Below are 72,089 nucleotides of genomic sequence, written 5' to 3'. Positions count from 1 at the left end.
GACATGGAAATCAGGCCAATTAATCGACAATTATTACAAAAATGAATAAAAATCAATATTAATTCTTTTTATGATGGAAAAAAAAAAAGAAATATATATATATATATATATATATATATATATATATATATATATATATATATATATATATATATATATATATATATATATATATATATATTCAAAAGGAAATGAAATATGAAGAAAAACGAATGAATATGTTTAAATTTCACTAAAAATATAACACAGCTTTTGGCACAGAAATCAGACCAAAAGAAAAAAGAAATTCATATTATAAATGGACCCGAATTAAAAAAAATGTGCTTAATAAGTAAATAACTAATTTGCTACACAGAAAATTAGGGTAAAGGAAAAAGGAAATGATTATTAAACACGTACCAAATTGTTTTTGTGATTGAAAATGAATATTACAAACATACCAGATTGTTTTTATGACCAGAAATATGAATGAATTTTACACACGAAAATCTATTATTAATATTATGTTACTAATAGGCATGGGAATCATGCCAAATGAAAAAAGGATTTAATATTAAAAATTGGGAAAATGACACTTTTTCCCCCTATGTTATATGCTTATAGCACTTTTTCCCCCTGAGTTATTCATGCATCCACATTTGCCCCCTCAATTATTATAAAAGTGGCGGTTTTCCCCCCTGATAATATTAAATAGACATTTTTACCCTTAAAATACATATTTTATTTATTTCTCTTGTTCAACAAATTATTGTTTATACGTAGGGATGGCCACGGTTCGGTTCGAACTGAAAACCGAACACTATAGCAATCAAATAAAAAAAAATTCGGTTATGATTCATAACATAACCCAATATTTGGGTTTCCGTTTATTAAAATTGTGAAGTGGAAAAAAATAGATTCTGAACCGTGAACCAGAGGTTCAAATCGGAACAACTACTAGCAATAGCTTAAAATTAGAATTATAATATTTGCAAATAGTGTGTGTTTTTTCGCATTTATATTGACTCTCACATATAAGTATATATAATCGCGATTTGGTTTTTATTTTGAATCATTGTTTCACAATTTCGGATCCAATTTGAACTGTTGGTTTAAACATTATTTTAAAATTTTATTTTTTTATTTTTAAAGTATTCTAAATTCAACAATTAATGTATTTTATTTTTTCAAATTGTGGTTATAATTTGTTGGAGAAGTAAAATAAATGAAATATTTATTTTAAGGGTAAATATGTCCATTTAATATATCAGGGGGAAAATTGCCACTTAAATAATATAGGGGGAAAAAGTGCTATAAGTATATAACACAGGGGGAAAAAGTGCCATTTTCCCTTAAAAATTTATTAGAAATATAACACAATTTTCCCTACAAAAAAAAAAATAGTAACCACCAAATGAAATATTAGGAAAAAATTATGAAGGAAAAAGAAATGGAAACAAATATTAACTCTTTCTATGAATGAAAAAGGAAATGAATATATCCATATTTCACTTAAAATATAATCAGTAATTATATTATTATAATTATATTAATTATTTATGAAGGAAAAAGGAAATGAATATGAACAGAAAAAAATAAATTTTACACACGAGAATCTATTATTAATATTTTGTTACTAATAGACACAGGAATCAGGCCAAATGAAAAAAGATTTAATATTAAAAATTTATTGAAAATATAACACCGCTTGACAATTATATTATGTAATCTAATTAATAATTTACTTTTTCAATTATATTCCCTTTTTAATAATGAATATTTTCTTAAACTATATACACAGATTATGCTTATCAATATAGAATTAAAAGTGTATAGATGTATAATATTATTAGTACAAAATCAATTATACTTGTCTTAATAATTAATTATTAATATTATTGCCTAATAATTATGTGTTGTCACCTTTTTCGGTGTAATTATTATGGTAATTTATATACATATATATTTTTATACTTAATGTATAATATTATTGGGCACAAAATAAATATACTTACCTTAATATATATAGATTATTTTTAATATAATTTCCTAATTTATTAAAGGTAATTATTCTCATAATTTTTCTTTCCTTCTTTTGTGTAATTATTATGGTAATGTATTTAAATATTGGAAGAGAAAAAAATGTTATAATTAATATAATTAATGAAATTAATATTATAATTGCCACAATGTTTGGTAATTATAAATAATATAATTAAGAAATTTGAGAAATATAAGATTTCTTCCGTAGAAATATTTGTGACAATTTCATTAAATTATAATTAATAAAATATGAAATATAATTAAAGAAATGAAATTATAAAATTAACAAAACATGAATATTTATAATTTTTTTTAAATATACATACATACACTTTTTAAATTTCTAAATATAATTTTTTAAGTATAAATCTATCAATATAAATTAAAATTAATTAAATTATATTATAATTTTCCTATATACATATTAATAAATATAATGTGTATATACAATGTGTTATACAATAATATAAGGATATGCGTCCGATTAGAGTTTATATTTGTTCATACAAAATTTAGAATTTACATTTTTATTGATTTCTAAGTACAATTCTCTTAGTTATTATTATTCATATTTTTAGAATTAATAATATATATATATATATATATATATATATATATATATATATAATACAATTTGAAATAAATCAACTTAATTATATGAATTTTTTCTATAAATTTATCTAAATATGTACATGATTAAAGATTATATTAACCATAAAAAATTTAAATTTAAATTTTGTATGTTATGAAAATAGATACTTGACCAAATATATAAAAGTCCAACTATATTATTATATTGTACATTTTAACATTTTTTATTTTTATTTTTATTTTAAATTCATAAAAACAAAAAAAAAAACAAAAAAAAATTCCGTGCAACACACGGGTAAAACACTACATTTAAAAAAAAAATACAATTTCATAAATATCATAAATTAATTAGTACAATATCATTTATATTTATAACAATTAAAGAAAAAAAAATAATTTCAAATATATGAACCAATGATTTCAAAATCAAACTAGGGAAAATGGCACTTTTTCCCCCTTTATTATATACTTATAGCACTTTTTCCCCCTAAATTATTTAAGTGGCAGTTTTTCCCCCTGATATATTAAATGGACATATTTACCCTTAAAATAAATATTTCATTTATTTTTCTTCTCCAACAAATTATAACCACGATTTGAAAAAATAAAATACATTAAGTGTTGAATTTAGAATATTTTAAAAATAAAAAAAAATAAAATTTTAAAAGAAAGTTTGAACCAACCGTTCAAATTGGATCCAAAATCGTGAACCGACGGTTCAAAATAAAAATCAAATCCCGATTATATATACTTATATGTGAGAGTCAATATAAATGCGGAAAAAACATACACTACTTGCAAATATTATAATTCTAATTTTAAGCTATTGCTAGTTGTTGTTCTGATTTGATCAACCTCCGGTTCACGGTTCAGGATCCATTTTTTTCCAGTTCACGATTTTAATAAACGGAAACCCAATATTGGGTTATGTTATGAATCATAACTTAAATTTTTTAATTTGATTGCTATAGTGTTTGGTTCAGTTCGAATCGAACTGTGGTCATCCCTACGTATAAGCAATAATTTGTTGAAGAAGAGAAATAAATAAAATATTTGTTTTAAGGGTAGAAATGTCCATTTAATATTATCAGGGGAAAAAACTGCCACTTTTATAATAATTGAGGGGACAAATGTGAATGCATGAATAACTCAGGGGAAAAAAATGCTATAAGCATATAACACAGGGGGAAGAAGTGCCATTTTCCCATCAAACTAATATACAGTTACAAATAAATATAGCATGATTACATTTACTTTAATTAGTTTTAATTCCCTTAATGATATGACTTTTCTTTATCAGTTTTTTGTGGGAGACTAAGGGAGTGTTTGAGTTGCTGGAAATTATTATTATTTTTTGAATACTTACTAATAAAAAAATTAAAATATTTTTTACCCCCCTCCCCTTCCGCCCAATAACATGTGTAAATCTTATATTTTTTAAAATTACAATTTGATAAATATTATAAATTAATTAGTAGAATATCATTTCTGTTTATAAATTATAATAATTAAAAAAAAAATCATATATGTGAACCAATGATTTCAAAATGAAATTAATATACAGTTACAAATAAATATAGCATGATTTGATTTACTTTAATTAATTTTAATTTCCTTAATGAAATGACTTTTCTTTTATCAGTTTTTTATGGGAGGCTAATGGAGTGTTTGGATTGCTATAAAATATTTTAAAATAAAAATTCATACTAATAAAAAATTATTTTAAAATATTTTTTTAACCCCTCATAATATGTGTAAATCTTATATTTTTAAAAAATACAATTTGATAAATATCATAAATTAATTAGTACAATATCGTTTCTGTTTATAATAATTAAAGAAAAAGTAAATAATTGAAATATGTGAACCAATTATATCACAATAAATCTTTCAAAATTTAAAACAAAAGAACGGAAATTAAAAATAGAACGAAAATATTTCAATAATAATATTCTACATCATCAAGTAAAAGTAAATTAAAAATGAAAAGATAATATTTCAATAATAATATTCTACATCATCAATAGTAAAGGCATATTTTAAAGAATAGTAAAGGTAAATTAAAAATGGAACGGAAATATTTCAATAATAATATTCAACATCACCAATTAAAAATAAAACTGAAATTAGGTAAAAATACATTGCATATGATATTCTAATTGATTAATTGACGGAAAATAAAAAGAATAATTGGTTGAAAATGAATATGATATTACTAATTGACTGATATTTTACGATGATATATTTTCACCCGAGTCACCCATTCTAATGGACTGAAGATGTTAGCTATAGACGATGACGGACAAGATTATGTTGCTACTACCAATGTCGTCTACGATATGAGGTTTTAATAATGTGTAAATACAATTGGTGATATTATGTTTTCTTTTTTAATGACAAAATTGTTATATATCTACACACAAAAAAATAAAATTTTTTAAAGCAATTTAGACAAAAAAAAAAAAAAAATATTTTTCATACAAATGAATTAGGATAGCAATTCATTCCTATAACTGAGTTGCTAAAGAATGAGCACGTTTGCCTAATTTATAAAAATATTAAACAATGATAAATAAAAGCTTCAAAGTTACAACACTGCATGCGTATATCTACACATTAGCTATTAATTTGAGCAATTATTTGTTTAAATTCAAGCAACGATAACATCAAAACATATAAACGATCCAAACTATATCTTCAATTGCACTATATAATATTTAATGTTCTAATTTAAATAATTATATATCAATCCAGATATTCTTAATATATTACAACAAATTCGCGGGCGAAACCATATCTTTAATTGCACTATATAATATTTGAGTTATTACTGAAAAAATCAGTCTTTAATCACGGTTAATTGTATGTTACTTTTTTCCGAATCACCCATCCTGATAGTCTGATAGTTTTAACTTTAGACGATGATGGATAAAATTCTGTTACTACTACCAATGTCGTCTAGCTATAAAGAGATTTTCAATAATGTATAATTTAAGTCATTGATATTATGTTTTTTTTTTTACATACAAAAATGACAAAATTGCTATATAACTAATCTACATAGAAAATATATCTTCTGTATAAATAATTTATATAACTGAGTTGCTAGACAACGAGCTAATTAGCCCAATTAATACAAATTATAAACACTGATATATAAAATCTCTAAAGTTGTAACACCGAATGCGTATATCTACACGTTAGCTATTAATTGGACAATTATTTATTCGAATTCAAGCATTGATAACATCAGAAAACATAATCGGTGCAACTAAATTCTTCAATTATATTATATAATATTCGATTTTATAATTTATACAATTGTATATCGATATAAATATTTTTAAAATTTTATAACAAATTCATTCCGTGCAACGCACGGGTGCAAATACTAGTATTATTAATTGTATATAATATCTATATATAAATAATGGATGACATTACTGAAATACCCTTAAGTTTTGGGGGGTAAATTTGGTTAGGAGGATTTTACTTTTATATATAGATAGATATAGATTTTTATCTTATTACAATCTTGGTTTTTGTTTGTTGTCACAACTAGTCATTCATTTAAATTTTTTCCATTTCACCATATAATAAGATAGGGCTAACATTTAAGTACTACATTGTAATAGAGTCAATAGTTCTAAAAAAGAAAAAAAAAATTCTCTCCCCCGACATTTAATTTCTATCCCTCTCTTGTAACTATTTTAATTGAATGATTAAATTACATGTTAACTATATTTATTAACTTTTTAAGAACAAAATTTTAAAAGGATCGGACGAATTATGACAAGTAAACGAAGTCAACTATGCAATGTGGAAAAAAGTGTAAATCAAACAGTAAATTAAAGTGGAGAAACCAGTTGGCACATCAGTGCGTACCAGGTTGAGTGCTCTTATCCCAGCTGAAGGAATTGGTGAGCAGCCGATCGAAGCCCGAGTGTGTGTCCTAGAGGCATTTAAGGGCGGATTACGTGGAGATTGTTTCCTTGGGCGGGAAGTAGCTTCCTTTTCTCATTTTAGGCAATTAATGCGCTGGTTTTGGTAGTTTCTAAAGAGTAATTTTAGTTATTTATTGCATCTTCTTGCCTTGTAGAGGATCTAACTCCTTGTAAAAAATTAACCCCCCGGGGTCACATTGTAAGGGATTTGCAATTCAAGTTATTAATGTTACTCTGCTCCTTTTTCTTCTCACAAACAATTTATTCTTTCAACCTAGTATTTTATGGTAGTGTTGACCTGCCGAACGGCTCCCTTAGGCCGTCAAACCAACACATTCAGTTCATCAAATAATTGGACGGACATTTTTTAATTCCTGTTATAGGCCTAACTTTATTGGCTCTTATTACTATATATACTAGTCTTTTCTATGCTCGATACGCAAAAAACATATTCCCTATATTTATATATTTTTTAAAAATAACTAATAAATCCCTACTAATTAAAATCTATATGAAATCAAATTTAATTGTTATTATAAAACTATATAATAACGGTCATTTTAATATGCCTATTTTAGTAATAAAAATAAAACTAACTGTTATTTTTAGTATAGTAATTTTTCGTATAACTTCAGTTATCTTTTCCTATATAGTAAAATATTCTTACAATTATAATTTTCGTTATCTTTTCACCACTATAATATGCATATTCTAGTAATAAAAAAAAAAAGTAATTGTTATTATTAGTATAGTAATTTTTCCCATATGGTAATGAATTAATATAATAATGTATATAGATTACTGTGGATTACTAATATAGTAACGAATCATATGTTTAAGAAATTTTAAATTTGTAGCTTTTGAGAAATACTTTTGAATAAGGCAAGAATCGACAATAAAAACCCCTATAAATATACATTATTTCACACATCCCACCCTCACTACACTACCGTCTAAGCTTCTTAGTTTCTTTCTAGTATATAGACGATCATGAATCCAGTAACAGCGACATCCATATTGGTTTTAGTTTTCTCCGTGTTTATTGCTGCAGGTTACCACGGTTATTATTTCATTTACAAAAATTATTAATAATAAAAGTTATAATATTATATTCATATTGTAGCATATAATTATGGTACAATAATGCATGCAGGTGCTGAACCACTGGAGAAATCCTTATATAATTCATTATTGGTAGAAGATCAAGAAGAAGAGCTAGTGCCGGCCATGGGAACAACGGTGGAGTTTAGAGATATAGGCGATGCCTTTGGGCGACGGCGACTAGCGCCATTCCAGCAGTGTCAAACATGCTCATGTTGTAAGACATCCAATCCCAACAGCTGCACCAATGTGCCGTGTTGTTATGCTCTCAAATGCAACCTTCCTGGCAAGCCTCCAGGCACTTGTGCCTTGGTTCCTGTGGCTTGCAATTGTAGCAATTGCAAGTAATATATGATTGTATTTTATTTCATAATTTTTTACAAAAAATAAAATAAAATTTATCATTGAAATATCAAAAGAAAGAAGTAAGAACATTTGTAGTGGTGAAACTAAGAATTGAATTTTCAGTGTACAACCAGTCAATTTAAAATTACTTGTTATTAGCCTTCTGCGTCATTTAAATCTTCTTTCTTCCTTATTTTCTTTAATGTTTATTTTTTGTTTATAATTTATAATTAATTACTTTACGTTTAATATGAGTTTTTAATATAAACAGAAGTGGCTTGACAATTTGTGTTAATAATTACACATGACACATGCATGAAGCCTAAACGGTATGGAGAATATGAGATTTTAAAAATTAACTTACACACACTATTGAAGCTGTTTAGGCGATCCCCTAATTAAAAAAAAAAAAATCGCTCAAAAAATGTTATTTTAACATAAAAATTAATAAAAAAAAATGTTTCGGCTTACTCGGTCAAGTTCGGAACCGAGTTGGTGGACTTGACTACCAAGGTCTACTATCGATTGCCTACACCCCTTTTCGCCTCAACTTAGAGGTGCCTAGATAGTGCTTAGGTAGCAGCCTAGCCTGAATTTTACGACACTGCGCACTCAAACACACTACACACTACACACACATATATAACAAATTAGCTCACAAAAATAAATCTACCCTCAAAATACCAATAAGAGTATACTATTTTTTTTAATAATTTCAATGACTTAAAAAAAAAAATCAATTTATGCCTTCTGAAATTTTAACTATGATTAGGTGGCCGGCATCTTCATCCAATATTATCTTGACTAAGGGTTCATTTGAAAACACAAAAAAGTTATTGTTTTTTTTTTTTTTTTTGGAATATGATATATGGATAATGATTATTTTTATGATTATTAATTATTTAATTATTTATTAATAATAATCATTATTGTTTATACCAAAATCAAATTATATATAAATCAAAAAATGGAGCAAAAATCCACTTTTGATCGATTATTGTGGCATTGCGGGATTTTGTTATATTCATGTATTTTTATCTTATTACGATCTTGATTTTTGTTTGTTGTCACAATTAGTCATTCATTTAAATTTTTTTCATTTCACCATATAATAAGATAGGGCTAACATTTAAGTACTTCATTGTAATAGAGTCAATAGTGCTAAAAAAGAAGAAAAAAAATATCTTGCCCAGCATGTAATTTCCATCCCTCTCTGGTAATAAGTGTTTTAATTGAATGATTAAATTACAAGTTAACTATATTTATTAACTTTGTAAGAACAAAATTTTAAATGGATCGGACAAATTATGACAAGTAAACGAAGTCAACTATGCAATGTGGCAAAAAGGAGTTATTACCCATTTTGGTCCCTTGACTATGACTCATTCTCAATTTTGCATTTTGACTTTTAATTACACTCAATGTGGTCCTTTGACTTTAAAAAACTACCCCAATTTAGTCCTCAGTTACATTTTCCATCAACCAGGTGTTAAGTTCGGGGGTATTTCCGTCAACTCAAGTATATTCGGGAAGTTTATCGGCCAAGACCACCGCAAAACATCCTAGTAAGCCGTCGACGATGGTGCCGATTCCTCGATTTATACCTTTTCTCAGTGTCGTACCTGATCATCAATACAGACACGTAAACAACATTATATTAATCAATTGCACCAAAAAAAAAACATTATATTAATAAAGAAAACCAGATCGACACCGCCGGAAAACTAAACTAACCCAAGTTTCCGACCATTCTCACCTGCGAAAAACTCGAAGACGACGATGACGGTCATGATAGCCCACATCGCATTCTATCCGACTTGCCGGAAGAGAGGGTCTAGCATATACAAAAGGGAGACCAGAACCAAAGCTATGCCAACCATAATGTTGTGCAACCAACTTTCTCTTGTCGTATTCACTTTTCACGACCGTCGCCATCTTTTCCTTAATGGAGGAAAAACCATTCTTGGAAACAAAACAACACTGAAGATCACGCTCGTCTGTCGTTTTCTACATGCTTCCTGCTGCAACTCTACTTCTGTCATCTCCTTCTGGGTTGATCGGGACGACGACCACGACTGAACTCTTTTTTTTTTCTTCTTTTTTTTGCTAAATATGATATATTGTTTCTTGGATTTCTTTGGCTCATAGAATGAGAGTTGGGGGGACATGGAAAATTGCAAAACTCCGTTACATTTTCCATCGCTTAGGTAGTACCTGAGTTGCATGCATAAAACTGCAGCTTGAACACAACCATGATCTCAGATACACATTTTGTTCACCTAGTCCCCCAATACTTATCGGAGCTGCAATGAGCACCGGTGGAAAGCTACCATTAACGTTAAAGATCGCACGTGCAGAGCAAAAGATCCAAGATCAAAACTTTTCTCAAAATCGAAAATACCCGATTTCGTTGACCACCGCCCCCATCGATTGAGGCCTTGCATGGGTAACCGGAGTCCACCGTTGGAGTTAGGGATGTTGATCGTCATCCCATCGCCAATTTGTTGGTCGCCCAGTCGCGAGTAGCAGTTCCCTCGAAGCTAACGCCCCTTGATGGAAAATGTAAGGGAGGGTAGCAGTTCCGGCGGATCGACGACAAACAGGAGATTTACGCTGATATTGCTCGCAGCTCAATATGAGTTAGTGGTTAGCCTTTTCATGCTCATTTTGAATTAGAAAGCATCTTTGTTAAGCAATTTAATAAGCGGGGCTCTTGTATAAATAGAGTTGCAAACCCACTTCTTAAATCAATGTGGGACAAAGGCTACTTTAAAGCATTTCTCCTTTATTTTTCAACTCAAATGGGTCTATTTTGAGAATCAATTTCTCATTCACCCATTATCTGTTTTGAGCGTACAATATATCAATCGCTTCGTCTCACTACGAAGAACCTGAATCCGCTTTGACCCGACCCAAATCGGAAGTGGACCCCACTAATATTTGTACCACAAAATAGTCACTTAAAATGTCATTTCTTCTTATTTTATGCTATATATATATATATATATATATATATATATATATATATATATATATATATATATATATATATATATATAAATACACACAAAATCTTGTTTTTTAAAATTTGTGTCTTCCGCCTAGGAGGCTTAGGTGCTAGGTGGGCCTTTAGCACCCGACTTGTGCCTAGCATATTTCACATCCTTGCGTACCACTTAGGCTAAAAGTTATATCTAGTAGAGAAGGAAGGGTGAAGTTCAGGACAATATCCCACATGAGAACTGTGGACTATTGTCAACCGTCAATTATTAAGATCTGTGGCTCTGATTGCACACTGGATATGAGTAAAAGTCGCGATTGAATCGCGGTAACGAAAAAAAAATCTGTGCAAGGGTGTAAAAAATTAAAAAAGGTCCATCATGCAACTCTTTTATATGGAAATTGTGGGAAACGCAACCTCATTCTCTTCAGTTTCCTTCCTTAGTGAATACCATTACCTTCTGCTTTGACTAGACGAAGAGCTTCAATCCGCAAAAAGAATTCCAAGTTCACCCGTTGTATCACCATTCGAAGCCATGACCGACGCATCCCCAAGACGTAGTAAACGGAGAGCATTCCCGGAGGCGGCGAGGAAAATAGGTATGTGTATTGCCCTTATTTTTTTGTTTGCTGATAAAAAATTAGCTTCCATGGGTAAACTGGAATATTGCGAATAAATCACAGTGTGTGGCGGGGTGGGATGGGGGAGGCAGAGTAGGTTGTCGAAGTATAGGGTGGAAAAACCTCATTTTCGGAACAGGGCTCGACCTAGGGTTTGAGGCGGTGCACAATCGTAGGGTGTGGGTCTGCGAAGGAGAAATTGGAAGTGACAATGTGCAATAAGGGTGATGAGCTGATGTGTTATTTAGAAAACCCAATTCTAGAATCCAGTTTGGTGTGTTTATTGATAGGTGATGAGTTATACTGTAGAGATAATACAGTGTGCATTTGTGTGGTGTGTGCCCTTGGGGTAGTAGTATTTGTGCATTGTGTTAGTGTGAAAGTGTGCATTTCAGACAATCATGTGTGCATTAGTGGTGGAGTCATCTATTGGAATGCTGGAATAATGTGTGCATTTGTTAGTGTGACAGTGTGAATGTGCAATCATAATTCTTGCATCTGATTGTGACAGTGTCATGTGCAATAATGGTGGAAGTTTGTGTGCGTTAGTGATTAAGGCAGTGTGTGTTCGTGGACATAGTGTTTGCATTTATATGTGTGCATCTGAGCTGGTTTTTTCAGGTGCATTGGTGAGGCATTTTTTGGTGAGTATATACGCTATTTGTTGAATACTGTGTGTGCCTAACCACTCAAATTACATTAGTTGAATGTTAGGGTGGGTAGGTAGTGAGAATGATGAATTAGTTGCTGATGTGTGCAACATAGTGTATAAATTAATTAAATTTGTGCATAAGATATATATATATTAGTTTGGTGTTTTGGTAGTAATGAGAGAAAATGGCCAACAGTAAGGAGTTTAGTTCTGACTATATTTCTTTCTAATGACCATTTGCAGGGAAGAAACAAATTTCTAAAATGGGGGTTGGTTTTATCTCGTAAGACGCAGTGGTGAAGTAGGTACTATGTGTTTATGCTTGAATATATTGTGCATTTGGGAGAATTAACCGCGTGCATTCTGTGTTTCATGTGCATGAATCCTAACTGTAGTTATATATAAAACATGGTAGGGTGTTTGGGAAGGTGATAGTTAACAGTTAGTGTTTGTAGAGTTGGAGTTTATAATCCAGATACATAATATGCATGAAATTGGTCACCTTGTGTGCATCTGATGTATGTCAAGCTTTGCATATGTAGTGTGTAGTTAATCTTGAGAGCAGTGAGTTGTGTTGGAATGACCCAATTTTCTCAACTGATAAACTGAAACACATTACTAACAAATTTTTTTGGTGCATCCCACAGAATAACCTACTCTCAACTTTCCTCGATGATATGCACGTCAAAGAGGCATCACAGTCCAACTCCTAGAGCCCAAACATATGCAGATGCGTTGTAGGGATACGAGGAATAAGGTGGACAGCGAATGTAATGATCATCACGCACGTATCATTGTAAGCACTCCACTATTCGCAGGGACGTCTGAAAAATGGATGTGATATAACGTCAGGCCTTTTTGAAACAAGGAAATGTGCGGAACATTTGTGTTTCAGGATTTAAGTTTTTTTTTTTTTTTTTTCTTTTTGTGTGCGTTGGATTAAAATGATAGTTTTGTGTGTCTTAACTTGTGACACTCGTGGAAAAGACTACAAACTTTTTATTTTGGCGTATTTGATTCTGCATTCTCATTGGAAATTGAATATAACCTGGGTCTAGGACATGTTATTAAATAGTGTGATGGTATTTGAAGGTATTTAACTGAACAGATTTCTGTGATTTATTTCAGTCATATGTATTAAGCATTTACTTTGACTACCGTGTGCAACAACTAAACAATAGTTGTGCTTGTATACATTTAACTGTCTTAAATTTAAAACGGTTTGTTACTAGTGTGACTGAGCAGTTGGATGTTAATCCCCGCATGGCGTGTGTAAATTTTAGTTAATGTGAATTTAGAAAAGAGAGTGAAATGAATGAAAATTAGAGTACACAATGTAATAGGTCTATTGTCCATAATCACTTTGTACGCAATTCACACAAACAATCAACAACAAAAGACTTATATTCGAATGCACACCGTTAAACAAGAATAATGCACATAACAAATAATGTACACCGTCGAAAGGTGAATACCAACCTATTGACCACTGTGAAATTAACCAAAAGGACCACATCACACTGAACAATTAAAATCCAAGTTCAAAAACTATGAAATTTACCAAAAGGACCACATCACAATGAACCGTTAAAATCTAAGTCCAAAACAACAAAGTTGCATGGTGAAGTGGAACATAACAAAAATACTATAATGAAACTAACAATTTATTCCATCATCCTAGCCTCGAACCCAGCCTATTAGAGACACGTCGCCGCTTCTGATACAAAGGCCCCACAACAGAAGGCCCACCTCGAATAGACGATTCAACCTCCGACTACTTAAAGCCCTCACGGGAGCAAACCAGGTAGTTTAAAACCACAACACAGCCTTGATGAGATTCAGACTGGCCTACATGCAAAAACAACCAAATAAAGAGTAAGCTGGTATAAACTAAATTCAAACAAACAACGTCAAAAAACACTGACATAACAACCTAACACACCGTCACAAGCCGTTGCACACAAAAACCTAACACCATGCAAAACCCTACAGCTGATGCTAATAGAGGAAAAAATCGCAAATTAGATAACAAAACTGCTCACAAATCCAATACACACACCAGCACGCCATGAATGCACAGATACAATAAACAAGGATGCACAAATCAAAACAAATAACCCAACCCACACGAATGAAAAACTACTGGAAAAAAACATAACTAAACCCATGCACAATCCATAACACCAATCACCTAAAAAAAATCGTCATGCAAGTGGATTAAACATGGTTGGCACCGGTTTAGTTGCACACACACAGACATCACCGATGCACAGAAACTATAGAAAAGAAAAACACAAAAAAAAACCCAGCAACCCGCCGAATCTATACCAAAGAAAAAAAAAACAAATCCAAACTCACCCTATAAAACATTAAACGACCAACCCCCCACCCCCCCTCGACCCCACCACAACCGTGTTCATAAAAATGATCAAAATATGAACTACCAAGAGCAATGGAAACCAGTTATTAATAAGAAACTAAGAACAAAAACCCCGCTATATCTGATTTCTCTAAACTGAATAAAAACACTCGCAGAAAAAACCACAATGAATAACGAGGATGATAAAGAATATGTACCTGGCGACGCCATTGAACAGACCGTAATCCAATAACACACAAAAATGGGACGTGGAGAAACACAAGATGGCGAAAAAAAAATCTTTCCCGACAATAATAAAGGTACGCAGAATTGTCACGCAACATCCAACTACTCAGCTGAGGAGTTTTGGTTAGAATCCAAGATTACATTAATTACAAAACCTTTAAAAAGGTAAATTATCCAAAAATAATTATACCCATACATGGAAAATAAATCAAAAGACCAAAAACACCCTCTATGCTTAATCACTTGAGAGTTCATAATTAAAAAAAAAAAAGAAAAAAAAAGAACAAATCTCATCCACAATCCTCATGTGGGAAAGCATCCTCATTTGATCCTAAATCAGAGAAGGAATAACGTAGAGAAGGGTTTTCAAAAAAAAAAAAAAAATGTAGAGAATGAATAACTTTATTTCTTTATACATAGTTATTGCATTGGAGACTGAGTGCTGGACTTGGCCCTAAGTCATTTGTCGACTGGGATATTGGAGGAGGAGTTATGCAGTTTCTCTGGGTCCCAAGAAGCAAAAAACAACACCACAAACATTACGTAGTATAATTAATTTCAAGTGACTGAAAATGAGGTGGTACACTTCTTAAGGGAGATAGGGCTTCACTTTTCACCATTGTTGATCGAGTATGAAGAAATGGGAATTTCTTCTTTACTCTTTTATCTTGCTCTGTTATCCACCACGCCCTGCTCCGTGCCATCTGTGTGTGGAGATGTAGAGCTGAAAGCTCTGGTGGACTTGAAGGCAAGTCTTGACTCGAAGAAACGCAGGCTGAGATAAGTCAAAATGTGCGGCACTGAACGTTCGGCAATCACCACAGATTCATGGTTTTTCTTACAATGCCATGTGCTGTTTACGTATCTTATTTTGTGGCAAGCTCTGCCAATAATGGTTCCCTCAGCCCTCAGGGATACCTTGATAGCGCTAGGCGAGGTAAACAATCCTATCCTTGATTAAGGTTGTGCGCGCCGAGCTAACCTTGGCATTTTGTAAGGGTGATGCGGGGCCTAGCCTCCCACACTATCCAGCAAAGATGCTAATGTGACACCCCAAAAATCCACACTCCAATCCATGAATTAATTGAGTAATTAATTCTATTTCTCTTGAGGAATTGATTCCTAAAATCCTGATTTTTAATACTCAAGGACTAGTATTTGACTAGTCAATCTTTAAGTTGTGTTGTACCTTGTGCTTTGAGAGGAGTTCCCTTGTTCCTTACACTTTCTAAGAGTTAGTAAGGGTATCCTTGTCTTTTCACCAAGAGCTAGTGTTGTAATCTAAACCTAGAAGACTTCTTCATTTCATTCCTTACAATTCCTAGAAAAATATCTCTACCTTCTCTCTAGAAAAGAAGAGTAGCTTGTTCTTCAAGCCAAGTGAGACCTTTGTCAAGATTCCAAGTTTTGCTTCCAAGATTCAATCTTTCATCTATTTGGGCATCTAGAAGGGTAAGATCTAAGCTTGTCTAGTCTTTTTGGTTCCATCTTAGTTGTCTTTTTCTTAAAGGTAGGATCTTTATGATCTTTTGGTTTGATCTTGAAGTGGGTTTGGCTAGTGAGCTTAGTGGAGAGCTTGTTGTGGTGTAAGAGAAGTCTTTTGGTCTTCAAGAGGTAACCCATGCTCTACAAAACCTATTTTGCTTACCTATATATGATTTCTTGGATTCTACTTGTGTTTTGCAATGAAATGTGAGTGTTTATGCATTTATCTTGTGATATTGCATATCTAGAGCTTGTGTTTAGGGTTCCTTTGTGCCATTGCTTGGCATGTTCCTTGGTTCAAGTAATTTTGTTGTGTTTAGTGAGATTTGGTGTGTTTTGGACTTGAATTTGTGTTTGGAGGAGAAAATCCCCGAAGGGATTTGTGGTGATATCGGGACGTTCCCGCGGGCGGGGCACCACCCGCCGGCTTACCCGCGGGTACAGCCTCGTGGGATATTGTTCCCGCGGGCGGGACTACGGGTGGGGCACTACCCGTGGGTCCACCCGCGGGTACATAGTGGTGGCGATGTCGGGATTTGTTCCCCGTGATTCGGTTGTCTTGGTGTTTGATCTTTTGGCTTCCCGATGTTCTTTTGTGGAACTATTTGAGTGTCTTTTTGATGTTTCGTAGGTCTAGAGCTATATGCTAGGTATCCATGTAGGATCTTTGGTGTCTTGATTCGTGCTAAGTGTTCAACATTGTGTTTCGTTGAACCAAGTGGTGTCTTGTGTGTTCCTCGGAACTATCTTGAGTTTCCCCGTTGATAAGCATGCTAGATTGTTGTCTTAATGCTAGCGTGTGTGTTGTTTGTACCTCCCGTTTGGTTGATGATAACTTGTGTTATTCATCGTTGTTGTCGTTGGGCTGTGACCCGTTCCTTGATTGAGTGTGTTTCATACCTTCTTTGCAATCCGTTGATTGATTCGTGTGAGTGGTGGTGCGTGTGTGGCTCTACCTGGATTGCACGATTAGTGGTATGGGACGCTAGTCACCAAGGTATTGCAGCGGTCCTCGTGGTGGCCGTGACGTGATTATGGAGTTGTGTTCCTTCGAGAAAGGTTCACGTGATTGGGGGATAACATTGTGTTATCCGGGCATGTGTTGCCGTGATCGTTGGTGGTTTGTTGGTGGGGGACGACGGTCCCGGAGGAACAAGGTTGGACTTGGCTGTACAGGGGATTCTGGAGGTAATGGTTGGAAAGAAGATACAAGGTTGGGGGTAGCCATAAGGTTGGAACAGGGCATAAGGAAGGCATATTAACTCGTGATGGGTGATGTCACGAGGGCTTGTGTAGCCGTTGTTGTGTGATCTTCTCTTGTGACGTGTGTAGTCACGGAGGCTTGTGGTGTTTTGGCATGTATTGCCGTTGGGTGAGTCTTTATCCTTGTGTGTGGTTAACCTTTGTGGTTTGGGATGTGTTCCCGGTGTTATCCTTGTGAGTGGTGAGTCTTGTGTTGTCTTTTGATCTTGGCTTTTGACTTATATATATGTATTCCGTTTCGAAAATGGTTTTTATATCTTATATCTACCTATTTATGATACTTAACGGTATTGGTGGGTTACCAGCATCTTTCGCTGACCGGGCGTCGCCCCAATGTTAATCTTTGTGTTCTTTCAGGAGTTGAGTAGTCGAGTGCGATGTCTAGAGCCTGGTAGCTTAGCACCTGTATCTTTAGACGATGTTTTTGTGGCCTGCGCGCCAATGGTTTTAGATTGTTTTAGACTGATGTTTTGGGTTAGTGTGATAAACTTGCAGATTGTCGCCTTAGCGTTACCTTGTGTGGTATACGTGGCATAACACCCCTGTTTGGATTTTTTTTTATCCAGTTTCCGTTTATCTTCCGCTATGCTAGTTTTGTTGTTAATCTGCATGTGTTAAGACTTGTTTTTAGGTCTTGTTGTTTTGGGGGTGTTACAGTTGGTATCAGAGCCTAGGTTTTGAGCCTTGGTTTAGAGCCTAGGAAGAGTTAAGTCTAGACTTTCTAAGTGTTTAAGTGTGTTTTTGAGACCTCTAAGCGACCTTAAGAAGCTAAGTGTTAGGCTTAGGATTCTAGGTTGCGCAGTGAGCTGTGCGTTGCTTTCTGTCTTGCTTGCTTGCTTGCTCTTTTGGTAACCTTGTTGTTGTAGCAGAAGTGCGATGCCTCCTCGTCCTCGCGCTCGCTCCCTAGAGACCCCGACCAACGAGCAGCTCGCCCAGAATCTCCATCAGCTGACGCAGACGATGCAGTCTCTCAGTGAAGCTCTGTTGAACAACAATCAAGCTGCGCCGCCTCCGCCTCCAGTTGGGCACCGCGATGTGGGTCGTTTAGTGTCCGGGCATCGGCCGCCTTCCTTTGCTGGTGAAGAAGACCCTGTAGTCCTTGAAGAGTGGCTACGGGTGTTTGATAAGATTTTTACCGTGGTGGGCTTTCCCGAAGAGAGGAGAGTAGAACTGGCAACGTTCTACTTCTGCCAGGAAGCGGATTTGTGGTGGGTTCATGAGAGTCCGACCCTCCTTGAAGAGCCTGGGTTTGATTGGACCGCGCTCAAGGACAGAATGCGCGAAAGGTTCTACCCAGCGCATGTGCGAGCCGCCATGTTTGATGAGTTCCTTCATCTGCAGCAAGGACCCCTATCTGTGGTGGAGTACCACAAGAAGTTCCTAGAGCTGGCGCGCTTTGCGAGGGTGTTGGTGCCTACAGAGCTTGCCAAGGTTGAGCGTTTCGTTGCCGGTCTGAATTATGAGGCACGAAAAGCGTTGACGGTGAGTAGACCCAGTTCCCTCAAGGATGCGTATCTGTGTGCCGCGGATCTGTTTCGTGTTCAGCAGCTTCAGAAGAGTTCGCTTGAGTTGGCTAGGAAGAGAGTTGAGAGTGGAGGTTCTTTTGCTTTCAAGAAGCCCCGACCGAGTTTTCCGGCTAGAGTTGTGTCGTCTTCTTCTCAAGGACCTGTTAGGATGGAGCCTCCGGTTCAAGCTAAGTCGGTTGGTTGTCGCAAGTGCGGGAAGGTGCATCCGGGCCAAGTTTGCTATGGCCAGGTGTTTTCGCTGTGGGGTTGCTGGTCATAGAGTCGCGGAGTGTGTCCCCAGCTTGCCGGTCAGAGAGCGTTGCCGCCACCCCCGGGAGCCAGAGGAGCACCAGGAGGGAGTTCAGGTCGCGGAGCTGTCGGAGCTAGGCCGCCTGGGAGAGTTTTCGTGATGGCGCGTTCGCAGGCGGAGTCGGAGGGTCTGGTGGAGGAGGAGTTAGCAGGTAACCCTTGTTTTTGAGCCTATCCTTGTGTCCCCGAGAGCGTTGTGTTCTTTGTTGCCTTGGGTGTTATCTTGTGCTTCGTAGTTGTCCTTGTTTGGCAATCCTTGGCATGCTTTCCTTGTTAGTTTTTCGTTGGATGCTTAGTATAGACTCTTTTCTTGCTAAGTGTTTTTCTTTAGTTGGTATCTTGTTTGTGGTAGCCATCTATCCTTGAGTTATCTTGTGTGTAGCCCAATTCTTTCACCTTTGGACTTGGTTGTTCTTACAACAATTCCTTGTGCTTTTCCCTAAATTTTCCAAGTATCCTTTGATTTGGAAAATAGCAAATCCCTACCCAAAATCTTTCCTTGTGTAGCCTAAAAAGAAAGCCTAATGTTTAATTGTAACCTTTGAGTTTCAAACCCTAGCCTATTTCTTTTCTACCCAACCTCTAAACCACTTGAGCCAAATGTCTTTCTTAAAACCTAACCAATTTTAATTCCACCTAAACCTTAAAATCCCACTTTGTTCAAAATCCCCAAATTTAATAATCTTTTTCCCCAATCTCATCCAAATCCATAATTTCTTTTCCCAAATTCTCTTCTCCTTTTTCCTTCTCCCTACCCGTGAGCTACCCAATACCACCCCACCCCGTCGCTCCTTCGCAACCCGCCACCACCAACCTGCCCGTCGCTGTTCGCCGCCGGAGTTTTGCCGCCGCCGCCGCCGTTCTGCTGTGCCGTGTCGCGGAGCAGCGCGCGCGCGCGCGAGAGAGAGAGAGAGAGAGAGAGAGAGGCAGCGTGAGTGGAGAAGAAGAAGAAGAAGTTGTGGGCTTTGTTTGTTGAGCTTTGGATCATCTCCTACCATGCCTAGAAGGTCAAGTTTGGCAAGGAAAGCGGAATGGGTGGATACCCATTACCTTGTGCTTGAAGGTAAAGCTTTTGATCCAGAATCTTTTTCAAGTTCCTTGTTGGACTTGCTTAAGTATCAAGGTTTGTTGGATGGGTTTCTCGCCATAAGGGCCGAGATTTACCCGAGTTTGGTGAAGGAGTTTTACCGTCACATGGTTGTGACGAAGGAAGGTGAAAGGCTTGAGATCACCTCTAAGGTGAGAGGGGTGAAGGTTGTGTTGTCTGAGAAGAGGTTAGCTCAGTTGTTGAGTTTGTCTGCTACTGGAGTGGCTCAGTACAGTGGTCATTCTTGGATTAGTACGGATACCATGGGGTACCGTGACTATTTGAGTTATCTGTTTGGCCGTACGAGTGGTTTCACTCAAGCTTCGAGGCCGGAAAGGAAGTGGTTGTCTGCGGAACAAAGGATCTTGGTGATGTTGGTGTCAGATTGTTTGTTGCCTAACAACAACAAGAGCAGTTTGTTGGGTAAGTTGGAGTGTACCTTTGCTTTCTGTCTGAAGAATATGGTTAAGTTCAACCTGCCTGCTTTGATGATGCAACACATGGTGTTTTGCCGGGATCACAATCGGAAGAGTTTGCCGTATGGAATGGTGCTAAGTTGGATTTTGGTTAAGAAAGGTGTTAGTGTGGATGGTTGTCTCCCGAAGGCCGTGGGAAAGATGGTGTTGGATACCGCCGATCTCCGGAGTTGTAATCTGTTTCAGTTGGATAGTGGTGAGTACATCACGCTTGAAGAGGTTGCAAGGAAAGCACCTGTTGAGAGAGCAGAGTTAGCTGCCGGGCTTGGGATCCATGCCAGGAAGTTGAGCCTTGCAGTCCAGAGTTTGGGTGGTGACGAAGAAGTTGAGGAGGAAGCAGATCAGGAAGAAGGAGCACCGGAGACCGCCGAAGCAGAAGTAAGTGAATCAGACAGTGAGGAAAGCCGAAGAAGGAAGGAAGTTCGCACCAAGAGAGAGCAGGACGTCGTCTCTTTGCTTCGTCAGCAGAACAGTTTGATCGCCGAGGGCTTTGCGTTTGTGAAGTCTCAGTTTGTCGCAGTGCATCAGAGGCTGGATCAGATTGAAGCTAGTTCTAGTCACAGAGATGAAGCCGAAGAAGAAGAGTCTGAAGAGGCCGAAGAGTCGGAGAGTGAGGAGTTCTAGTGGTGTTGTGGTAACCCCGTTCGCTTCTTCCTTGTTGTTTCTTAGCCGTTGTAGCTTGGTGTTAGGTTGTTGTGTGCTTTGTGTGCTTGCTTGTTTTGTTTGTTGCCTTGTTGTTTAGCTAGTTTGTTAGTTGGTGTTTGGGTTAGTTGTTGAGTTCTTGGTTGTTGGCTAGAAGTTGGTTGTTGTGTTGAGGGTAAAGTTCTTGATGCCCAATCTATCCGTTTGTTGACCCCTTGCCAATCCTTGAATCCGTAATGTCTTCTCCTTTGCCTTGGAACCTTGTGAGAACTTTTGGAGTTTTAACCAAAAGGGATATTCTTGAAATTTCTTGTCACAATTTTGTTTCCTTGTTACCTTCGTTTTAACTCGTTGTACCCAAGTTTCGGGGACGAAACTTCTTTGAAGGGGGAGAGGATGTGACACCCCAAAAATCCACACTCTAATCTATGAATTAATTGAGTAATTAATTCTATTTCTCTTGAGGAATTGATTCCTAAAATCCTGATTTTTAATACTCAAGGACTAGTATTTGACTAGTCAATCTTTAAGTTGTGTTGTACCTTGTGCTTTGAGAGGAGTTCCCTTGTTCCTTACACTTTCTAAGAGTTAGTAAGGGTATCCTTGTCTTTTCACCAAGAGCTAGTGTTGTAATCTAAACCTAGAAGACTTCTTCATTTCATTCCTTACAATTCCTAGAAAAATATCTCTACCTTCTCTCTAGAAAAGAAGAGTAGCTTGTTCTTCAAGCCAAGTGAGACCTTTGTCAAGATTCCAAGTTTTGCTTCCAAGATTCAATCTTTCATCTATTTGGGCATCTAGAAGGGTAAGATCTAAGCTTGTCTAGTCTTTTTGGTTCCATCTTAGTTGTCTTTTTCTTAAAGGTAGGATCTTTATGATCTTTTGGTTTGATCTTGAAGTGGGTTTGGCTAGTGAGCTTAGTGGAGAGCTTGTTGTGGTGTAAGAGAAGTCTTTTGGTCTTCAAGAGGTAACCCATGCTCTACAAAACCTATTTTGCTTACCTATATATGATTTCTTGGATTCTACTTGTGTTTTGCAATGAAATGTGAGTGTTTATGCATTTATCTTGTGATATTGCATATCTAGAGCTTGTGTTTAGGGTTCCTTTGTGCCATTGCTTGGCATGTTCCTTGGTTCAAGTCATTTTGTTGTGTTTGGTGAGATTTGGTGTGTTTTGGACTTGAATTTGTGTTTGGAGGAGAAAATCCCCGAAGGGATTTGTGGTGATATCGGGACGTTCCCGCGGGCGGAACGGCGGGCGGGGCACCACCCGCCGGCTTACCCGCGGGTACAGCCTCGTGGGATATTGTTCCCGCGGGCGGGACCACGGGTGGGGCACTACCCGTGGGTCCACCCGCTGGTACATAGTGGTGGCGATGTCGGGATTTGTTCCCCGTGATTCGGTTGTCTTGGTGTTTGATCTTTTGGCTTCCCGATGTTCTTTTGTGGAACTATTTGAGTGTCTTTTTGATGTTTCGCAGGTCTAGAGCTATATGGTAGGTATCCATGTAGGATCTTTGGTGTCTTGATTCGTGCTAAGTGTTCAACATTGTGTTTCGTTGAACCAAGTGGTGTCTTGTGTGTTCCTCGGAACTATCTTGAGTTTCCCCGTTGATAAGCATGCTAGATTGTTGTCTTAATGCTAGCGTGTGTGTTGTTTGTACCTCCCGTTTGGTTGATGATAACTTGTGTTATTCATCGTTGTTGTCGTTGGGCTGTGACCCGTTCCTTGATTGAGTGTGTTTCATACCTTCTTTGCAATCCGTTGATTGATTCGTGTGAGTGGTGGTGCGTGTGTGGCTCTACCTGGATTGCACGATTAGTGGTATGGGACGCTAGTCACCAAGGTATTGCAGCGGTCCTCGTGGTGGCCGTGACGTGATTATGGAGTTGTGTTCCTTCGAGAAAGGTTCACGTGATTGGGGGATAACATTGTGTTATCCGGGCATGTGTTGCCGTGATTGTTGGTGGTTTGTTGGTGGGGGACGACGATCCCGGAGGAACAAGGTTGGACTTGGCTGTACAGGGGATTCTGGAGGTAATGGTTGGAAAGAAGATACAAGGTTGGGGTAGCCATATGGTTGGAGCAGGGCATAAGGAAGGCATATCAACTCGTGATGGGTGATGTCACGAGGGCTTGTGTAGCCGTTGTTGTGTGATCTTCTCTCATGACGTGTGCAGTCACGGAGGCTTGTGGTGTTTTGGCATGTATTGCCGTTGGGTGAGTCTTTATCCTTGTGTGTGGTTAACCTTTGTGGTTTGGGATGTGTTCCCGGTGTTATCCTTATGAGTGGTGAGTCTTGTGTTGTCTTTTGATCTTGGCTTTTGACTTATATATATGTATTCCGTTTCGAAAATGGTTTTTATATCTTATATCTACCTATTTATGATACTTAACTGTATTGGTGGGTTACCAGCATCTTTCGCTAACCGGGCGTCGCCCCGATGTTTATCTTTGTGTTCTTTCAGGTGTTGAGTAATCGAGTGCGATGTCTAGAGCCTAGTAGCTTAGCACCTGTATCTTTAGACGATGTTTTTGTGGCCTGCGCGCCAATGGTTTTAGATTGTTTTAGACTGATGTTTTGGGTTAGTGTGATACACTTGCAGATTGTCGCCTTAGCGTTACCTAGTGTGGTATACGTGGCATAACACCCCTGTTTGGATTTCTTTTATCCAGTTTCCGTTTATCTTCCGTTGTGCTAGTTTTGTTGTTAATCTGCATGTGTTAAGACTTGTTTTTAGGTCTTGTTGTTTTGGGGGTGTTACAGTTAAAATCTACAGCCACAAAAACCATGCATGCATTAGAGTAGGAGTAAACTAGATAAACTTATTATTTTTGTTAAATAAGTTAGTTCAGCTTGTATTGCTAATAAATAGCTTTTTCTGGTTGACAAAATCTTATTTATAATTTGTTTTGTATCTAATTCTAGTGTGAGAAATAATATACTATTGAGCTATTGAGCTTGGTTTCTTCTTTCACCACAAAATTCAACATGGTATCAAAGTTTTTTTAAGTTGCTTCCGTTGTTATTTATTTTCATTCCCTATGACTAGTAATAATTCGGAACAAACATTACCAAACTGTCATATTACAGAATTGTCATATTTGACAGCCAATGCTAATGCATTAGTAGAATCTTTTAAGTCGATTGCTTACGAAGGTAAAAATATTTTTTCTCATACACCCATCTGGATTGTTGATACAGGTGCAACGGACCATATTGTTAATAACATTGCATTTTTATGACTTTTCGTAAAACTAATCATATGCATGTTATGCGCCATTCACTGTTGCAATCAATTTCCAATTCTTCTAGTCCCTGAACAACATTATCTTTAAAGAGGATGTCAGTATCATTTGTTAATTTTTCAACTTGATTACTCCCCTGGTTATCCTTGTTGCTTCGGGTTTCTTTTTCATGGGCTTCATTGAATACAACATGAATTGATTCTTTTACCACCATCGTTCTTTCGTTTAGTACTCTAAAAGCCTTGCTGGTGGTTGAATATCCCAAAAATATTCCTTCATCTTCACGCTCATCGAATGTCTTTAGATATGTTTTACCATTATTAAGTATAAAACATTTGATACCAAAAGTATGAAAATAGTTAAATTTAGGTTTTCTTCCTTTCCGTAACTCATACGGAGTTTTGTTATATGACTTGTGAATCAAGCTCTGATTTTGCGTGTAGCATGCGGTGTTGATTGCCTCAGCGCAATATCTCTTAGGTAATTCGGCTAACGTAATTATTACTCGTGCCGCTTCTTTTAGCGTTCTATTCATCATTTCTGCTACACGATTTTGTTGAGGCGTTCGTGCGGCAGATAGTTGATGTAGAATTCCTTGAGAATTACAATAGTCTTGAATTACTTGATTCACGAACTCGGTTTCACGATCGGTTCGAATTTTGGCAATTTTCAAGTCTTTCTCGTTTTGCAATAGCTTTAGAAGTTCTGGCAGCTTCTGTTCCACTTCATTTTTCTTCTTGAGAAATATTGTCCACGTGTACCTGGAAAAATCATCAACAACAACAAGTGTATATTTCTTACCACTTATACTTACTGGATCTACTGGACCAAATAGATCCATGTGTAGTATACTTTGCGGTCTTGTTGTAGATTCTTGTATCTTGGATTTGAATGATGATTTGATTTGTTTTCCTTTCTGGCAAGCGTCACATATTTGATCTTTCTTGTAGACAATGTTGGGTGGGCCGTCAACTAGCTTGTTTCTTGCAAGCTTATTGATAGTCTTGAAATTCAAATGATTCAATCTTCTGTGCCATTCCCAACTTGTTGTGGCTGAATTGTTTGCCACCAAGCACACTGATTCCTTGGTTGTACTCCAGTCAACCACGTACACATTTTTCTTCCTTATTCCTTCGAGCACAATTTCTCCTGTGGATTCATTATTCACTTGACATTTTTCTTTGAAGAATTCTATGAGATACCCTTTGTCACAAAATTGACTTGTACTCAACAAGTTAAATTTTAGACCTTCAACAAAGGATACATCTTCTATTTTTATACCGTTGCGGGATATTGTACCAACACCTTTAGTTATGCCATATTGTTCATTTCCACCAAATACGACTTTTGGTCCTTCAATATTTTTAGAATTCACAAGACTAGATTTATTTCCAGTCATGTGTCAAGAACATCCACTATCAAATTACCAAATTTCCAGCAAATAATTTACACATTTTTAGGTACCCAACATGATTTGGGTCCTTGCGTGTTAGTCATTTTTGGTACCCAAGTCCACCTAGTACTCACTGATCTAAGACTAGGTGATTGGTAACCATTAAACACTTTATAATCATAGCTAATTTTTGAAAACATTTTTTTGTGCCGGGTTTTGAAAATTGACTCGATCTTTTGGCACTTGGGAAGAAGATTGTTTGAGCCTATGAAAGGCATTAAACCTACACTTAGTCCATGGTTTAATTTCATCAAACCAATCTTGTTTAGGCAAATAAAATCTCCATGTCCCAATCTTGGGAGATATTCCCATTCTCCTATGAAGACTTTGTGCAATTGACTCATTGGTATATTTTCATTTAGGAACAAACTTTTGCCTATTATTTGACTGCTTTGGCAAGATAAATTTATTTTGAGGCTTCGGCCTAGCAGTAACATTTTTGGCATTGGTTTGGTACCCAATTCCTTGTCTCATTGTGCTATCTTGACCTTTTACAAATTTTACTACTTGGACTTTAGTATTTAAAGTAGTAGTCGAATTGGTCAATTTTTCAGAGGCTTGAGAACACGAGGGATCATAGCCAAGGGCTTTATCGCTTGAGGGTTTTTGCATATTTACCATTTTGTCCATAATTTTGGATGAATGTGTAAACGTTGTTATAACCTCCCTAAGGTTGTGTTTTCTCACTTCCCTTGATTTACACTCTTCTTGAAGACAAATAATTTTAGCCTTCAAGTCCTTCACTTTAAATAGGGCATTTTGCAAATTTTCATTTAATTCATCTTTTTCAAGAATTAAGAAATTATTGCGCTCCTTACAGTTGAGAATGAGTGTCCATAACGGTTTGACAATCTTTCATTAAGTGAAAGATGGACTCCTTAAAGAATGATGAATTTACAGAGTCAAAAGATTTAGATGTTACCTCATCTTCTTCACTTTCATTCGTCATAAGACACATATCTTGGCAGGATGACTCGTTGGAAATACTCATGCAAAATAATGCATTGTCATCTTTTGAGTTATCACTTTCATCACTAGAAGATTCCTCAGACTCACTTGTTTCTAGTGGGTCACTGATGAGTGCTTTTCTTCTATCCTTTTTGAATCTTTTGTCTTTGCCCTTAAATTCATCTTGTTGAGAGTTAGAAGTATTTGTGTATTGATTTTTACTTACCTTGGGATGTGGACAATTTGCAGCAAAATGTCCAGGCTTTCTACAATTGTAACACAAATTCGAATCTGCTTCAACTACTTCTTTTCTTGAGTTTTTCGTTGCACTCCATTGTTTTCCTTGTGGAGTTTTCTTGTAGTTGTTTCTCTTTATAAATTTTCTGAATTTCTTGACAAAAATAGCAAATTGTTCGTCAGATAATAATTCATTATTTTCTATTGACCTTGACGTGGACGGTTGTTCGGCGACTAGTGCGCTGGTTTGTTCTCGTTCTTCCTCCGTCTTTGACTTCATTTCAAACTCATAAGCTTTAAGATCACTAAAGAGTTTGTCGGTTGATAGGGTTTTTAGATCCCTATGATCTCTCATGGCCATGACTTTCATGTCCCAAATTGATAGAAGACCACGTAGGATTTTGAGCGAGATTTCTTTTTGGTTAATGTCTTTTCCAAGATCATTAATCTCTCCCAAGATTTTTGCAAATCTTGTTTCCATGTCGGTAATATTTTTGCCATTTAGCATTTTGAAATCTTCAAATTTCTTTAATGCTATGGTGAGCTTATTATCCTTTTCTTGTTCGTCTCCTTCGCCGATCTGAATGAGTGTTTCCCAAACTTCTTTTGCTGATTGGAACTTTCGAACTTTTGGGAATATTGAATCGTCGATAGCTTTGAACAAAATATCCTTAGCAATATTGTCCAAGTTATTTTGTGATCTATCTTCCCGAAACCATTCCACTTTAGGCTTTGGAACATACGGTGGAGTATCACTTGTTTGTACGGATGTAGTGTTTACTTTCAAGATCTCAATAGGACCACTAGTGATGACTTCTCACATTTCATCATGTAGTGCGGATAAATGTACCTGCATACGAATTTTACAATCATCAAATTTTTATAGAGAAAATAATAGATTTTGGGCAAGAGCCATATATGTCTTCATCATTATGATTTTTTTTTTTTTTGAGATCTGTCTAGCATTCAAGATTGACTCAAGTAGACAACAGTTCTGATACCACTTGTTGGTCCCGAAAGGGTGGTAGAAAGTCTAGAGGGGGGGGGGGGGTGAATAGACTTTCTAAGCTTTTTCAAAATTAATAACACTTTGGTAATTTCAACTCCAAGTAATAAATAAATAATTATGTATTCAATTTGAAGTGCACATCAGAATAAATATGTAAAGTGTTATGCACAAGTAGAGAGATTTAATACTACGAAAGATAGATTTGGAATGAACCAATTTAAGAGCTTAACTCAAATATTTAAAGGAGATGGTTCACTCAATATTTTATTAGGCTAAATAAGATTATGTATAAGTTCACGTGCAAGGTCAACCGTGTGATGAATGTCACATGCAACACGTTATGATTTCTTAATGTAGCTTAGAGATGATGCATGGAAAGTTTGAGTTACATGCATACGTGAAAAACAACAAACCCGGATGAGTAAAGTTAGGCAATGAATAGTAACTGGGTTAGTCAAATAATAATCATGCAAAGCAAGTTAAGTAAGTGCAGTAAGTAAATAAGAGAGAGAATTATAGTGGTTCAGAAGTGGCGTAATCTTCCTAATCCACTTTACTCCTTTCACATCTAGGAGTAATTCACTATTTTTCCACACAGTTACAATAGTGAATAAGTGCTACACAGGCACTTCTTTGAGTGTTTTGCACATAGCTACACCCAACCCCGAGTGTCTCGCACACAGCTATACTTTACGCCAACTAAGTGTCTTGCACACAACTACACTTAGCCACCACGAGTGTCTTGCACACAACTACACTCTCTAGAGTACTTTTGCGCATAGCTTATACTCTCAGAGTTACAAATGACGGTAATTGCTTTTCCCTCCAACTCTTTTTGAGACTATTTAGACTAAGTCTCTTTTCTAAATATTTCAATGAATATTTTGACTTTGAAGATTTTACTTAATTTGCACTTGTATTCTTGTTGCTCTTTTCTGCACGCCCATGTTGATCTTCAAGTCTTCATGCATTTATATAGTAATCAAATGTATCCGTTGGAGAGGGATAATTTGATTTTTGAAATTTGAATCTTATAGCCTGATATTGTTTGACAATATGAGATCTTCAATTTGATTGATTGCCAACTTGTATCTGACAAGATAATATTTTTTATCAAACTTGACTTTCAAGTTGTTTCAAAAAAAATAATATCTTCTTCTTCTTTGATCACCAACGTCTCGCTGGCAAGAATTAAATCTTCTGACTTGATTTTCAAGTTGTTTCTAAAGATAAGATTTTCTCCATGCCTCCATGTTCCTCAACTTGATTCTTGTCATATGGATAATATTAATATTACCTTTTTGATCATATCTTCAGGCTTCTTGGTACTTGTGAAATATCTTAGGTGTTAAAATACTTAACACATGTTGCTTCAATGACTCATTCGAATTATTTAGGAATCCCCCTTTCACATTTTGTTTGAAGTAAATAAGATATCGCCTTGTCATATCTTTGCTTATAATGTACAACTTCTTGCTTGTTTGACCGTGCATCTCTTGTGCATTTAAGCTTCTTGCTTGAAATGAGATACATCTAGCTTATTTTTGCACTTCTTGCTGGATGCGAATTAGCCTCATCTCGCTTGTTTGGTCTTCTTGCTTATTTGACCATGACTTTAAGCGAAGTTTATTAATTTGGCTTTCTCAAAAATCTTTAAGTTGTTAAGGAGATTCAATCCTAAGTGTAACCAATAAGTGCAAAGTCTTCTACCATAACACTAATAACTCATTCAGTTAATCATTGTGAAAACAATGTTTATCAACTGATCTCCATAGCGAATACTTGCATGACCAAAATTAATTTTTTCAAATTAATTTTGTTCTTCTATAATTCCTAGCATGTAGTAGACTTTATCTCATGACTTTATTTTTGGCTTGACTAATTGTACTATAATGCTTATATTACAATGAATAAAAAATTATGGGGATCTAAAATATATTTGGCTCATCAAAACTATATTACAAAAATATTCCTATCAGTATTTACCACAAAATATTTCTATTACATCACTGTTCATCACAAACTATCCATCACAAACATCAGAATTTTACAATTCCAACTCCCATACATCAGAAAAGATTAATTTTGCTTTTATGTACTTAGACTACCAATTTTTTATTCAATGGCCACATAATAATATTTGTTGCATATTTTGCTCTCAGAGATGCAATGAATTCATTTTATAAATAAGATAATGGAAAAGTAATTAGATATGAGAGGCAAAATCTGTAATATGAAACAGAGTTGAATATTTGTGTACTTATATCTTCTGGACTTCCTGTGAACCCAGGATTCCAATCCTCTACTGTTGTCCACTTGTCCCTTATAAGTTTTCATATGCCTCATGCAGTAATGCCACAATCGACTGCGTTGTCTTCGATTTTCCATGGCATATTCATATAATCCACTTGCCTAGTATAGTAATTTTTCTATATCGTAATGAATTTATATATATATATATATATATATATATATATATATATATATATATATATATATATATATATGTTGGTTCCGTTGGTTCGTAGAAAAACAAATAATAATCAAATTAAAAATAAGATTATTATTTTCTAAAAAAACAAGGAAGGAAAGATGGAGAATTTGGCTAGTGTTTGGTGTTGGGTTTTTGCAAGAGTCAAGCGATCACTCTTTCCTTAAAACCTTATTTGCCACCTCCCAAAAGTGCTAGGAGCTTCGTAGCCTAGGCTTCCCAGGATAAAACTTGCTTGTGATTCAATGTTTGAGCACCCAAACAAATGAATCCAGCGAACAAAACAAGGCTATGAACACAGTAGGCAAAGAAAGAGTAGAAGCAGAGAGTTTTGAGGCTGGAAATTATACTTTCTTGTTGTGTAAAATTTCTGCTGCCCAACTCTTTCTTATATAGGGGTTGAGGAGTTGAATAGCTTTTAATATAGGCATTTAAGGGCACCCCTACAACTCCTGTAACAGCAACCATTACCATGGATTTTAATTCAAATTGGGATTAATTCCATCCCGTAACAGCTGAATTAAATCCCAACAGTCACATTAGGAGCTTCCGCCGAACTCTCGGCCTAGGCAGGTTGAAACTTAGAGTTTCGGCCATGGCTACCAGGCCGAAACATTCCAGAGCTTCTGACCATGGTAGGCCGAACTCTCGGCCTAGGCAGGCCGAAACTTAGAGTTTCGGTCGGCCATAGCTACCAGGCCGGATTTCCAGTACAGTTTCGGTCATGGTGGCCAAAACATTCCAGATTTCCAGTACAGTTTCGGTCGAACTCTCGGCCTAGGCAGGCCGAAACTTAGGCTACCAGGCCGAAACATTCCAGAGCTTCAGACCATGGTAGGCCGAACTCTCGGCCTAGGCAGGCCGAAACATTCCAGAGCTTCAGACCATGGTAGGCCGAACTCTCGGCCTAGGCAGGCCGAAACTTAGAGTTTCAGTACAGTTTCGGTCATGGTGGCCGAAACTTCCAGTGGCAAGATTATGATACCGAAGTCTGGCATAACTTAGCCCGCAAGGCCTGCCAATTTCCGGTGCGCACATGAGCAAGCCTTTCGATCTCGTTTCTAGTTGGAATTTGATTTGCACACCCCACCCCCCGGCGCGAGAGAGCCTCTATGCTATACAATTCTACAAGCTCCAAAAGAGCTCGTGTATATAAGGGGGGGCAAATCCTCTTTCCAAACTAATGTGGGCCAAAAACTCACTTTTTCCCTTCATTTTCCAACTCAAATGGGTCTACTTTGAGAATAAATATCTCATTCACCCATTATCCGTTTTGAGCGTACAATATATCAATCTCTTCGTCTCACTACGAAGAACCCGAATCCACTTTGACCCGATCCAAATCGGAAGTGGACCCCACTGATAATTGTACCACAAAATAGCTACTTAACATGCCATTTTATGCCATTTTAAGCTATTTTTTTCAACAATATATATATATATATATATATATATATATATATATATATATATATATATATATATATATATATATATATATATATAACACTATGGAGTACTAATATAGTAATATATATATAAAGAAAAAAATTGTTTAAGAAATTTCAAATTTGTAGCTTTTCAGAAATACTTTTGAATAAGGCGTGAATCGGCAACAAAATCCCTATAAATACACATTATTTCACACATTCCACCCTCACTACACTACTGTCTAGGCTTCTTAGTTTCTTTCGACTATATAGAAAACCATGAATCTAGCAACAGCGACATCCATGTTGATTTTAATTTTCTTTTTGGTTATTGCCGCAAGTGATTATTTCATTTACAAAAATTATTAATAGCAGAAGTTATAATATTAGATTCATAATGTAGCATATACTTGTGGTACTATACAATAATGCATGCAGGTGCTGAACCACTGGAGAAATCCTTATATAATTCATCATTGGTAGAAGAGCAAGAAGAAGAGCTAGTGCCGGCCATGGGAACGACGGTGGAGTATAGAGATATAGGCGGTGCCTTTGAGCGACGGCGACTAGCGCCATTCCAGCAATGTCAAACATGCTCATGCTGTAAGACATCCAATCCCAACAGCTGCACCAATGTGCCGTGTTGTTATGCTCTCAAATGCAACCTTCCTGGCAAGCCTCCGGGCACTTGTGCCTTGGTTCCTGTGGCTTGCAATCAAGGTTGCAAAATACATTAGGCGGCCCCTAGGCACCTAGGCGCCGATTTTTTAAATTTTTTTATTTAAAAAAAAAAACTAAAAATTATAAAAATTCATTAATAAAACATAAGGTTCCCATAGTTATTTTTTATAAACTATTTACGTAAGTAGTTGTAAATACATTTGTTTGTTTTGCATAGATCTCGAAAAAATACGTGATTTCAAAAAATAATTTGTCCAAAACGAACAACTGAGTCAAAAGTTATACATTTCCGAACTTTTCACAACTTACACAAAAAAATAAATAAATTAATTAATTAATTAAAAAAATCGCCGGTTCAGCCGGCTGCCTAGCCGCCCGGCCGCGGAAGAGGCCGATTTCGGCCTTCCTCGCCGCGGCCGGGCGGCGCCTAGGCACAATTTTTACAACATTGCTTGCAATTGTAGCAATTATATTGCAGCTAATATATGATTGTATTTTATTTCATAATTATTTACAGAAAATTTTAAAATAAAATTTATCATTGAAATATCAAAAAAAGAACATTTGTAGTGGTGAAACTAAGTATTCAATTCAATGTACGACCTATCAATTTAAAATTACTTGTATTAGCCTTCTGCGTCATTCAAATCTTCTTTCTTCCTTATTTTCTTTTAATGTATAATTTTTTTTATATAATTTATAATTGATTACTGTACGTTTAATATGACTTTTAATATAAGCATAACTACAGAAGTGGCCTGACAATTTGTGTTAATAATTACACAAGACGCGTGCATGAAGCCTAAAAGGTAGGGAGACAATGAAATTTTAAAAATTAACATACACACTGATGAACTACGGTTAATCACATTAAAGAAGAAAGCACTGGTGGATTGAGATTCAGTGAAGTTTTGTACAGAGGTTGTGTTACATTCATTACAGAAGCAAAAGAAAAGAAGATGAAGCTTTAAGCTACTGTGATTGGTAGTTATAACTAACTATTTGGTGAAAAGACATAAAAGCCCTTAAGGCTAATTGCTATGTTTTGTCATCACACCATCAAGCTGCTGCTGGCTTCTGCTGTGTGCTTTTGCTATCACTTCATCACCCCCTCGTAAGACGGAGCATGAAGATCCTGAAGGCTCAGCTTAGCATGAAAGATATTAAACAAAGGAATAGGCAAGGCCTTAGTAAAACCATCTGCTATTTGTTTATGTGAAGGAATGCTCACCAATTTCACCACTCCTTGGACCTTTTGTCTCACTACATGACAATCAATGTCAATGTGTTTAGTACGCTCATGGGACACATGATTCTCTCATATAGCCACAGCTGAATTGTTATCACAAAATAGAGCAATGGGATTTTTGTTTTCTGTCTTCAAATCTACCAACAGATACAACAGCCATTGTACTGAAGTTCACAGATAGTGGAGGCCAAAGCCCTATACTCTGCTTCAGATGATGATCTGGACACAGTGGCTTGCTTCTTAGTCTTCCAAGATATAGGAGACTCCCCAAGGTAAATCCAGTACCATGTAATGGACTTTCTGGTTTCTGTGCAGGTAGCCCAGTCTGAATCAGAAAAGCCTTGAAGTTTGAGGCTAGACTTTGAAGCATAGAACAGTCCTTTTCCAGTAGAGCCTTTGAGGTATCTCAGTATTCTATGTGTTGTAGCTAAGTGTGTGTCTCTTGGCTTGTCAACAAACTGACTGAGCTGCTGAACACTGTATGAGATATCAGGCCTAGTGTTGGTCAAATAGAGCAGCTTTCCAACCAATCTTCTAAAGATCTCAGGATTGCCCAGTAGGGTGCCTTCAGTATTGTTGAGTCTTGAGCCTGGAGTGCAGGGAGTTTTAGCAGGCTTGGCATCTAGGAAACCATTTTCCTCCAAGATCTCCAAAGTGTATTTCCTTTGATAGAGGTTAATGCCACTTGAAGTTCTAAATGCTTCAATTCCTAGAAAATAATTCAATCTGCCAAGATCTTTAATTTTAAGCTGTGTTTTGTCGTCACACCATCAAGTGCTGCTGGCTTTTGCTACTATCACTTCATCACACACTATTGAAGTTGTTTAGGTGATCCCCTAAAAAAAGAAAAAAAAAAAAAAAAAACAAAAAAACAAAAAACAAAACAAAACAAAACAAAAAAAATCGCTCAAAAGAATGTCATCTTGAGCGAAAAAATCAATTAAAAAAATGTTTCGCCAACTTGGTAGTTTAGAGCCGAGTTGGATGACTCGACCACCTAGGCCGACTAGCAACTGCCTACACCCCTTTTGCCTCAATCTAGAAGTGCCTAGCGCTTAGGCAGTCGCCTAGCCTGATTTTTACAACACACACACACACACACACACACACACACACACACACACACACACACACACACACACATATATATATATATATATATATATATATATATATATATATATAAAACAAACTACCTCACAAAAAATCAATCTACCCTCAAAATACCAATAAGTGTATACTATTTTTTTTTTAACAATTTGACTTTAAAAAAAAAATCAATTTATGCCTTCTGAAATTTTAACTATGATTAGGTAGCCCGCCTCTTCATCCAATATATTATCTTGACTTAGGGTTCATTTGAAAACACGAAAATTATTGTTTTTTTTGGAAAATGATATATGGATAATGATTATTTTATGATTATTAATTATTTATTAATGCTAATAATTATTGTTTATACATATACCAAAATAAAATTATATATAAATCAAAAGATGGAGCAAAAATCCACTTTTAGTGATCGATTATTGTGGAATTGTTGAATTTTGTTATATTCATGTATTTTTATCTTATTACAATCTTGACTTTTATTTGTTATCACAATTAGTCATTCATTTAAATTTTTTCCATTTCACCATATAATAAGATATGGCTAAAATTTAAGTAGTACATTGTAATAAAGTCAATAGTGCTGAAAAAAAAAAAAAAATCTCTTGCCCGACATGTAACTTCTATCCCTCTCTTGTAAAGTCTTTTAATTGAATGATTAAATTACATGTTAACTATATTTATTAAATTTGGAAGAAAAAAATTTTAAATAGAGGATCAGACAAATTATGACAAGTAAATGAAGTCAACTTGCAATGTGCCAAAATTAAAAGATTAAGTATAAATGTAGTAATGCGACAATAATTGGGGACTAAAAGTGAAATTTTTCTTAAAAAGATGTAAACAAATAATATTTAACTTTTAATTTATTATAATTAAAATAAATTTATAAATTGAAAAGTATAATAATTTTGAACTAAAGAAATTGAAGAATAATATTTATCTTTTAAATGTGGACCGAGTGGAGCCAAAAAATTTTATTGTTTGGCTCGGCTTGATAAGACCCAACTCATACTTAATAAGACATCAATAAATATAATAATTCTGAACTAAATTGAAGAAAATTTTTATTTAAAACAAAAATTGTTGTTGTGAGAGTCCAAGATCTTTTTTTTTTTTTTTTTTTTTTGTTGTTGTTGTTGTTCTGGCTCAACCTAATCCACAATCCTCTACTGATGTCTCCTTATAAGTTTCCATATGCCTCATGCAGTAGATGCCACAATCAATTGCGTTGTGTTCAATTTTCCATGGTATATTCATATAATCCACTTGCATATTTTTCATCCTTCTGGCAAGGGGATTTCTTTTGAGTTTGAGGTACTTTGTGAATGCAGTCACTTGTAGAATATAGTTATAGAAGTGTTTAATTAATTCGAGAACTATAGATACTAAATTTTAAGGATGTAGATACAAAACATTAGTACAAGCATATCTTACTAGTTTTTTTTTTTTTTTTTTTTTTGGACAGTCCTGGTACTTATTTGCATTTGATACTCCTCTCTTCAATGCTTTGTTGTCAATCACTTGAAGCTTTGAATTTAAGAAATTGAAGCACATGAGGAAGTAATGGTCATGACGCAAGATGTTGAAGAAGATCTGTTATGAATAATTGCAAGAAATATAATACATTGTATTATGTAAAGAATTCAGATTAATAATGTCCAGAATTCAGATGAATAATTAGGGTAAAGGGATTTTATAGTTACAAGTTTTACATCACTTATATCAACAGAAATTGCATTCAACTGTACATCCAGATTTTCACAAAATTTTGTTACATTTGAATCAGTGGCTCTAGACTTCATCCATTCTACCGTTAATTCTAGTTCCATCTGTAAAGAAGTTGTTGATTGTTATATAATGAGTAAAAGACAATTTTTGTCCTAGATTTATAGTGGCTTGGACAATTTTAGTCTTTTATAAAAAAAATTGCCATTTTATGGACAGAGTTATTGTGGCGAGGACATTTTTGGTCCTCCGTCTATATTTCTGTTAGATAACCGTATGAGAGAGGGGCAATTACGTCAATTTAGGCTATCTCTTTATTGTGAGATGGATGATTTTGGTCCCACAACCATGCATTTACTCTGACCCTCATTTATTTGTAGTTTTGCACTACGAAATGCTCTGCCCACAACCATGCCTTTACTGCAACTTGGACTCTCCGACTCCTTCGAATTATGACAGAGAAGAAAACAAAACACACATAGATATAATAGATAGAAGGAGATAGCCTAAATTGACGTAATTACCCCTCTCTCAGACGGTTATCTAACAAAAATATAGACGGAGGACCAAAAATGTCCTCGTCACAATAACTCTGTCCATAAAATGGCAAAATTTTTTTATAAAGGACTAAAATTGTCCAAGCCACTATAAGTCTAGGACCAAAAATGTCTTTTACTCTTATATAATGCATTGTTGTAAATATTCCAAAAAAAAATTTTTTTTTTTTTTAAACTTAGATTAACATGTTTACTTACCTAAGCAACATTTGAGAAAAAGACCTCTCTGATTGATCAATTGCTCTTTTAAGATTAACCATATTCATCCGGTAGCACCAAATCTGCAGTATGTTGGTTGACAACTGCCCCTTTGCCAATGTGCCAAAGTCTTCCATTGTTGCAAACAAATCCTTTGCTGTAAACAACATTCCACGGCCAAAAAAAAAAAAAAAAAAAAAAAAAGAATTTAAATAAATAAATAATAATAATAATAATAAAGAATAAAAAATAAAAAATAATAATAATAATAAATACAATATTTTAATTTGTGTAATTAATGAAGCCTGTGAATTTAGAAGGTTTAGAAGAATTACATACAATTCTGAGTAGTCAGCACTGGCTTGCATAAATGCATTGTCCAGTATGGTGATCTTAAGTTCAACGGTAGTTGATTAAACTTTCTTTGTGGTCTTTTCCTCTCCTGGACATCCTCAATCTCATTCTTAGATTCTTCAAAAATGCTGAGTAGATACAGAATTCAGATAATAAGGTACAGAATTAATACTCGGCATATACAGAATCTCATTACACAAGGTACAAAATTAAAACTCATAATGTACAGATTTGACCTCTTACCTGTACCTATCTAGGTATGTAAGCTTTAAAAAAAACGGTCAAAGTACATATGAGGTCCCTGTACTATAGTCTTTTGTTCAATTTAGTCCATCTACTTTAATTTTGTTTAATTTAGTCCCTGTACTTTAAAAAGTGAAACAATTAAGGACAATAGCTGATATGGCGTTGACATCTTATCTGTCACGTTATCATACTTACATGCCAACTCATATATTATTTTATAAATATTTAAAATTACTTATTTTTACCACCAATATATTACATAATATGTCCAAAATAAATACAAAAATATCTTTTTCAAAAAAAAAAATACATAAATATCAATTATTGTCCTTAATTGTTTCACTTTTTAAAGTACAAGGACTAAATTGAACAAAATTAAGGTAAAAGGACTAAATTAAACAAAATGCTATAGTACAGGGATCTCATAGGTACTTTGACCAAAAAAAACACACACAAAGAAGACATATAAGCTAGTATTATTTTTTACATATAATGCACATAATTCATATACATAATGCACATAATTTCAGAATATAATGTACAGAAATTCTCAACATAAGACATATAAGTATCATGTATTGTTTCTCTACTGCCAATATGTATTATGTACAGAAAGTTTACCATTAAGATGCATAATTCATATAAAGAAGACGCATAACTTCACAATACAATGTACAGAAATTCTCAACATAACTACCTATATGTGTTAGGCACAGAAATTATATAAATAAGACACATACTTTTTAACACATGATGTACAGAATTTAATAGTAATGTGTACCGTTAAGGGAGTGGTAGGTCCAGTAAATGCCCCATCTTGTTTCCTCTGCCATGTTTCTATAGTGTCAAGGAGACATTTGATGATGTAACCACACCAATTGATATCCTTGATTTTATCAACATTGATTAGTGAATGGAGGATCTTGTAGTTACAGAAATTGTTCTTGTATCCCTTAATGAGTGTGGAAACAGTGAAGATCACAAAATCGCTTTTAAACATTTCCTCATGATCTCGCCTTTCTACAATGTTGTTGAGCATTTCAGTTGTTGATGGCGTTCCTTTGTCTATCCCCCAACGCTCTCTCCGTGTATTAACCAACTCTTTGTACTCATTGGTTTCATTTGAACCATTGCCCTCTGTCACAAGAATTTGTCCTATGGCATCATTCTCGTGTTGAAGTACTTGACTTGTTTTGGTTGATCCTCTCTTTCTTGCTCTTTCCTTGCCCATTTGGGTGCTCGTTTAGCCAGGTCATCGTGTTTAGATTTGCTTCTTTTTTTTCAGCCCTTTGTGGCTGGTCATCATTCGTAGATTTGGATCTCAGCCCTCTGTGGCTGCTCTGTGATAGCCACTGAAGTAGATGCATCACTTTTCTTTCTTTTGTACATTGGTGTATTTCTTTTAGTGTAGGATTGCTGTTTGAGGGGCTTGACATTGCTGCAATAATTTTAAATGTAATGTATATTAACATTATGTATAAACAATTATACCACTCAGGTACAAAATTATTGTTCATAATATAATGCACAGAATTATATAGATGAGGACAAATAAACTCTTAACATAATACACATAAACATAAATATAAACAATATCATTTGTCTACTTAGGTACAGAATTGAAATTCATAATGTACATAATTTAAATTCATATTGTACAGAATTATATAGTTGAAAACACAAATTCTTAACATAATACACATAAACATAAATATAAACAATATCATATCATTTCTGTCTACTCAGGTACAGAATTGAAATTCATAATGTGCAAAATTATATAACTGAAGATACATAAACTCTTAACATAATAAACATAAGTCTAAGCAATATCATTTCTGTCTACTCAGGTATGGAATGTAAATTCATAATGTGCAAAATTATATAGGTGAAGACATAGACTATTAACATAATAGGCATAAACATAAGTCTGAGAAATATCATTATTGTGTTACTCAATTGCAGAGTTCATCATAAGGCACAGAATTATATAAATGAAGACACATAAATTCATAGCATACTACACATGTTCTGTTTGTACTTATTTTAAAATATCATCTGCAATATATGCTTTATATATTAGATCACATAGTGTCTAAGATTTGTAGAGAGTGAAAATTATATAACCTAGTTAACTGAAAATGGTTATTAATGTTAAATTTCATGCCAATGTGGATAAATTATGTTGAGTTATCTTTTCTCCTAAAGAACATATTCGCCAAGGTGGAAATTGTTGAGTTTGTCTCATATATGGATTAGAAATATGAGTTTGTCTCATACTAGGAGTAGAAGAGAAACGGGTAGACATATTGTACAGAGATTAGATGCCTATAAATATATTAGTTGTATCCCTAAGGGGTTGTGTCACCACTATCATCATCACTATGAATAAGAGTATTGTTTCACTCCCGTGGATGTAGACACTTTGCCAAACCACGTAAATCTTGCTCTTCTTTATCTTTTCTGCCATTATTATTTTTCTTGTTCTTGTTAATTTAATCTCAACAAATTATGTCATTAATGTTCAATTGCATGCCATATTTACAGAAATTATGAGTTATTTTTCAAATATCATACTTTTTCGAACTTCAAACAAATAAATGTTTGAAGGTTCACCTTTTCTTTTGTTTGAATGCTCTGAATGTGTTCAGTAAGTCTTTAACAAGCAAGTCATTGAGTAGAGAATGCTTATTCCTTGTTGTTTTGTTGTTATTGCGAAGTATTTCTGCAGTGATTTTGCTCTTTGAATTGCAAATGAAAGGAATTTCGTGTGAAAGAAGATGACTTCCTTTTATATTTAATTAAAAAAAAATGTAACGGGATTGGACGGATGGATCGGCGTCCGTCGCGTCAACTTCCCTCCACTTAATGAAACGACATCGTATTGGACCACTGTGAACCCTGGTCCACAATATAACAATCGTACATAATAATGTCTACATAATGATAATATTTATAACAAAAATATATATTTTTTATAACTATAGAACACTGTATAAACCATGATACACATAAAAATTCGCCATAATCCAAAAGGCAAGTATTAAATGTGACTTTTCAATACTCTCGCACCCTCTTCTTATCTTAGAAAAAAAATGAAAGTAATCTGGATGAGAACTGAATAAATTGTATTGAATGAACTTGATTACAACTGTACAGACAAGGAGAATATATACCAGAGGAATCATAAGGAGACTATAATAGGGAGTCATACTACGACTCAAATACAATAATCCTAATCTTAGTCCTAATACTCCCCCTCCAGCACATGGTATACTTGTAACTTGTAGCTTGTCTCTAAGAAAAGAAAATCTAGGACCAGGCAATGTTTTGGTAATATGTCTGCAAGTTGATCTTTTGTTGAGGTGAAATTGACTTGAATTTCTCCAGCAGTAACTCTATCTCGCACAAAGTGATAATCTATCTCTACGTGTTTGGTGCGAGCATGAAAGATGGGATTGGCACACATATACGTAGCTCCAAGATTATCACACCATAATTTTGGAACTGAAATACTTGGAACATGAATTTCTCGTAGAAGGGACACGATCCAAATTTCCTCAACACAAACATCTGCTAGAGCTTTATATTCAGCCTCAGTGGAAGATCTAGCAACAGTTCTTTGCTTCTTGCAGACCCATGATATAAGATTAGACCCAAGAAAAACAGCAAAGCCACTTGTGAATTTTCTATCCCCTGGACAGCCAGCCCTGTCAAAATCAGAGAAGGCATAAATTTCTCTTGAGGATGAATGTCTGACTCGTAGACCGAAAGTAACAGTTCCTTTAACATACCTTAAAACTATTTTTAGTTGTTCCCAGTGAGCAACTGTAGGTGCGTGCATGTGTTGACATAACTGATTAACTGCAAAGGAAAGATCAGGACGAGTAATAGTTAAATACTGTAATGCACCAGTTAAACTCCTGTACTATGTAGGATCATCATGTAAAATTGCAGTGATGGGCACGACTTTTGACGTGGGAATGGGAGTAGACAAAGGTTTGCATTCTACCATTCCAACACGCTTTAAAATGTCATGCATGTATCTCTGTTGGAAAATTAAAATTTCGTCATTGCATTTCACTGCCTCAATCCCAAGAAAAAACCCTGGTTGACTAAGATCTCTGATTTTAAAAGCAGTACAGAGTTTCGAAACTAGTTGAACAACTAAATTCGTATTTCTCCCCATCATAAGTATATCATCCACATAAACCAACAGATATACACAATCAGATCTCTGTGAGTAGTAAAATAGGAGCACATCTGTTTTTTTATGCCTGAAAACCAATAGATAGTAAAAAGGTGTGCAAACGATTAAACCAAGCTCGAGTTGCCTGTTTTAACCCATAAAGTGACCTTTTTAATAGACAGACATGATTTGGATAGTAAGCATCAATATACCCAGGTGGTTGCTTCATATACACAGTTTCAGAGAGATTTCCATTCAAGAAAGCATTATGAACATCCAATTGCTTAATAGTCCACCCAGATGATAAAGCCAGAGAAAGAAGTAACCTGACTGTGGTTGGTTTTACTACCGGACTGAAAGTATCAAAGAAGTCCTGACCTGGCACCTGATTAAATCCTTTTGCTACGAGTCTTGCTTTATGCCTCTCAGTGAAGCCACCTGCTTTTCGTTTTGTACGAAAAACCCACTTATACACAATAATGTTTATACCTGGCTGAGATGGCACAAGGTGCCATGTCTGATTCTGTATAAGGGCATTGAATTCTTGATCTATTGCTTCACGCCATTCTGAATATTTAACTGCCTGAGTGTAACAAGTAGGATCCGAAAAACAGACCTGAGCTGTTAAAATTGAAGGTGGAGCCTGAGAACGGCTCCTAGTGTGCATCTCATGAGTTCGAACTGTGGACTTCACGGCTTTCCCCCGAGGACGGCCGCGAGGGCGCTTCGCCGACTAGTCCGCCTGTTCATGCGGTTCATGCTCGAGCGAGCCAGGTGGATTGTCGGCATCGTGAGTTGGTGAAGGCAGCACAGCCAGCACAGGATCGTCGTTGGCCGGGGGAGTGTGCGACTTCGGCGGTGCCGGTGTGTGGAGCAGGTGGAGCCGTGGGGCGAAAAACAGACTCAGCCCACGGATAATGATGCACAGGTTGAGGAGGCTACACATTAAGGTTAGTAACAAAAGGATAAACTGTCTCATCAAACCTCACATGCCTGCACACATAAATCTTGTTAGTCTGTAAGTCCATGCATCTATACCCCCGAAACGATTCAGGATAACCTAGGAAGACACATGGAGAGGACCGATATGACATTTTGTGACGATTGTATGGTCTGAGATACGGGTAACATAGACATCCAAAGACACAAAGAAAAGAGTAGGACGGATGGGAGTTATGCAATTTTAAATAAGGACTGGAGTTATTTAACACAACGGATGGCATTTTGTTGATTAAATAAACTGTAGTTTCAAAAGCAAAATCCCAAAATTTATATGGAACAGAGGCACGGGCTAGGAGAGCTAAACCCGTTTCAACTATGTGTCTATGTTTAAGTTCGACACGTCCGTTTTGTTCATGAGTGTATGCACATGACTGCCTATGATTAATGCCTAATTGCACAAACAAAGAATGTAATTTCTTATATTCAGCTCCTAGATCATATTGAATGGAATTGATTTTACGATTGAATAAACGCTCAACTAAAGCACGAAATTCATCAAATATGACATAAAGATCATATTTCTGCTTCATAGGAAAATACCAGGTGTAACGAGAATAATCATCAACAAAGATGAAAAAGTAACGATACCCATTAGAGGATAGCAAAGGAGCTGGTCCCCAAATATCAGTGTATATCAAATCAAGAACATCTGAACTATTAGACTCAACACGTGCTAAAGAGAAATGTGCATATTTTCCCAATTGACACGCTGAAATAAACTGGAATTACAATGAATAGTACGACTAGAGCCACTAACTGAACAAGACTGAATAATGTTACTAAGGACCCGCTGATGAAGATGGCCCAAACAATCATGCCAAACTGAAGCGGAAGCACGAGCGGAGAGAAACGCTGAAGGAGACGAACTTGGAACAGGCAAAGTGTATAGCCCACCCGAACTACTGCCACGTAAGAGGATTTCCTTGGTGGTGATATCTTTCACAAGAAAAAATGAAGGATGAAACTCAAAGAACACATTATTATCTGTAGCAAAACGTTGAACAGATAATAAAGAGGTAGACAAACCAGGAACATGCAATATATCAGACATCGTAAAAGACCTAGAATGGCTATTAAAAGTAGCATGACTAACATGACTAATAGATAGGCCTATACCATCACCAACACGTAGAGTGTCATTACCAGTGTACTTGGCCGAGGTAGAAAGGACAGTTATGTTTGGAGTTGCATGATTTGTGGCTCTAGTGTCCGGAACCCAAGTATGAGAATTTGACGAGGTTTTATTTCCCAAACCATCCTGAAACACCAAATTAGTCTGAGAACCCGGAGCCCCTGAATAACGCCGAAAACAATTGGCTCCCGTGTGACCAAAATATTTACAATTTGACACGGATCATCATAACGCCAAAAACAATTGGCTCCTGTGTGACCAAAATATTTACAAATTTGACATGGATCATCATAGCGCCAAAAACAATTGACTTTCATGTGACCGAAACCTTTACAAATTTGACACTAATCATCACGTCTGCGCGAACTGTCACCGCTTCGCTGCATGATGTGAGAATTTTTTTTTTTTTTTTTGCTGAATCCTTTAAGTAAATTTAGATATATTTGAGCAACTGCATTAATTGCAATTGCAATTGCAGCTTGGCAAATTATGGGAATGACGCCAAGAATCTGCTGCTCGTGAATGACGCCAAAAAATTTAATCGGTTGCGTCCGTCGTTTCTATTACGATAAAATACTAGCTATCTAATATCACATAAGAACTGAATAAATTGTATTAAATGAATTTTATTATAACTGTACAAATATAAAGAATATATACAAAAGAAATTATAAGAAAATTAAAACAAGAGTTATACTACGACTCAAATACAAAAATCCTAATAATAATCCTAATATGGAGAGTGACATGACAGTGCTCAAGAGCTCACCACCTCAGCATTCCTTCATATATAAGCAACAACAGTTCAATTTCCAAATTCTGGAATCTCATCTCTCTAGCTTTTTACCGGTGCTCGTCTCTGATTCTTCCGTCTTCTCATCTTTCTCTAACTGAAGCTAGGTACGATTACGGAGATCACTTTTTCAGTTCATCATTGATGTATTTATTTTGCTAATAATGTTTTATTAATCTTCCTTGATTAACCTTCTCTTTGGTGTAATTTTTTCAAAAATTCTACTCTGAGTAATTACAGATTAAATTGTATAATGTTTTCTAAATCAAGATTTTTCCAGCAGTGGTGTTATTGATCGTTTGTTCGTTTGGATTGCGAGAGTGAGAGTTTGGAAATAAACCCTAGGTCGCAGCTCTGCATGCGAGTATCTTTATAGTTAGCTAGCTAATTGGGATATTGTGCTTGTTTCAGTTCAATTTTCTTACATATTCACGGCTTGTTGTTTTTGAGTTGATTTTATTCTTAATTTTGTTGAAGGAAATGGATCTTGCAGTTATACTATTCGATCTTTGTCCTGCCCTGCAGTGGGATTGTGAACTAATATTTAGTTGTCAATTTAGGAAAAGTAATGGATTCTACAGCTGATTAATGGTTACTGGGTTTTTTCAGCTAGTTGTGCATAGTACTTGGTGTTTGGGTTATGGAATGTTGGGCTTGGAGTTGGAAGTGGATTAAAAAATAAACTCTTGTTAATTATTATCCTTTCCTTTAAACTTTTAAAGTTTGATACTTCATCATCAGCATGAATGTTTTGAAGACGTGATTATCTTTTAATGTCAATTCTCATAGGAATCTTTACTTATCTGTTCATTGTAGTTTGGTTGCACCAATAAGGGAATAAGCATGAATCCAGGTGGTTACACTGCTGAAGTTACAAGTCTGTCCCCTATTGCTACTGAGAAGAACATTCATGATTTTTTTGCTCTCTGTGGGAAGATTGATCATATTGAGATTGTCAGGTAGTACAGAAATGTTTTATTTGGTTTGCATCTGTTAGTTCCTTTTAGCTTTAGGCTTTCTTGAGCGTTGAATCCTTATTATTTGTGTTTTTTTTTTCCCCTTTATAACTGAAGATTTTATAATTCTAATGTTTCAATTGGTCTTTTCCCACTTTGTAACTTCATTGGCTTGCTGCATGGAAGCACCATGTCTGCTCTGCTGATGCCTTGCCCTAGGTTGAGAATGAAATGTTTTTATAGTTGATTTGTACTTCATAATTTATAGTTGATATCTAAATTATCGCTATGATAAGTTGTGAAAACTCTTAGATGTAAATTCTTACTTTCTCACTATCTATGCATAAAATATTGTGAGTTTGTGACTACGAGGCAAAAGTTTTACCCATTCCAGTTAACCCCAAGTCCCCAACCTGCCCTTTTTATGAGTTTGGCAGTACCTTCCAGAATAAGGGTTACTGTAGATATGTTGTCTAGAATATGTGTGTAAACATGTTGTCTAAGATCTTACCCATCAACCCTTATCTTCTAGATATGGGTTAATGGATTCCTTTATACCTTTGCCTTAGTAATGAAGTGTGATTGATAAAGTGCAATTAACTCAATTCCAACCAGTCCATTGCCTCTTCTACCTGTCGTACATTAGTAAGCAAAAAAGAGTGAGGTAGAAAGTGATGCCTTTATTTGTATTGCCCTTTTCCTGTTAGTATTGTTACATTTTGGTGTACATTATGATAAGGAATCATCTATTACCTTTGAATCAGTGTTGCAAAAATCGGGCCTAGGCGCTAGGCGGTCGGCCACCTAGGCGCCCGCCTAGGCGCTCTAGGCGCCTAGCAATTTTTTCAACCTTGCTCTGAATGCATATAATGGTTGTTGTCTTGTGTTAATATTCAAGTATCTGTTTTTTAATAATGTTTGGTAAAAAATACAGAGCTGGTGAACATGCAAGTACAGCCTATGTGACATTTAGATCTTCTCATGCTCTGGAAACAGCTGTGTTACTTAGTGTAAGTGCTACGACTAAAATTGTATTACATTTCCCTCCCTTCTTAATGACAATTACTACTGAAAGATTGATCATGATGCTTTGGAATGTGGAGGATTGTTCCACTCCCTCAACCATTTGATCTAATCTTTTAGGGCCTATATAGCTTTCATGTATCCAAAAGAATATTGCAAGCTTTGATTTTCTAAACAAAGATTTAGTTATTCAGAGGTTTAAAATCTATAAAATGTTCAATTTGATTTGATCTAGTTTCAAAGAAGGGAAAATGAGGGAATTTATTTATCTATATACTCCTAACTTTTACTAAAACCTGCATTTTTAGCTAATCAATAATCAGGCATCAGGTTAAATTATTTTAGCAGTGAGTAATTAATCTCCACATTTTTTTTTTGAAAATTCCATTCTCCTTTTAGATAATATATGCCAACTGCTGCTAATATTGTTGATAGTTTTACTAGTAACTTAACTCTGCAACTTTGGCACACTTATTCATCTATTTAAAGCATTTCACAATCTTCTGTATGAGGAAATGGATCTTTCTCACCCCTTTTTCCTTCAGTAGTCAAGGACAGAATCTGAATATTGACCCCATTCAAACTGCATGTTGTACAGGGCGCCACAATTCTGGATCAACAAGTATGCATAGCCCGCTGGGGATACTATGAAGATGAATATGATTACTGGAACCAGTCTTCCTGGAAGCCTGAAGAAGCAAGAGATTCAACTGTATGTTTCTTATTACCTTGTACAATGTTTTATTAGCTTTGTGTCTGATGAGTTTCCCAATTGGCTAATTGCTGTATCCAACATTTTAGGAACACACACAAGGCCACCAATATGCTCCCTCTGCTGGGGAAGCCGTGACCATGGCTCAAGACGTGGTTAAAACAATGGTATCCAGAGGCTATGTACTAGGAAAAGATGCTTTGGGTAAGGCCAGAGCTTTCGACGAATCACACCAATTGTCAGCCACTGCAGCAGCCAAGGTGGCGGATTTGAGCGAGAGGATGGGCCTGACCGACAAGATTTTTGCCGGGGTTGAAGCTGCTAGATCAGTGGATCAGAGGTATCACATTCTCGATAACACCAAATCAGCTGTATCGGCTACGGGGAGAAGTGCTCTTGCGGCTGCGAATGCTGTTGTCAATAGCTCCTATTTCTCAAAGGGTGCTCTGTGGGTCTCCGATGCTTTGAGTAAAGCGTCAAAAGCAGCAGCTGATCTTGGGGGCGGTCAAGGCATTAACAAATAAGCTGCTATGGGGAGTTGCGTTTTATAGATATGTTTTTAGTCAAAATTACATATTTCCATTAGGTTGCTTGTCTATTTTCTAACAATCTAACAATATGTTGGGGGCACAAATTTTAATACCTATTTTCGTTACATATTTCATAAAGAATCAGCTTTCAATGCAAATAGCGTTATAGGCATTAGCCCGCATGAATAGTTCAACTGGTCACAAAGATGAAATTGTCACAAGAGATCAATGAAGGGATTTCTTGTGCACAGTGAGTAAAAGTCTAGTTTATTTTTAGGTCAGTTAAGTTATCATGATTTATTCTTCCAGAGGGATGTGGGGACGTCGACAATTTCACCTTTTATCACAAGCGTTATAGGCATTGGCTATTTGGCTCAACGGAAATAATCAACATTGCTTTAATTACGTTTGTAGCAACCAAGGATATGTTTGGTTGGGAAATTTTATACTTTACTATGAATTTTGATACTAATTACCATGTTTGTTTGTTTACTTTTGTTATCTTACTACTGAAATTAAATCTTTTAGTAATTACAAAATCAAAGAGAAAAAAAAAATCATTATTCATACATTAAATATAAAATTTTAATATATATACACATATGTATGTGTATGTATCTTTATTATATATTTATTTATTTTAATTTTAATTATTTATTTATTTATTTATTTATTTTAATTCAAATTCTTATTTACTACAGAGTATCTCAGTATCAAATAAAATAATTCATATTTTTATTACCATTCCGATTCCATTTTTGAACCAAACACACCCGAAACAAAATGCTCCGGGATAAGAAAGCTATCTCAAAATTTTTGCAATACACAACAAATCCTACTTTGGATAAAATATAAGGACAATCTAATCTTCAAGGCTCAAGCTAATGGTAAGTTTTACACGCAAAGAAATATGGGCGGCCATCCATCCATCCGTGAACTCAACACTGGCCTTGTAAGGGAAAAATTCCTTGATGCTATTCCGTTCTCAACTTCCTTATAGCAGCTTCTCTGCAATTTGCACAGCATTAAGGGCAGCTCCTTTGCGAATTTGGTCGCCACAAACAAAGATGTCCAACCTATTGTGAATGCAGACTTTAAGTAAGATTTCCAGACAGTATATACATACAATACTACAATCAAGAGTGTTATTGGAAGTTGGAACCATGTTTTTACCCATAGTCACCGTCTTGGGAAACATCGCGGCGTATCCTCCCAACTGCAACATCATCTTTGTTAGACACTTCCAATGGGGTGGGAAACCTATTGGCAGCTCGATCATCAACCACCACTACACCGGGTGCCCTCGACAGAATTTCCCTTGCCGTCTCCTGCACATCTAAATCGATATTAGATTTTCTTCGATTTTATATAAAATAGAGTTCAACAGACCAAACAAAATTGAGCTCCACTCCGGAACGAAAAACTATCTCTACTTGATACACATTGACACTACTCTGTGATTACATACGATTAACCATTAAAGGCTACCCAGAAAATGTTGACCCGGGAATTAGAAGAATTAACAGCTTCCAAACTATTCCATAGAACACAAGAAACTGATGCTTCCAAGCAACAATTCATACAAATATTTCCCGTCTTAGAAATTGTTCAGCATAACTTCAAGAACCATCATTACATGCTATCCTATCATATATAAAAGAATATGGTCAACACACCCAGGTTTGGTGAAACCTGGGTAATCTAAATAAGCAGAAAACTTGTGTTCAAAAACATATTTGCAGAGGATTTACATAAAGCAAGAGTCTTACTAATGAGGTTCAATTCCATATAATGACTGAACAAGCAGAAAAGAAAAAGCAAGAACTATTACAGATCCTCAAGATCTTCATTTTTATCTGCCCTGACCATACTGATCGATTGTCAATTAAAATGTCCAGTTCGCATAATTTTTTAATAGATGAACAAAAACAAACAGAAAATTTCTAATCTTACAGAACTGTCCCATCACTCCTTAGTTGCTCAATTTTTTGAGTTGTTTATGTACTCATGGAAATATATGCTTGGTAAACATGTCCAACCCTTAAAATTTTGACAACCAAAGAGTCTGGATCAGAGTTGAAAATCAACATGTACAACAATTGATGATCAAGTTTGATTGAAATATAGATAGCATCATACAATTGGGCATCTAAAGTCTAAACAACACAATTACATATTGAAGGCAAAAAATGGTTGATGTAATAAACTAGCAACCAAACATTACCTCGTCAAGAGGATTCTCAAATTGAAGATTCACACTCTCTGCATGTGCACGCATAACAGGAACTCTAATACACGTTGCTGTGACTTTAACCTCTCCATCATTCTACAATGCAGTCAAAAATAGATTTCAACTAGTATCTAATTTCGGACCATAAAATTGCAGTCGAATACTAGAATGTCAAAAAGAATAAGAAGATTCGATACGAGCACCAGTCAAAGAAAAAATCTTTACCCATATCTTCCTTGTCTCTTTCACCAATTTCATCTCCTCTTCATTATACCCATTTGATTGAACAGGTGCATTATGCGAGAACAGATTGAAAGCATACTGCACACAGCAATGAAATTTTAATGATGAATTTACAGAAATTAGATGGACTACAAATCTTCCATAAACCAAAAAATGTTCAAACCAAACAGAAGAAGCAAAGCCAGCAAACCTGCTGTGTGAAGATGTTACAAGTTGGTTCTTTCCCATCTAATACCTATTTAAGAAAAAGGAAGCACACAAAATTAACTTTCTATGAAAACAAAATTAGTTTACACTCTATATAAGATGAAAAACAGTGAAAATAATAAAAAGAACACCTCACGAGTCTGCTGAACAAGCTCTTCCATGGCTGCAGCTCCAGCACCACTAGCAGCCTGGTACGTACTAACAACCATCCTCTTAACCTGTAAAAGATTACAAAAGAAAATAAACAAGAATTATTTCCTCTTCCTTTTTTTTATAGTGCTATTTTAAAAACTGGGTTTCAGAGGTGAGCAAGGCACGCGCTATTAACTTCAAACTCAACTGCCAAATAAATATCCAGTAGCAAAAACAATTTAAGAATTAATTGAACATACAAGAAACCGTATATATGTACATTGGTCATCAACTGTAGTGGTTTTTCTTGATTTAGTCTTAAACAACTTTTTATGCTTAACTAGGTCCAAAATTTCGCCTTTGCTGTTAAAATCAAGAACTAAATTGAAAAAATTCACTATAGTCAAAAACTAAATTGTATAAAATACTATAGTCAAAGACTATCGGGGTAAAACTACTAGAGAACTAAATTGGGTATTAATAGAGGTAAAATTGCCAATGACTCAATTGTGTAAATCTATCAAAGTCAAGACCTAATTAAACACAAAAAAATCATATCGAGAAAAACCATTATAGGAGTAAATTGAGTATTAACTAATATGTACACAGTAGTCTCACCTTAGCGCGGCGATGAAGCGGGGTGGCAGCCATTAAGCAAATAATAGTGGAGCAATTGGGGTTGGCAATAAGCGCTCCCTTTCCAGAACCGAGCTTGATATGCGCCATTGCCTCGGGATTGACCTCCGGGATCACGAGCGGCACTCCCTCGTCCATACGAAAAGCAGAGCTATTATCTACAACAACGGTCCCCTTCTGGACCGCTACCGGCCCAAACTTCTTGCTAATAGATCCACCGGCGCTGAATAACGCAATGTCTACTCCTTCAAAGCTATCATCCGTGAGCTCCTCAACGGTGTATTGCTTGCCCTCGAAGATGAGGTTCCTGCCAGCGGAGCGTTTGCTGGCTAGGAGCTTGAGGGAACGGTAAGGGAAGTCGCGGTCGGAGAGAACGGAGAGGAACTCTTGGCCTACGGCGCCAGTCACTCCGACAATGGCGACGGAAGGGGCGTCTTCGCGAAGGGACATACGGACCCGGGAGGGCGGAGTTCGGGAGGTGGTGGAGGGGTGATGGATGGTGGCGCCGGCGCCGGCGCCGGAGAGGAATTGGTTATGGCGGAGAGAGAGAGTTGAGAGTTTCATTGTTAGATGTTACGGCGGACGCGGCGGAGACGGACGGATTGTAGGGTTTATGCCTTTGGAAGTGAAAAACCAAAAATGCAATACAAGGGACGAAATGTATAATGCCACGTAAGCAAATGGTCGTCAAAATTTTTCTCCTGTGGGCCTTGCCGCAAATGGTTTGAGACTTGTCGGCGTTTTCTACAATTACATTTTTTAGTAATGTTTATTACTGAGTAATTAGAGTTGTAGTACATGTACTCCATAACTATAATTTTACTCTCTAAATTTTACTTCTTGATGTGATCGATTTTAATAAGTTATTTTTTTATATATAAATCTCAATACAAGTGTCTACATCAAAATTTTGTGTGTGTGTAAGTATAAGTTGTGAGTACAACATGAAAGTACATGAAACATTTTCCTAGTAATTATTAGGGCATCCCCATTAGGGGATTCATACCCAAATTTTGGAACAATAAAATCTACTTACTTTACTTTTTAACTAATGAGAAGTCAAAAATTATGCTGCATTTTTCTCCTGCAATGCAGACAAGTTGTCAGAAGTTTTAAAAAAATAATAATAACAAATGAAGGGTGAGAGTCGCAGGTGCGTCTCACCCTTCTGCTTGGCGGCACACGCGCCCGCCAAGGCGTTTCAAAGTGGCGGCCAGCCGGCCACTCTGAAATTAATTGTTTCTGGTCATTGCCATTGGCAACGGTCATTTTTCCAGCTGTTGCCAATGGCAACGACCATAATTTGTGCCGTTGCAATTTGCAACGGCACAACTTATTATTATTTTTTTATATTTTTTTGTTAATAATTATCATTTTATTTGTTATAAATAACACATCTTTCACAAATTTTAACACTTTTCATCTTATTCTCAATTTTTATATTTCTCTCAATTTATTCAACTCTCTCAATTGGTTGAGTACATATGGAACAACAACGGCAATTAATTTAACCGCTTTGTATTTTTTTTATGCGTTTGAATTTATTTTTAACCGCTTTGTAGTTTAATTTTTAAGCAATTAGTTGTTTAATTTTCATTTTATAACTATCGTATTAATTAATTAGGCTTACTATGTTTATTTTAATTATAAGTTTGGAAATGAAAGCTTGCAATTTTTATGTATGCTAATTTACGTATTATTTTTACGTATCATTTATGTTTACCTCTAAAATTATAAATTTTTAAATCAAATAATAAAGAAATAATTAAAATATGGAGATAAAATGGTGGGTCCATAAAAAGTTGGAAAAAAACTTGAAACTAATGGGAAGAAGAGATTTTGTGATTGAGTGAGATAGCGGATGATGAGGTGGATGTTGGGGCCCACAAAAATTAGGGGTAAAATCCTAAACTATTGAGGATGCCCTTAATATTGGACCTTGATAAATTGTCACTTTATTATGGATAGGGAACAACTTGGGCAAATTATGTTGTGCAACCGTGTGCACCATGCATGGTGCACACGGTTGCAAAACGATGTCGTTTTACTTTTAAAAAAAAAATCATTTTCAATTGTCGTTAGTTACGTAAACATATATTCATAATTTTATAATTTCACATTCTGATGAATGTATAGTTATGAAGTTATGGATGTGTAGTTATGCAATTCTGAATGTATAGTTATGAAGTTATGGATGTGTAGTTATGCATGCAATTTTGAATGTATAGTTATGAAGTTATGGATGTGTAGTTATGCATGCAATTCTGAATGTATAGTTATGAAGTTATGAATATTATTCTGAATGTATAGTTATGAAGTTATGGATGTGTAGTTATGCAATTATGAATGTATAGTTATGAAGTTATGAATGTATAGTTATGCAATTCTGAATGTATAGTTATGAAGCTATGGTTGTATAGTTCAAATTATGCACACTGTAACAGCCCACTTTTCTTAATCTAAATTCCCGAATACTTATCTTAATAAGATAAGCTAAGCAAGAAAATAAAAGAAAGATGTAACAACTTAATTCTATTTAAAACCATCCAACGGGTGTTACCACCACAGTTACCACTCGAGGTGACTGCACAGGCTAAAAAGGTAAATAATTAAACAGTCAACTTCATTAAAACTTTAAAGTTGGGGGTACAAACCCCGGTGTTCAACACTGACAAAAGAGTAACTACGATCCAACAGTCAGTCAAAGTCTAACATCAATATCAGTACTAGTCAAAATAAAAAATCATAAGCAAACTAGGCTCTAAAGCTCATCTACGCACTAACTACTCTCGTGCGCGCTCAACAACTGGTCCTACCTGGGGTTACAAAAACAGTTTGGAAATAAACCCGTTAGCACGAAGCTAAGTATAAAATCACTCAAACCTGTAAAGTACTATAGAATATAGATTTTGAAAATCAATTTGCAAGCATACATAACTCAAGTACTTTCAACACTTAGACAATAACTCGACAACTCAAAATCAAATCTATATGCTTGCAACCTAGTCAACATGTAAATCAACACAATAGTCATGCTTAACAAATATGAGTAAACATAGCTCAATATATACTCATGCTTTCAAGCCCATCAATAAGCAATAACAAGGTATATAACTCAACGTGATCGAGATGCAACACATGTGAAAGGTAAAGCCAAAAAGAAATAAGTATAAGTATATACTCTTGCTATCAAAAAGTATACAATTTCTTTGGAGGTTCCTGTTGAATCACAAAAATTCACTTTTCTCTTCTTTCTCTTGAGTCACACAGACTCACTTTATCAACTTTCATCTTGAGTCACACAGACTCGCTTTCTCATCAATAAGCATGGGCGAGGCAGGAACTTCACCACTCGTGAATGGATCTGATCTGGGCTCGGCATATAGCCAGCCTAATTAACCATCTCGCCCACCTAACCTCTCTCTCGGGTTCTACACTCAAAATTGGTGGAATCGGTATCTTACTTGTCAGTGCGCACACTCCCTAACCGGGATTCCAAGTCTGTCGGGTAATATCCAACCTAGTAACCCAGGAATATCGAGCAAGTTACTCATAATGGACCGCAATGTCCAAATCTTTCTCAAACTTTCATTCTTTCACTTTTCCTTCCGAAAGGACATAGTCCTAACGGGCCTCCAAAACCAATTTACCTCACAATAGATAAATATATAGACATGCCTCATGCAACAACCTTCTCATGCCATAAACTCTCAATATGCAACTCATGCACAAATAAACTCAATCAACAGTTCTTTCCCACAACTTTGGAAAAACAAATATCATGCAACTCTCAATGCAATATGATAATGATTTTCCAAAATAGATATAGATTGTTGAAATAAAACTTAGGCTTACTTAGAGCCAATGATTCACCTTAAGTCAATGAAATGCACTAACACAAATTCTTTACTGTAAACCAAATTCTCGTCTCCTTCACTGTAATTCTCAAAACAAGTATTTCTTAAGCAACAATTCTCAAAGTTTAGCACAACTTCTCAATAAATGCTAGCAAGTAATTTGGCACGCTTCTTAATCAAATAACAAGTATATAACATGCTTCTCACTTCATGAAATATAATCAGATGCTTATGCCACTTCACTGGAATGCTTCACAAGCCAAAACTATCAACACAGCAAACATAATCTTCACAAGAACATCTATAAATCATGCTTTACAACTCCAAAATCAATGAAACAAATTTCTACAAGTGCATTATAACGAGCCTGAGTATCCAAGCCTCAAGGGCCCACGAGTCCCAGTCCGAACAACGCGTAGTTGAGCCTCAAAGGGCCCGGTCAGTACATAGTATAACTTAGCGGAGCTTGGTGGCGGGGCTTGGGAAGCCCCGCCACTTGGCTCCGCCAAGTAGCGGTGCCTGGCAACGAACCATGCCATGGCCCGTTGCCAAGGGCCGTCCCTTAACGAGGCTAGCCAACGGACCATGGCGTGGTTCGTTGCCTAGCTCCGTTGAGTTTACTGGTGCACCTTCTGTGTGCAACAGTTGGCTCCTTCTTCCCTGTAACAGCAAATCATCCATAAGTCAACTACAACACACAAATAGCCCAATCACAACAAGTGTTTAGCATTTCTACATATTAACACACAAGAAAGGCAGTTAACAGAGATGAAAATAGGTTTGGGAGTCCATGGTTTATACCTTTTCGTGTTCCTCCTCCTTGCTTGGATCTCAGCCTCCTCTCCACTCAACTTCCACCACTACCTTCACCACCTAAACACCCCAAACAACAACACAAGCTAAGGCTAAGGAAAACTCAGAAATTTGGAGGTCAAAGATGACACTAAAGCAAAGTGAAGAGAAGAATGGTGAGGAATGAAACTTATTGTGTGTGCCTCTTCTTTCTAGCAGACAAAGATTGAGAGAGGCAAGGGAATGAGATCAGGAAATGAGAAGTGAATAATTTGGCTTTTATAGAGTGCAAAACCCTAGGCAAATCTCTAATGATTGGTTGGGGGTAGAAATGGGATTTTGCTTGTTTCTAAAGGATATCAGACAAAGGTTGAAAAGTGTTCATGGTCCACCTTGCACCATGAACCGTAGTCTAAAAGTGACTTTTGAATAACTTTGAGGTCAAAGTAGATTTTTCCAAAAATTGTTTTCTAGTTAAACACTTGGTTCAGGTTTCTCATAGTTCTTTTCGATTTCACTCAGAATGACTTTTTGGGTCAAAACTTAGTACATAATGTACCCAAAAATTTAGGATTTCTGAAATAGAATAAACCTCGGCGTTGAATTTATTTAAAAACTTGGCTCAAAATATTTAATTCAAACACTGTTTTCGAAATAAATTTTTGGAAGAGTGAAAAATGGTTATTTTGGAATTTCGTAAAATAGAATTTAGGAAATTAAATTTTAGGTTGTCACAATAACGCCGTTAATGGCAATCGAAATTGATTTTTTTTTTTTGAAGTCGGACGTCAAAACGACGTCGTTTTTGCAACCGTGTGCACTATGCATGGTGCACACGGTTGCATAGCATAACAACACTACAACTTGCGGTTCATTACTTTTCCCCATGTTTGGTTAGATGAAAAAAAAATCCAAGAATTTTTTTTTTTTTTTTAAATTTTGGGAAGAAAGTATCACATGATTGAACAATTTTGTCTTTATTATATTAGTAAAAATGGTCAAAAGTGCTTCAACTTTACTCAAAAGTACAATTAGGACCTTCAACTTTAAAAAAGTGCAATTAAACACTCAAACTTGTTATTTAGAATCATCTAAACCCAATAACCGGTAATTTACATAGAATAACCGGTCATTTAAGATTCCAGCGACATTCCAGGGAATAAAATATTTCGGCGAACATAAAAAAAAATTCGGTGGCCGGAGAAGTCGACCGGCCGGTCGCCTTCTCCATTGGAGAGGACGACTGGCCAATCGTCTTCTCCAATGGAGAAGGCGACCAATCTGGTCGTCCTCTCTTGGAGAAGATAACCAGTCTTGTCACCCTATCCTAGAGAAGAGTAGAAGACGACCTCCGGTCATCTTCTCCGGTGGGAAATGGTCTTCTCCGGCGGTCAACGACGGTCAACGTCGATTATTTTACCGGTAAATTAGACTTATTTGACTCATTTTGACAAGTTTTGAGTGTTTAATTAAACATTTTTTAAAGTTGAAGGTCTAATTGCACTTTTGAGTAAAGTTGAAGGGTCTATTTGACCATTTTTCCTTACTTTTATTATCATTTATCATTGTGTAGGGGCAATTTAGTCTTTATACTCATTATTCCTGATATAGTATATACGATGGTATTTGTTGCTATACTGTACGGTGAATGGAGTACTAACGCTCGAGATCCTCTGATAGTGGGTCGGTAATTTTGGGGCATATAATACAGGTATGAAGTAGGTGAAAAAAGAATGTGGTGTGCCAAAAATTTGTTTAGAGCATATCTTGAGCTTATCAGGTCTTTTTAAAGTGAAATTGCTTGAGGACAAGCAAACTAAAGTGTGGAACTTGTGATAAGCGTCAAAATATGCTAGTTTTGAGGAACCTTTTATAAGTGTTTTTGCATGTTTTTAACCTGAAAGTCTTGCTCTTGAGGGTAATTTATCCTAAAAACACAGTTTAGCGCAAAGATACCTTCCCAATTGTATTTTGCATGATTATAGGTGCTTTTGGGCAAGGAAAGTGGCAAAACAGGCTAAAGAGATCAAGTCCAAGAAAAGAGCGCACACGAGCACCCAAACACGTCACAAGCCACGCACGTGAGGAAGAGAAAAGAAGAACTATTTCCCATTTACAACCACCTTCACGGCGTGAGAGCAGCGTAAGAGAGACAAGGCAAAAAGCGTGGGTTATTCCCCATTTACGAAAGCTTCATGGCGTGAGGTCCTGAGTAAATCCGCATTAAAGGAGCCGGACAAAGCTGAGCGCGGAGGGAGACTATTTCCCAATTACGCCGGTGTCACGACGTGACGCCGTGCGTAAATGGGAGGCTAAATAAAAAAGGGCATATTTAAGGCCTATTTCAGCTTTCTTGAAGGGGAAGTTACACAATTTTAGAGAGAATTTTCAGAGTTTTTAGAGAGAAGTTTTAGATCTAGATTAGCTTAGTTTTTCTCTCTCTAGGGTTTTATCAAAAAACCTTCGGATTTGCAAGAAGATTTGGAGATTTGGAGCAATTGTGGCTTGGATCTTCATCTCCTCTTTGCTATTGAAGAGATCTAGCTTACATTTGGGTAAAATCTACCACTTAATCTTTATTGCTTATATCTTGTTTTGCCTATCTTGCAATTGCTTGATCTTGATCTTAATGATGGTAGGCTAAAATTTTAGGGATTGGGATTGTTGTTAAAATTGCTATTATGTTGTTGGGTTTGTTTGATTTCTCATATTGTGGTGATTGATTGTTGATGTTATGGATGTCTTGTTGTTGAGGGAGATCTTTGTAGCTTCTTTGGAGTGGGGCTCATCTCCTTGGTTGATGTTGGATCCTAGATTTAGGCAAGAGATTGCTAAATCTAGGTAGACCTCTTGACACTCTACATTCCCCGCCCTAGATCCGAGAGGACAACGGCCCGGGAAGGAACGTAGGCAAGGTGTTCGTTAAATTGCCTCGTAGAGAATGAGAATTCCTAAGGGAGGCGTATAGACCGAATTGGTTACGCACTAGCAAGCCGTTCCTCTTGACTAGTAACTCGCATTCAAATCACCACAACCTCTCATTTTAGGGAGTAACCAATCACACAATGCAATTGGAGCACAATCCTAACCCGTTTTCCCTTTTATTTGTTTCCTATTTCTTCTAAGCTCTTCATTCCTTGATCCTTATCAATCAACTCTTCACTCAACGTTACTTGAATCGAATCACTTAAACGCCAAATCAACCTCATCGTACCTTCTACTCAACTTCCAAGTTGTCATTCCTTGAGTACGATACTCGGGGTGGTTCTCACTCCCCGTTTTATTCCCTTTTACACCTTACATCTTCAAACGACCCTTGCATAACAAAATCTTTTTGACAACACGAATGAAATGAGAACCGTAAGCGATTCGTGGCTTGTCACCAGCCGCAGTAGTCGGTGCGTCCTTGACCGGGTTCCTAGCTGGCTCATGCGGGCAACCAGGCTAGGCAGTCAGTGTGTCCCCAACCGGGTGCACATTCTAGAGGCAGTTAAGGGCGAATTTCGTGGAGATTGTTTCCTTGCGTGACAAGCAGTTTCCTTCTTTCATATTAGGCAGTTACTCTGCCAGTTTTGGTAGATTCCAAAGCCTATTTTTAGTTATTTTCCCATTTTCTTGCCAGGGCCTAATTCCTTGTATAAATACCCCGCGGGGTCACTTTGTAACGGATCCACTTTTCAAGTAACCGAACGTTACTCAGCCCTATTTTCTTCTCACAAACTTACACTTTCAATTTAGTATTTTACGGTAGTGTTGGCCCGCCAAACAACTGCCATAAGCCGTAAAGCCAACAGTGAACGAACATAATAGGAAACTGCTTTCCTTGCAAAGATTTCTATCTTACATGACGGAAGTTTGGTGATGAAAGAGAGTCTATTCTTTAGAAATAGGTGTCTCGAGATCAAGAAGAGTTTTTGACGTCTTATAGTTGTTGGTTGTTTTTCTTGGGGTTTTCTTTTTCTTATGATCCAAAAAAATAACAAAAAAAAAGAGGTTCTATAATAATAATATTTTAATTTTAAAACTCTTAAATTAGTTCAAATTTTGTGTTATTTTCAATTTGAAGTGTATAAAATTAAAGTATTAATGCCAAAGAGAAAATTTCACTTTTAATCCATCAATTATTTCACATTCTTCAATTTGGAACCAACTTGTCTTTCAATGTTTTAAAATGTAGTCCTTTAATTGTTTCACAAATTGTAAGTGTGATCTCGACTTCATAAAGCTAACAACTAAGTAGAGGTGTTTCATGTTCCACACGAGACTTTTGGTTTGAGGGATTTACCCAAAACATAAGTACACTATTCAACTAATCAATTGCCTTTTTGGTTTCTCCAAACTAATGAGCGTATCTATGAATTTGAAATGCAATATAAAATCTGAATGTGATAAAATTTTATTTAACATTAAAACTATTTTTAAAAAACTATTAATAATGTTATAATTGTAAAGAAATACTTCATAGTTAAAAATAATTTGATATTAAAAATATAATTTCAAATAAAAATAGAATAAGCATAAGTTGTTAATAATAATTCAGCATAACAATTAACACAATTTAATATATATATAAGTGTCTTAGGTGAATAGTCAATTTAAATATCCGACTTTGAGCGGTTCTGATGATATTAAATATGTAAATTTGAATAAAAATTGAATAAATATAAACACTATAATAACCAACAACTAATAAGGGTAAATTAGACTTTTAAAATAAAAATGAAATTTCTCGCAAAAAAATAAAAAATGAAATAAGCTTATATCAATAAGTCACTCAAAGTAGCTTTTTCATTTTCAGCTTATTGGCATCAATAAATTAAGCCAAAAAGTTGTTTACCAAATAGTGATATTGGAGTATCACAATAGTTGATTTATATGGTTTTTGCAGGTTTTGATGCACATGTGGATGAGAGAGAAGATTTAGGATTTGGAGGGAAAACTTGTTTTTTATCTGCACAGTGGGCCCCACCAAAGTTGAAAAGCCAGTTGTGTTTGTTGTGTGAAGCGCACTAAAAGCGCCCGAGCGTGATTTCCTTAGCTTTTTTTTTTTTTTTTTTTTTTTTTTTTTCTATCCCTTCTCTCTCACGTGTTCTCTTTCCTAGTCACACCTACAAAAACTCTTCAAAATCTATGACTATTGAGGATGCTCTTAGCTATTTGACCAGTCAAACAAGCTAGACACTCATGATAAGAGATAATACCTCCAATGGTCCTCCGAGTATTAGGAGTTTACTAGCTGTGATCATCCGAGTTTTAAATGACTACGAGACGTCCTTCATGTTTTAAAAAATAACCATTTTGGCTTGCTGATTCCAAAGCCCTTCTTTCTGAATGAAGAACCATCAACAAAGTAAACCATGGTGGCCGGCCTGAGAAATAAAGCCTTACAAGAGATTGGAAATGAAAGTAAACCACTATAAAGAATAACTACTGTGAGAACCCCCTATAGAAGAATACTCTATTTCATCAAAGTAACTTTCCAAAAGAGATCGAGTCAATGACTTAAAATTGTTTACTCTTGCCGACATTCTCTAACTGGCACTTGAATCAAACCGCTTGCCTAAACCATGCAAGGGTTTCATTAGAATTCAAGATTCCCTTCCCCTTGTATCCTACAACTTACTTGTGGTTCTACAGATGCAGATGCATTTAAGTGTACTGAAAAATTAAACTACTTTAACTTAAATATTGGCACCTAAGAAGCACAAATATTGGCACTTAAGTTGTACATACAACCTAGAAAGAAGATATCAAATGGAACTAACAGTTTTCCTTTTGGGTAAATAAATATTCTAAAAATGAATGGTAAAGATCAACCTGAACATTCAAAGTCTGTGGTATAAACCCCCATAAAAATCAATAGAAATTCAATGACAAAACAATAAAATGACATTAGAGGAAAAATGGAGTGGATTATATACAGTGGACAATGGATGTATACCTGACGTCTTTCATGGTTTCCTCTCAAGATTGTAATTCTTTGAGCTGTATTAGGCATAAATAACACCATCACATTCAAAAGAGCTATTAGATAACTTAATATACATTAGAGTGTACAACGTTATAAAACCAAATACTAGTTCCCAACAATGCTCAGATAAGCTAATAGTAAACCACATAAAACACGACCACCAAAAGACATTACTGTTGGCGGGCTTCGACTTTCTTCTTCTGCCAGAGCCTATCAAGAGCACTGTCTGCATCTCCCTGCAAGACATAATTCAAGCATTTCATTAGGCTAGAATTTTTTAGGGATGTATTAGGCATAAATAACACAATCACATTCAAAAGAGCTATTAGACAACTTAATATACATTGAGTCTGAGTTTCATAAAGTGTTACTTTAATACACCATGTATAATAGTATAACAAACCGATCAAGAATAAAGACAGTACATAACAAAAATTCAAATCGTCAAAGACCACCCCAACTTATAAGACCTCAGTGAAGATTACCTCATCAAAGTTGAAAGAATTTCCAGCATGCTTCATAAAATGAACACGGAGGAAAAGAAACGCAGAACATGCACCAGCAAACAAGTGAACAACTATCAAGAAATTTGAGTGTAAAAAATGCAGTGATGCAGAGATGAAGGTTTGGTATGCATCTAGCTAGTCTAGGGTATTATAGCAAAGCTGTGTGAAACATCAACCAACAAAATATAACGACAAACACAAAGGAATATTGATTACATGACATCCTTAATTTTCATGAGAGGAAATGCCTTCACAATTGTGAGAGTGTAGTTACAATAGCAAATTACAGCACCACCAGGCTCCTATAAATGCCTAATAAATGTTACTAAACACCCAACAATTATTTTGTCAAACAAACTTGAAGAGAAAGAAATTAGAGTAACACCCACTTTATAAATTACAGAATAAAAAAATTCGCAACATCAACTTGCCTGTGCACGAACAAATCCACACAAAGCTGCCTTCGGAATAAATTAATAATAATTCGAAATATAATACCAATAAACCCTAAAATACAAATATATCAACATTATTTACTAAAATTCGAAATAAATTAATAGTAAATTCGAAATAAATTAATAATAATTAAAAAAAAAAAAAACTTACTCGCGGCTGTAGGTGCGTTGGCGGTGCGGCTCTTCGTCGGCGGCTTGTCTATGTGTGGCAGAGTGGCGGCGGAGGCTGTGCGATGCTGTGGCTATGGCTGGGCAGCGGAGACCTCGGAAAGAAGGGGCGGTGCGGTGTGGCGGTGGCCAATGGCGGAGCGACGACGAAGGCTCCTGGCTGTGCGTCGGCGATGGGAAGAAGGGAGAAGTGCTGCTGGGCGTGGTTGGGTGGGAGAAGGGAGAAGGGCTACTGGGCGTTGTTAGGTGGGAGAACTAAAAATGAATTTAAAAATGCCCAAAACTCTATAACGTCAGCTATTAACAAATAGCCGACGTTATATATGGAATATTAAAAAAATAATCTACGACATCGGCTAAATAGATAACCGACGTCGTAATATATTTATTATTATTATTTTTTATTTATAACGTCGGCTATTTTCTAATAGCCGACCGACGTTAAAGCCCCGACATTATATGTGAATTCTGTAGTAGTGGATTCAGGGGATTTAATTTGGCTATGTTAGGTAAACAAAGATGACGTTTTCTCACAAACCCCAGTTCCCTTGTTGCAAAAGTTTATAAGGCACGATATTTCCCTAATACCTCATTTATTGATGCCAATGTAGGAAATTGCAAGTTATTCTTGGAGAAGTATTATGGAAGCTCATGATATAGTTGTAGCAGGGGTACGAAGAAGAATTGGTGATGGAGAAACAACATTAATCTAGGGATACCCATGGTTACCAGATGATCACAGTCCCCTTATTCAAACAGATATGCAATTCTGTAGTAGTGGATCTCAGGGGATTTAATTTGGCTATGTTAGGTAAACAAGCATGGCGTTTCCTCACAAACCCCAGTTCCCTTGTTGCAAAAGTTTATAAGGCACGGTATTTCCCTAATACCTCATTTATTGATGCCAATGTAGGAAATTGCAAGTTATTCTTGGAGAAGTATTATGGCAGCTCATGATATGGTTGTAGCAGGGTATGAAGAAGAATTGGTGATGGTGAAAAAACTTTAATCTAGGGATACCCATGTGACAGGATAATGGTGCTGGCACCCGTCCCGGATCATAAGCAGCACCTGACCCGACACCATATTTAACCCGACATCGTGTGGAATTCCAACAGGAAGAACTCCAACGGGCAGAACACCAACGGGTGAAAACATTATGGCCATTCATTGCATTGAAGGGAGAGAATTAAAGCTGAGCGCCTCATTCATGATTCTTCATGCTATTGCTGTTAGCCTCAGCTCCCCAATTATGACTCTTCATGTTGTTACCGTTAGGACTTAGCATAAATATAACTCCCCTCAGCTAGCAAGGGGGAGGACAGGTTGTACTCTCTATACTGAAACAAAGCAATACAACTATTGTTACTTTCTTGTTCGTTACTTTATATTATATTTCCGGTAACATTATTACCGTCATTGGTGCTTTCATTGAGAGTTTGAGTCCAATACTCAAGCAGGCTACGACACACACAACTCATTCCTCTTTCAACAGCAAGCTTGAAAGAATGGTGTCCCGCAGCTCCCACGGTTCCCACAACGTGAACAATGGCAATGTCTCAGGTGACCTCCGGGACCAACTCACCAACAATCACGGAGGGGACCTCCAAGAACAGCTCGACAACTGGAGGCCCGGGGACCTTCGAGACCAACTCAACAATGGAGGAAACCCTCGAGACCAACTCAACAATGGAGGGGACCTCCGAGACCAGCTCCACAATGGAGGGGCGAACCAAGTCGTGAACTTCCAGGCGACCATCCAGCAAGCGGTGGCGGCGACACTAAACCAAATGGCGGTGGGACTACAAGGCCAAGTGCCCCCGCCGCGGCCCCAGGAAATAAGGGTGGAGACCCAAAGAAGTGGACCGGCCAGACGACAACCAGGCCCTTCCCAATCCGCACCAGAACGATTGGGACAAAGGGCGCCCGTGCGGCAAAGATTAGGATCACGGGCCGAGGGATCCTCTACCAGAGGTCCTCGCCAACACGAAAACAGAGAAGCCGAGAGATCACCCACAGAGGAGGTGGGCGAGTCTCGGGAGCCGACCCCACGCCAACACGTTGATGAGTCGGCCTTACGTCGACACTTGGAGGAGCGACGCGTCGAAGAGCCGGCTCCGCGACGGCACTCGGCGGGGAAGCGACGCGTTGATGAGCGGGTTCCATACCAACACTTGGAGGAGCGGTAGCCGGCCCCGCGCCGGCACCCTGATGAGTCGACCCTGGTCGAGAGGCTGCAGAGAAGAATCGAGGAGTTAGCAAGAAGGGTGGAGGCACGGGAGCAATCGCCGGAACCCGAGGTACGGATGGCAGCACCATTCTCCCCAAGCATCATGGACATACCTTTGCCGAGAGACTTTAGGTTGCCCGCCATCAAGGAGTACACGGGGGTCACTGACCCACGCGTCCATATGACGAGGTACAAGGCTGCTATGGTAATGATCGGGGCAGGGGACGCCATCATGTGCCGAGCGTTCTTGTCCACCCTAGATGGAGCGGCCCAAGACTGGTTCAACACTATCCTTGATGGGTCGATACAAAACTTTGGGGAGTTGTCCAAGAGCTTCCTGACATACTTCTCCGGTAGCATACAGCGTAAGAAACCCTTCTCTCACCTCTGTGTAGTGAAGCAAGATAGAGGCGAGAGCCTCAAAGACTTCCTGATAAAATGGAAAAAGGAAGTCAATAATGTCTACGACTTCGACTCCAAGGTGGCGATCCCGATATTTATCCATGCCTTAAGATCAGGGTATTTCCACAAGCAGTTGAACGCCCACCACCCCCGCTCTTACGAAGATCTGGTAAGGACGGCTAGCCGCTATGCCGAAGCAGAGGACGTCGACAGAAAGAAGAAGGACGAAGAGGATGGAAGGAAAGGTGGGAAGCATGGGAAAGCGGGTCCGCCCAGCCAGGCACCACTCTCGAACCACCCGACCGCAGGGAAAGGCCGAGACCACGAACGACCTCGCCTGGTTCCCTTGCATAATCTAACTCCTCTTACCCATCCCGTCAGTGTCATTCTAAAGCAAGCTGAGGAGATGGGAATGTTAGAATTCCCCGAGGAGTGCATGAAGGTCTCCCCGAAGGCGGATCAAACAAAGTACTGCAGGTTCCATAGGCAAACCGGCCACGATACGGATGAGTGTCACGTTTTGAAGAGACAAATAGAAGAACTCATCCAGCAGGGCTACTTCCGACATTTCGTCAAGCGATCCAAGCAGCAGCAACAGCCGCAACACAATCCACCAAAAAATGTCTGGAGGAATGAGGATGGCACAGAGCCGTCCACCTCGAACGCCAAAAAAAGAGAACAGGACCAAATATCTGAGCAGAATGATAGCGAGAAAGAAACCGAGGTGGCGCCCAGACGACAAAAGAAGCACACCATACACTTTATCTATGGTGGACCCGCAGGGGGCGACACACCCGAAGAAAGAAGTGGGAGAAGTGGTGAGTCTTCCTAGAGAAAAGAAACAGAGACAGGAGGCCATCACCTTCTCTGATGATGACCTCCCAGAGGGCCCGTTACCCCATCGTGACGCCCTGGTGATTAAGATGGACGTCAACGATGTCATGGTCCACCGCATCTTAATCGACACAGGAAGCTCAGTCAACGTGATGTATTACGATGCCTTCACCAAGTTAGGGATACCTAGGAACCAGCTCAAAGAAGTACGTACCCCACTCTCTGGATTTACGGGTGATTCAGTGGAGACAGAGGGGTCAGTGGTGATTCGCAAACTTGACGTAGAATTCATCGTGGTAAGACTCTCTTGTGCGCACAACATCATATTGGGGAGGCCGGCACTGGAGGACCTCAAGGCCATAGTGTCGGTGGAACACTTGTGTATGAAGTTCCATACTCCGAATGGGGTAGGAGTCATCAAAGGAGACCAGCGAGCAGCCCGCAGTTGTTACGTAAAAGCATGTAAAAAGATTGGCAGAAAGGATCTGCAAGTCCACACCATCTACAAGGATGATCGATCGGGTATGGAGCTCAGAACATTTAGTTAGATATTATTAGTAATACTTTGTAGTCATGGTCCGCCCAGACCTGAAAACAATATTTTGTAATCATGGTCTGCCCAGGTTACTTTGCTCAAATAAAAGGTTCTCAACACCACCTTCGATCAACCAAAAGCCGGCCGACGCCGCATTGTAAAAAAAAAAAAAATTCAAAAAAAAAGATAAAATAATAATAAAAATAGAGAACCGAGTCCTCGGCCACGGGTTGGCTGAGACAAAACTCGGGTGGCCGAAGCATGAGCCTCGGCCGGAAAAAAAAAAAAAAAAAGGGCCGGGCAGCGCCTCAGCCACAGTCCGAGGCGCACGTCTCGGCATTCTGGGCGAGGCGATGCCTCGGCCAGATAGCTGAGGCCGCGCCTCAGCCACAGGCCGAGGTGCACGTCTCGGCCTTCTGGTCGAGGCGACGCCTCGGCCAGATGGCTGAGGCCGTGCCTCAGCCGTGCGCCTCGGCCACAAGCCGAGGCGCGGCGCCTCGATCCAAAAAAAAAAAAAAACAAAAAAGGCCGGGCAGCGCCTCAGCCACAGGCCGAGGCGCACGTCTCGGCCTTCTGGTCGAGGCGACGCCTAGGCCTCAGCCAAGGCCGAGGCGCACGCCTCGGCCAAGTGGCTGAGGCGCGGCGCCTCGATCCAAAAAAAAAAAAAAAAAAAAGCCGCCAGGCGCACGACTCGGCCAGGCAGAGGCACAGCACCTTGGCCTAGGGCCTGAGGCGCACGCCTCGGCCACCGAATGAGGCAGCACCTCGGCCGGGGGCCTGAGGCGCACGCCTCGGCCAGGCCGAGGCCCGCGTCTCGGCCACTGGCCAGAGCGGTGCCTTAGCCTGTCGAGGCGACGCTTCGACCACGATCGGCCAAGGCGCACGCCTCGACTACGATCGACCGAGGCGCACGCCTCGGCCACGGTCGGTCGAGGCGACGCCTCAACCGCGATCGGCCAAGGCGACGCCTCGGCCACGATCGACCGAGGCGCAGGCCTCGGCCACGAGCGGTCGAGGCGACGCCTTGGCCACGAACGATCGGCCGGGGTGCACGCCTCGTCCACGATCGGTCGAGGCTACGCCTTGGCCATGATCGGCCGGAGGCACGCACCTCGGCCAGCCTAAGCCGCAGCCCGTCTCGGCCAGCATAAAAAAAAAAATTTCATGTATGATTTGGAAAATAAAATCACATACTAGGGATCAACCGGGCACGATATCAAGCAAATTCAGCCTTACTCCCAAGTCAACTTAAGCACATCCGTAGACTCAGGAGTAGGGGGGACTGGTGACAGGATAATGGTGCTGGCACCCGTCCCGGATCATAAGCAGCACCTAACCCGACACGATATTTAACCCGACATCGTGTGGAATTCCAACAGGCAGAACTCCAACGGGCAGAACACCAACGGGTGGAAACGTTATGGCCATTCATTGCATTGAAGGGAGAGAATTAAAGCTGAGCGCCTCATTCATGATTCTTCATGATATTGCCGTTAGCCTCAGCTCCCTAATTATGACTCTTCATGTTGTTACCGTTAGGACTTAGCATAAATAGAACTCTCCTCAGCTAGCAAGGGTGAGGACAGACTGTACTCTCTATACTAAAACAAAGCAATACAACTATTGTGACTTTCTTATTCGTTACTTTATATTATATTTCCGGTAACATTATTACCGTCACCATGGTTACCAGATGATCACAACCCCCTTATTCAAACAGATATGCCTGAGGAGTTGAGAGGTGCCAGGGTGGCAGGATTAATTGATGAACAGACAAATACTTGGGACCCCAATATTTTAGCAGATTTATTAATGAGGAGGATGTGAGCCGTATAATTAAGATTCATATATGCCCAGGTTATGAGGACTCATGGTATTGATTTGGCGACCCCAAGGGGATTTACACGGTAAAGAATGCCTATAGAAATATTATGGGGATTTATGAGCATACACCGGGGGGACTTTGATAAATGGTCTTCTATGTGGAAGATGAGGGTACCTCCAAAATGGAAGACATTCTTGTGGAGGGCAATTTGTGATATTCTCCCTACAACTACTAATTTGATTATAAAGAGGGTGGAGGTGGATCCTACATGCCAAATGTGTGGTTTGGCTCATGAAGATGTTATGCATGCATTAGTTACTTGTGAATATTCTAGACTTGTTTGGAATGTTTCACAGCTACCTATCACAAATATTGGTACCAACTCATTCCCCTCATGGCTAACGAGTGCACTTACAACATTGACAGAGGAGCAGAGTGGACTCATGGTAGCAGTATTGTACCAGTTATGGAGGAGTCGCATCTCGGCAATATGGGATGGTGCCCTCCCACACCCCACCGGCGCATGGAGGAGAGCGGCAGCATCCATCAGCTCATTCCGACAGGCCAACCAACGACCCTCCCACCCCATGCCGGTTGCAGCACCGGTAAACGACAATCACGCCAGACCGAGATGTTATATAGATGCTGGTTTCCATCAGGCCACTGGAAAGGCAACCTTCGGCATAGTACTACTATCGCCGGACGGCTCCTTTTTTGCGGTGCGAAACGGAAAACTACCAATTTGTTTCTCGCCACTTATGGCAGAGGCTCTAGCATGTATGGAGGCCCTATCCTAGCTTCTGGACAAGAATGAAACAAACGGTGGATCTTCTCACGGATTGTATGGAACTTCGGAATGTTATGCGCCAGGAATCAACGACAATATTGTCCTATGTTGGTGTCGTAGTGGACTAGTGTAGGACTTCTATGCCTTTATTTAATTACTAATCGTTAAGTTATGTTACTAGGCATATTAATTCACATGTGCATACTCTAGCATCTTTAGTTTTTTCACATGATCAGTTTATGTATTGGGATTCTATCCTTCCTGACTCGATTGCAACTTTGATTCATTAATACAATCATTATGGTTGATTTTCAAAAAAAAAAAAAAACCACTTTCCAGTCACCCCTATATTTCTTCCGATCTTCAATACTCAAATGGAATCAAATTTAACCCGAATTGGGCAATTTTGCTAGCCAAGAATTCACACATCACATTTGAAATGGAGTAAGTGGCTACTATACATTTTCACAAAATTCTAGGCATATCACCCCTTGAAGCTACAATAACCTTGGGACGGATATGATGTATAGAAGCAAGGCCATTCAAATGATAGATGTAAGCAACCATTCAACTTAATTAAACCGTACACATCAATATTTGGATGAGGATTCTAGCTAGGTAGAGAAATGGGGTCCAACTCTTGTTTCATTATCAATCATATTTTAGTATAAATATTTCACTTCCATCTTAATCCAACTTGTCTCTTGAATAATAAGAATACATGAGACGACTTCACATGAGAGTTACTAAATTTTACAATGTCTTTACCTATAAAATTAGGGGTAGGTGAACTGAACTAGTAATATATCAAAAAATTAAACGGTAATGGATTCTTGTAAAATGAACGGTTCGATTAAAAATCGAACCGAACTGAACGGTTGGTAAAAAATCAAACCGAACCGAATACAGTTTGTTTTTTTAATAATAATAATAATAATAATAATAATAATAATAATAATAATAATAATAATAATAATAATAATAATAATAATAATAATAATAATAATAAAGAAATAAATCCAAGTCCCTCGATGTCCCACTAGTATCTCTCACACTGCCACTGGTGAGACTCAATCCCTGGTCATTCTTCCCAAACTTCACCCCTATGATCAGTTGAGCAGCCCATGCAGGCCTTGTTTTCCAAATATTTACTATACAGATGGATGATTCTTCATCTTGTCAATATAACATTCTAAGTGAGTCAACTGAATAGTTGGTTGTGCAAAAAAAGCAACTGATGTTTAGTAATTAGTACTTAGTAGTATCTTTGAACTTTGAATTCCTACTTTGTTATATAATGTTTTAGACTTTGGATTTGGACTATGTGAATATGTATTGTTTGGTAGTGTGTTT

At 37.0% G+C, this 72,089-nt stretch overlaps 4 protein-coding genes and 2 long non-coding RNA genes across 11 annotated transcripts; 2 read left to right on the top strand and 4 right to left on the bottom strand.

Annotated features, from left to right (window-relative positions):
* Positions 1–34,243: 34,243 nt before the first annotated feature.
* LOC109189892 (uncharacterized mitochondrial protein AtMg00810-like) lies at positions 34,244–36,790 on the bottom strand. Its single transcript, XM_019340514.1, has 3 exons — positions 36,661–36,790; positions 34,548–35,105; positions 34,244–34,410 (listed from the first exon to the last, which is right to left on the bottom strand). Exons 1-3 carry the CDS (start codon positions 36,788–36,790, stop codon positions 34,244–34,246), a joined length of 855 nt encoding a protein of 284 aa, XP_019196059.1.
* Positions 36,791–37,022: 232 nt separating this feature from the next.
* LOC109189870 lies at positions 37,023–37,250 on the bottom strand. Its single transcript, XR_002055649.1, has 2 exons — positions 37,213–37,250; positions 37,023–37,102 (listed from the first exon to the last, which is right to left on the bottom strand). It is a non-coding gene; the product is annotated as an uncharacterized LOC109189870 (long non-coding RNA).
* An 8,392-nt stretch (positions 37,251–45,642) lies between these two features.
* LOC109189869 (binding partner of ACD11 1) lies at positions 45,643–49,173 on the top strand. Its single transcript, XM_019340494.1, has 5 exons — positions 45,643–45,812; positions 46,522–46,664; positions 47,596–47,671; positions 48,283–48,396; positions 48,486–49,173. Exons 2-5 carry the CDS (start codon positions 46,549–46,551, stop codon positions 48,918–48,920), a joined length of 741 nt encoding a protein of 246 aa, XP_019196039.1. The 5' UTR covers positions 45,643–45,812; positions 46,522–46,548; the 3' UTR covers positions 48,921–49,173.
* Positions 49,174–49,701: 528 nt separating this feature from the next.
* Positions 49,702–53,007, bottom strand: LOC109189926 (aspartate-semialdehyde dehydrogenase-like). 2 transcript variants are annotated; one of them, XM_019340561.1, is made up of 7 exons: positions 52,357–53,007; positions 51,738–51,824; positions 51,590–51,634; positions 51,382–51,477; positions 51,151–51,252; positions 50,100–50,254; positions 49,702–50,002 (listed from the first exon to the last, which is right to left on the bottom strand). In XM_019340561.1, exons 1-7 carry the CDS (start codon positions 52,936–52,938, stop codon positions 49,921–49,923), a joined length of 1,149 nt encoding a protein of 382 aa, XP_019196106.1. In that variant the 5' UTR covers positions 52,939–53,007; the 3' UTR covers positions 49,702–49,920. The 2 variants fall into 2 exon arrangements, with proteins under 2 accessions (XP_019196106.1, XP_019196107.1); XM_019340562.1 differs by lacking the exon at positions 51,590–51,634.
* A 1,969-nt stretch (positions 53,008–54,976) lies between these two features.
* Positions 54,977–64,362, bottom strand: LOC109189901. Of its 5 annotated transcripts, none has more exons than XR_002055654.1 (5): positions 64,107–64,362; positions 62,965–63,230; positions 62,225–62,392; positions 57,033–57,104; positions 54,977–55,190 (listed from the first exon to the last, which is right to left on the bottom strand). It is a non-coding gene; the product is annotated as an uncharacterized LOC109189901 (long non-coding RNA). The 5 variants fall into 5 exon arrangements; XR_002055655.1 differs by having other exon boundaries at positions 62,225–62,350; XR_002055657.1 differs by lacking the exon at positions 54,977–55,190 and adding an exon at positions 55,597–55,894.
* A 5,676-nt stretch (positions 64,363–70,038) lies between these two features.
* On the top strand, positions 70,039–70,746 carry LOC109189891. Its single transcript, XM_019340513.1, has one exon. The coding sequence runs from the start codon at positions 70,039–70,041 to the stop codon at positions 70,744–70,746; it is 708 nt and encodes a 235-aa protein (XP_019196058.1).
* Positions 70,747–72,089: the final 1,343 nt, after the last annotated feature.

Source organism: Ipomoea nil, unplaced genomic scaffold (assembly GCF_001879475.1).
Source record: "Ipomoea nil cultivar Tokyo-kokei standard unplaced genomic scaffold, Asagao_1.1 scaffold1568, whole genome shotgun sequence".
Lineage (NCBI taxonomy): Eukaryota > Viridiplantae > Streptophyta > Magnoliopsida > Solanales > Convolvulaceae > Ipomoea > Ipomoea nil.
This window is presented reverse-complemented; position numbering and strand designations above follow the sequence as displayed.

Bases quoted from the DNA above. Each gene is read 5' to 3' on its own strand.
- LOC109189891 (XM_019340513.1), top strand. From the start codon at position 70,039: ATGCCTATAGAAATATTATGGGGATTTATGAGCATACACCGGGGGGAC.
- LOC109189869 (XM_019340494.1), top strand. From the start codon at position 46,549: ATGAATCCAGGTGGTTACACTGCTGAAGTTACAAGTCTGTCCCCTATT. The intron at 46,665-47,595 runs GTAGTACAGAAA...TAAAAAATACAG, and splicing joins GATCATATTGAGATTGTCAG to AGCTGGTGAACATGCAAGTA. The intron at 47,672-48,282 runs GTAAGTGCTACG...CATGTTGTACAG, and splicing joins AAACAGCTGTGTTACTTAGT to GGCGCCACAATTCTGGATCA.
- LOC109189926 (XM_019340561.1), bottom strand. From the start codon at position 52,938: ATGAAACTCTCAACTCTCTCTCTCCGCCATAACCAATTCCTCTCCGGC. The intron at 51,478-51,589 runs GTTTGCTGGCTT...TGCTGTGTGCAG, and splicing joins GTAACATCTTCACACAGCAG to TATGCTTTCAATCTGTTCTC. The intron at 51,253-51,381 runs GTAAAGATTTTT...ACTGCATTGTAG, and splicing joins AAGAGACAAGGAAGATATGG to AATGATGGAGAGGTTAAAGT.
- LOC109189892 (XM_019340514.1), bottom strand. From the start codon at position 36,790: ATGAAAAATATGCAAGTGGATTATATGAATATACCATGGAAAATTGAA. The intron at 35,106-36,660 runs GTTGAGCCAGAA...ATTATTTTCTAG, and splicing joins AGTAGAGGATTGTGGATTAG to GAATTGAAGCATTTAGAACT. The intron at 34,411-34,547 runs GTATCTGTTGGT...ATTGTCATGTAG, and splicing joins ACTTCAGTACAATGGCTGTT to TGAGACAAAAGGTCCAAGGA.